Source organism: Chiloscyllium punctatum, chromosome 8 (assembly GCF_047496795.1).
Source record: "Chiloscyllium punctatum isolate Juve2018m chromosome 8, sChiPun1.3, whole genome shotgun sequence".
NCBI lineage: Eukaryota > Metazoa > Chordata > Chondrichthyes > Orectolobiformes > Hemiscylliidae > Chiloscyllium > Chiloscyllium punctatum.
Genome location: NC_092746.1, coordinates 98,387,397 through 98,459,485, shown reverse-complemented (window position 1 = coordinate 98,459,485; position 72,089 = coordinate 98,387,397).

The following is a 72,089-nucleotide window of genomic DNA, read 5'->3' as shown; positions in this document are numbered from 1 at the left end:
GAGTATACTTAAGAGGGAAATCAGGAGTGCAAAAAGGGGACATGAGATAGCTTTGGCAAATAGAATTAAGGAGAATCCAAAGGGCTTTTACAAATACATTAAGGAGAAAAGGGTAACTAGGGAGAGAATAGGGCCCCTCAAAGATCAGAAAGGCAGCCTTTGTGTGCAGCTGCAGAAAATGGGGGAGATACTAAATGAGTATTTTGCATCACTATTTACTATGGAAAAGTGTATGTAAGATATAGACTGCAGGGAAATAGATGGTGACATCTTGCAAAATGTTCAGATTACAGAGGAGGAAGTGCTGGATGTCTTAAAACGGATAAAGGTGGATAAATCCCCAGGACCTGATCAGGTGTACCCGAAAACTCTGTGGGAAGCTAGAGAAGTGATTGCTGAGCCTCTTGCAGAGATATTTGTATCATTGATAGTCACAGGTGAGGTGCTGGAAGACTGGAGGTTGGCAAACGTGGTGCCACTGTTTAAGATGTGTCGTAAGGACTATAGACCGCTGAGCAGGACATCGGTGGTGGAAAGGTTGTTGGAGGGAATCCTGAGGGGCAGGATGTACATGTATTTGGAAAGGCAAGGAATGATTAGGAATGGTCAACATGTCTTTGTGGGTGGGAAATCATATCTCACAAACTTGATTGAGTTTTGTGAATAAGTAACAAAGGCAAAGGGTAGATGTGGGCAGAGCGGTAGATATGATCTCTATGGACTTCAGTAAGGCATTCGACAAGCTACCCCATGGGAGACTGATTAGCAAGGTTAAATCTCATGGAATACAGGGAGAACTAGCCATTTGGATACAGAACTGGGTCAAAGATAGAAGACAGAGGGTGGTGGTAGAGGGTTGTTTTTCAGACTGAAGGTCTGGGACGATCGGAGTGCCACAATGATCGGTGCTGGATCATTGCAAAAATGATTTGGATGCGAGCATAAGAGGTGCAGTTAGTAAGTTTGCAGATGACACCAAAATTGGAGGTGTAGTGGACAGCGAAGCAGGTTACCTCAGATAACAGCAGGATCTTGATCAGATGGGCCAATGGGCTGAGAAATGGCAGATGGAATTTAAAGCAGATAAATGTGAGGTGCTGCATTTTGGGAAAGCAAATCTTAGCAGGACTTATACACTTAATGGTAATGTCCTATGGAGTGTTGCTGAACAAAGAGACCTTGGACTGTAGGTTCATAGCTCCTTGAAAGTAGTGTCACAGGTCGATAGGATAGTGAAGAAAGTGTTTGGTATGTTTTCTTTTATTGGTCAGAGTATTGAGTACAGGAGTTGGGAGGTCATGTTGCAGCTGTACAGGACATTGGTTAGGCCACTGTTGGAATATTGTGTGCAATTCTGGTCTCCTTCCTCTCGGAAAGATGTTGTGAAACTTGAAAGGGTTCAGAAAAGATTAACAAGGATGTTGCCAGAGTTGGAGGATTTGAGCTATAGGGAGAGGCTGAACAGGCTGGGGCTGTTTTCCCTAGAGCGTCAGAGGCTGAGGGGTGACCTTATAGAGGTTTACAAAATTATGAGAGGCACGGATCAGGTAAATAGGCAAAGTCTTTTCCCTGGGGTCGGGGAGTCCAGAACTAGAGTGCATAGGTTTAGGGTGAGGGGGGAAAGATGTAAAAGAGACGTAAGGCGCAACTTTTTCACACAGAGCATGGTATGGGTATGGAGTGATCTGCCAGAGGATGTGATGGAGGCTGGTACAGTTGCGACATTTAAGAGGCATTTGGATGGGCGTATGAACAGGAAAGGTTTGGAGGGATATGGGCCAGGTGCTGGCAGGTGGGACTAGATTGGGTTGGAATATCTGGTCGGCATGGACAGGTTGGACCGAAGGGTCTGTATCCATGCAGTACATCTCTGTGACTCTGTGACTCTGTGAAATGTTTAAAACAGCCAGAAACACATTCGATTTTGTAAGCGGAAAGCATAGAGGGTCATTCAGTAAATTTGGCTTGTTTGGCTGTTGGCTGCCCCATGGGGATCATTGCAAACATGGGGTGTGAGTCTGGGATTGAATCCAGAGACCGTTAAATAGGTTCATTGGAATTTTCGGAATTTAACGAAACAAGATTTCAGATTTGTTCTCTCTTTATTGGGAAATCAACATGGATATCTTTGAGATTCAAGTTTTAGTTGAGAGAAAAGTAAGTGTCTTGTGTTTGGAGACTCAAACATTTAGGAAGAGATCATTTAAGGCGGTAACAGCAAACACAGATCCAAGAAAAATGGGATCCTTGAGAAATTTTCTGGACAAAGAAAGGTGGGTTCTGTCAGTGATCAATTACAACTGGACAGAACTAAATAAGAAATAGAATGGAGAAAAGTTGACTTAGAGAAAACATGAAAGTAGTAAGACAGGAAATTGATAAGAAAAATGATAGGTTAACTGAATAAAATGATAAATAGATGAAGAGAAAGAGAGAGATGGTATAAGGTTAAAATTGAGCATCGGATTCAAGGACACAACGTTTTCAGTTGAGGTGGAGAATTGAGATTGACTCAGAAAGAACTCCTCTTAGTTTTGATTTGGCAAAGGATTTTCAGTTAGCACCAATAGTGAGGAAGGAATGGAGATGTCCTTTGTGTGATAGAGTAGGGAATGGAGAGGGGGCTGGTTTGTCATTTGCATCAGGGATAATAATCTTTCCATCTGGAGACCAATTCAATAATAGTCGATTTGACTTCTATGAGGAATTCCAATTGCACTTAGGGCAAATATTTACTGAATGGATATAGATTTTTTGACCTGAATGGTAGTATTATTGAATAAATATGAATATATATATATGGATTTGTGAAATAAAATGTTGAACAGCCAATATAAATCATTTTAAGGGATTGAATGGTAAAATTTCACTTGAATCACTCTTCTGTCTTGTTCTCAGTTGTAGCATCTCTTTAATATCTTTCAGTTTATTACTAAAATGGACTGTACAAATATTATTTGACAACTGTCTGGGACCTGTATGGTTTCTCAGCTCAAGGCAGAGGTTCAGATAAATTACTGAGGGAGCAGCTGTCTAAAAAGGATGTGTGAAAATTAAAAGTCAGTTCTTCGGCAGTGCCTTGGAGTGGTTTATGCTGGTTTATTAAAGAATGAATTATAAATTATCTCATGGCATTAAATGCAAAGTTATTCCTTTGTCCTGTGAATACTTTAGAGCGTGAATGTGATTTCTATTGCATGCATGCATCTCAACCTTTGCTAGCCTTTAAGAAAGAACTCTGAAGACTACCAGAGAGACTTTGTATCCTTGAGTGGCAGACAGAATTTGTAATGAGCCATGAAGTATACATTTATTCAATGGTTGAGAAACAGCTGATAACCCAAAATGATTGAGTCAACAGCAGTTTATTAATAAAAGGCAGGATTATATTTATTTAGTACTTTTCATGAACCAAGCAGTTCGATGTTCTTTACAAGTGCACTCACTATTGCAATGCAGGAAATGGGACAGAAAATATGGGCACAGCAAGATGTCACAATTAACAATGCAGTAGTGACCAGATAATCCATTTTTGCGGTGTCAATTGATGGATAAACATAAACCAGGCACAATTTCTCCGTTCTTCATCAAATATTGAAAATAGACATCTTGCATTCAAATCAGACAGTAGATATGTCCTTGGTTTAATATCTCATCTGAAAAACAGCATCTCTGACAGTGCAACACCCCCTTAGTTCGACACTGGAACGTCAGCTTTGATTTTGTGTTCCAGTCCTGGAGTGAGACATGATCTTCTTACCTGGTGATTCACAGGTTACATTACTTCTACTAAGCCACAGCTGGCATTATAATTTCCCTTGCTTATATAAATAATTCTGAATTCTAGCAGTCACTACAAATTGTCCTATTTATGCAACATGTGACTCAAACTTGGCAGCACATAATTTATTTGGAAGCATTACTCTTGATGAGGAGTGCCACCAAGCAAAGGATGATCTGGTTCACCTTCACAGATTGAGCACTGTCTCTGAACTCTGTCCTAAAAGAAATATATATCATAATAAATACTTGTTGAATTGCTGAGTCACAAAACTACGATGTTGATTTATATTCAATTGAAAATGTGGAGCTTATTCAAGGACCGTGTCCTTGATTAGATTGTACCTGTCAGGCAGGGAGGAAGTGGTCAAGCGAGGGAGCAATAATTTACTAAAGAGGTTGAATCTCTTGTCAAGAGGAAGAGGAAGGCTTATGTGAGGATCAGACATGAAGTCTCAGTTAGGGCACTTGAATGTTACAAGTTAGCTAGGAAAGACCTGAAGAGAGAGCTCAGAAGAGCCAGGAGGTGACATGAGAAGCCATTGACAGGTAGGATCAAAGAAAACCGTAAAGTTTTCTGTAGGTATATCGGAAGTAAAAGAATGACTAGAGAAAGATTAGGGCCAATCAAGGACAGTACTGGGAAGTTGTGTATGGAGTCCGAGGAGATAGGGAAGCGCTAAATGAATATTTTTCATCAGTGGTCATGCTGGAAAAAGATCATGTTGTCAAGGAGAATACTGACAAACAGACTACTAGACTAGATGGGATTGACGTTAGCAAAGAAGAGGTGTAAGCTATTCTGTTATGGAGGGAAGGTCTTATGAGGAAAGGCTGAGGAACTTGAGGCTGTTTTTGTTAGACAGAAGAAGGTTGAGAGGTGACATAATTGAGACATTCAAGATTATCAGAGGGTTAGATAGGTTGGACAGTGAGAACCTTTTTCCTCTGATGGTGGTGGCTAGCACAAGAGGACATAGCTTTAAACTGAGGGGTGATAGATATAGGACAGATGTCAGAGGTAGTTTCTTTACTCAGAGAGTAGTAGGGGCATTGAACGCACTGCCTGCAACAGTAGTAGAGTTTCCAATTTAAGAGCATTTAAATGGTCATTTGATTGGCATATGGATGAGAATGGAATAGTGTAGGATAGATGGGCTTCAGATTGGTTCCACAGCTCAGCGCAACATTGAGGGTTGAAGGGCCTGTACTGTGCTGTAATGTTCCATTTTCTATGTTCTATGCTCTATTCCTGATTTATGACAATTGCATCCAAAAAGAAGTAAACGAAAATAATTTTTTAATGCTGTAGCTTATACATAAGGTCAATTAATTATTATTACTTCTATTCCACAGAGCAGCGTAAATGATTTTAAAATAAAGTTTATTTTTCATTCTAACCATTCAACTAAAATGACACTGTTGCCTGAAGATGACCCCATTTCAAATTTGCTCCAATTTCATTGTAGAAGAAATCAAGTTATTTGCTAACAGTGGAATTAGCTTTCAATATCAGCATCATTTTTGGATTATAGTTGGATACAAATTTGAAGTCCTGATTGTATGCTCCAGCTTCATAAACATAGCTACATCCGGGCAGATCAAACTGAGAGACACAAATTGCACTAAAGACAGTAATTTTGTCTAGCCACTTGAAAAATGTGCTGCAGGTTTCTGAGAGATGCAGGGAGGTATGAATGAAAGTGTAAAAGTTTATGTCAAAGACCAGATCCATAAATTCTTGTTGAATTTTGAGTGCTAATGTTAGGATTTCTTGCATAAACAATCATGATCATCAAGTTATCGCAGACATACGAAAGTAATTTCATCTTCCACAAAAATGAAAATATGTTCCCATCATACATTAGTGGCTACGATTTCATGTGTAAATATTGGTATGTGCTCCCAAACAAAGGTTTCTAGACTAGAATACACAATACACTTTCCACTGCAAATTTATCAATATACATGACAATAAATAACTCATAAATATCACCCCCCCCCGACTTTAAGTTATGCAGGGAGGCAGTATGCAGGGAGGCAGTAAATTTCAGCTAAGAAATATGTTATAATTGATTGGATGGCACAGTTCCCTGCAAAGTCTTTTGCTATAGTTTGTAGTTTTCTTGCTTGCAAGTATCTGGTGATTTAAAACTGTAGATTGAAAATGTTCCTCATTTTCCTCATTTGGTATGGACTGATTCATTAATGACTCATTGAATGCACCATCTTCAACTATTAAAGAAAAGAACATCTTTCATCTGTCTTAGTCTAACTAAATAGACAAGCAGTCATTTACATTTATAAATGAAAATTCTCTCTTTGGTAAGATTCCATATAACTTCATCTACATTCTAAAGAGCTAGGGAAAAAATAAAGTACTGTTATTCTAACAATTCAATTCGCTGATCTATGGCATTCCGATTGCTCTCAGTAAGTTCATTGCCAAGACTATTTTAATATGAATCAGCATTTAACCAGTTCTGAAGAAGGGTCAGTGGACACGAAATGTTAATTCTGCTTTCTCTCTATGGACGCTGACAGACCTGCTGAGTTTCTCCAACATTTTCTGATATCCAGCATCCACAGTTCTTTGGTTCTTTTGTTAACCATTTAATTGTGGCTTAACTCAGTTTCTCGTACCCTTCTCTCTGAGTCAGAAAATTATGAATTCAAGGTAGATATCAAGAGTTTTAAAAGTGTCAGGCATCACTGGCAAACCTGATGTCTAATTCCCATGTCAAGTTTCCATTGAAAGGCCATGATGGATGATCTTGTTGTTTGTGAGTCAAAGCCAGTGCCATAGTTCAGTTAGGTCTTAAATTCAATATTTAAGATGCAGTAGCGATGATGGGAGGGCATTTAATTGAACACTGGACTGTGTTCAATTTTTAAGGGAACTTGAAGTTGTTAGTGGTCATGTACATCTACTTCTTTTGTCTTTCCAACTGTTGGAGGTTGCAGATTTGGAAAGACCTCCTGAAGAAACTTCAGGAAAGAAACGTTAAAACTAAAGAAACTTTTGTGAGTTGCTGAAGTCCAATTGTAGAATCAGATTGTGTCTCTGTAATCCAGGATCAGGCTTTTGCCACAGCACAGTATTTGTAGAGCATTGGGAAGTTCTGAAGAAGGCCCGAAACGTTAATTCTGATTTCTCTCCACTGACGTTGCCAGGAGTGCTGAGTTTTTCCAGCAATTTCTGTTTTTGCTTTGGATGTCCAGCATTTGCAGTTCTTTTTTTTTAATTGGAGAGTCCATGTCAGGGTCAAAACATTCTTAACAAAAACAGGAATTGATGTTGCCAGACCTGCTGAGATTTTCCAGAAATTCCTGTTTTTGCGTAACTATTTAGTTATTGTTGTCAAGACATGTTCACTACAAATTCTTCAAATGTCACCACAAAAACTTATCAAGAGAAAGATGGAGTGAGAATACAGGCAGCAAGTCCTTGAAATGTTCATTTTCCAGCGTCTTCTGTTTCATTATTTCAGATTTCAAGCAGCCACAGAATTTGTCTTTTGTAAAGACAAAAGCATGTTCTGTACACTGGAGTTCTCAAGGTTGCTGATTGTTAGTTCAGGAAACTATCACAGGCACTTAAAATACTAATGGGTTTAATGGAAAATAACAACCATGAAAGCTGTTAAAGTCAAAGGTATTTCTTCATGTTCTATTCATTTACCTGACCAAGGAAAGTTGATGAGCAACCTTTTCACAAGCCTCTGCCTCTGCTGTTCTCCAACTGACTGCTAGACAGCCATGACAATAGAGAGTGTGTTGCTGGAAAAGCACAGCAGGTCAGGCAGCATCCAAGGAGCAGGAAAATTGATATCTTGGGCAAAAGCCAGGTGCTGCCTGACCTGCTGAGCTTTTCCAGCACCACACTGTTGACTCCAATCTCCAGCATCTGCAGTCCTCACTTTTGCCTAGTCATGACAATAACCCAGGGTAACTTTACTGTTTCTTTCAGGTAGAAGCCCTCCCAGCATGCTACATCATCCCACCTCAAAATCAAAGCGATCACAGATGACAGTTCATTCCCCAAATTTTATGTCACACCACTCTATTGTACCATTCCGGGGTCAAAACATTCATAACAAAATTTGAAATTGCTGGAGAAGCTCAGTGATTCTGACAATACCAGTGGAGAATAGGCAGAGTTAATGTTTCAGGTTCAGTAATCCTTCTTCAAAACCTTCACAAATTGGGGATTGGCTTTGCTCATTTGCCTGAATGGTTGGTTTGTAGCTAAAAGTGATGCTAACTTCATGGCTTCAATTCCTGCACTGGCTGGGGTTGCTATGAATGGCTCTCCTTCTCAATCTGTGCTCCAGGTCTCATGGCCCTCAAGTTGAACCACTTGTAGTTGTCTCTGTCTAATGAGGGAATGGTCATGGTAAGGCTATTTTGACTTCATCTTTTTACTCACATTAGTACCATAGTCAGTGACTGAAGTACTGACAAATTCAATTAAGCCATCAAAAATCTGAACCACATTCAATACATCAACATTTGATTCAGTAATCGAGTAAGGATCACACCTTGACTTAGAATCATAGAGTCACAGAGATGTACAGCATGGAAACAGACCCTTCAGTCCAACCTGTCCACGCCGACCAGATATCCCAACCTAATCTAGTCCCACCTGCCAGCATCCGGCCCATATCCCTCCAAAACCTTCCTATTCATTTGCCCATCCAAATGCCTCTTAAATGTTGCAATTGTACCAGCCTCCACCACATCCTCTGGCAGCTCATTCATACGCCTACCACCCTCTGCGTGAAAAGGTTGCCCCTTATGTCTCTTTTATATCTTTCCCCTCTCACCCTAAACCTATGCCCTCTAGTTCTGGACTCTGCAATCCCAGGGAAAAGACTTTGTCTATTTATCCTATCCATGCCCCTCATAATTTTGTACACCTCTATAAGGTCACCCCTCAGCCTCCGACATTCCAGGGAAAATAGCCCCAGCCTGTTCAGCCTCTCCCTATCGCTCAAATCCTCCAACCCTGGCAGCTTCCTTGTAAATTGCTTCTGAACCCTTTCAAGATTTACAACATCTTTCCAATAGGAAGGAGACCAGAATTGCACACAATATTCCAACAGTGGCCTAACCAATGTCCTGTACAGCCGCAACATGACCTCCCAACTCCTGTACTCAATACTCTGACCAATAAAGGAAAGCATACCAAACGCCTTCTTCACTATCCTATCTACCTGCGACTCCACTTCCAAGGTCTCTTTGTTCAGCATCACTCCCTAGGATCTTAACATTAAGTATATAAGTCCTGCTAAGATTTGCTTTCTCAAAATGCAGCATCTCGCATTTATCTGAATTAAACTCCATCTGCCACTTCTCAGCCCATTGGCCCATCTGGTCCAGATCCTGTTGTAATCTGAGGTAACCCTCTTCGCTGTCCACTACACCTCCAATTTTGGTGTCATCTGCAAACTTACCAACTGTACCCCTTATGCTCGCATCCAAATCATTTATGTAAATGATAAAAAGTAGAGGACCCAGCACCGATCCTTGTGGCACTTCACTGGTCACAGGCCTCCAGTCTGAAAAACAACCCTTCACCACCACCCTCTGTCTTCTACCTTCTGTATCCAAATGGCTAGTTCTCCCTGTATTCCATGTGATCTAACCTTGCTAATCTGTCTCCCATGGGGAACCTTGTCAAACGCCTTACTGAAGTCCATATAGATCACATCTACTGCTCTGCCTTCATCAATCTTCTTTGTTACTTCTTCAAAAAACTCAACCAAGTTTGTGAGACATTATTTCCCACGTACAAAGTGATGCTGATTATCCCTAATCACTCCTTGCCTTTCCAAATACAGGTACCTCCTATCCCTCAGGATTCCCTCCAACAACTTGCACACCACCGATGTCAGGCTCACTGATCTATAGTTCCCTGGCTTGTCTTTACCGCCCTTCTTAAACAGTGGCACCACGTTTGCCAACCTCCAGTCTTCCGGCACCTCACCTGTGACTATCGATGATACAAATATCTCAGCAAGAGGTCCTGCAATCACTTCTTTAACTTCCTACAGAGTTCTCGGGTATACCTGATCAGGTCCTGGGGATTTATCCACCTTTAACCGTAACTTGTACCAATCACATGCCTAGTGGCTGATTGATTGTCCACTTGGACACCTGCAACAAGATTCAGGGTACCCAAATGATACAAAATATTATAAAACACAATATGAATAAAGACTGATGCAGAGCCACCAGATGCCACTTCAGGGAAAAACCCTGAAATACAGCAAGTTCCAGACCATTTGGGTTGACAGAGCAGAAGGTGTCAGATTAGAGAGGTATAATGTGGAAGATCTTGTACAGTTTTACTAAATGCTACAGCTTATGGATGGGAAACTAATGGTGTTCATTTGTACTGCAACCACCTAAAGTATCACGTTGTATTCATCAGCACCAGGGAGGCAATGATTCATATTGACTCTTAAGTATCAGCCACATCTCAGTTCTTTGCACTCTCCCCTCTAGAACAGATGAATGCTAACGTAAGTTCATTCGAAGTCTTGGACACAAAAAGCAAAATTAACAGTGCTGAGGTGCTGCCTTTTGGTTCAGATGTTGATCCTCAGGCCCTGTCTATTTTCTTATATGAATGTAAAATATTCCATATCTGTGTTTAGAAGAAAAAGAGGGGTATTTTGCCCCCACTGCAGGACAATATACACCAGTTGTTTCATCCACAACAAGCTTTCTTGGACTCTTCATGTGGATGTACTGGTTACAAAGGCCCAACAATGTCTCTTCTTCCTCAGGTAGCTGAGGAAATTTGGCATGACAGCAAATACCCTTGCCAACTTTTATAGATGCGCCATCGAGAGCATTCTGTCTGGATGTTTCACTACCTGGTATGGTAACTGTACCATTCAAGATTGGAGACGGTTCCAGAGAGTGGTGAACTCAGCCTGGACAATCACAAAGGCCAACCTCCCATCTATAGAATCCATTTACCAGGTCCGCTGTCAAGGAGAGGCCGCCAACATTCTCAATGATCCATCCCACCTTGGCAATGTTTTTCTCTAACCTCTACCATTGGGAGAAGGTACAGAAGCCTGAACACATGCACCAGCCAGTTTCGAAACAGTTTCTACCATACTGTTGTTAGAATACTGATTGGACTCACAAACTCTTAACATTCGCCTATACCTGTGTTTTTGCTTTTGCCGCTGTTTATCTCTTATTTACTTATCTATTCTACTTTACTATGTGATCTATTTGACAAAGCTTTTCACTGTGTCTTGGTACACATGACAATAAATTCAATTCAATTCAATTCAATTCAGTTGGTCAGCATCAGGAAAATGGATCATCTAGTCATTACTGCATTGCTGATTATGGGGAGGTTGGTTTGTGCAAGATTGTGGCTACATTTCCTTAATGCTACACTTCAAACAGTCCATTTGCTGTAAAGTGTCTTTTCAATGGTCATGAAGAGCCACCTTGCTGCTACTTCCAAGTGGTGCTGAACATGGAGGAGCATAAATTCATCAGTCCATGGGGGAAAATTACATCGAGTTATAGAGATGTACAGCAAGGAAAAGATCCTTCGGTCCAACTAGTCAATGTCGACAATATATCCGAATCTAATCTCCCATTTGTTAGCACTTGTCCCGTATCCATCTAAACCCTTCCTATTCATATATCCATCCAGATGCTTTGTAAATGTTATAATCGTACCAGCCTCCACCACTTCCTCTGGCAGACACACACCATGCAAAGCATACCAAGTGGCATTTTCACTATCCTATCCACCTGCGACTCTAAAGGAACTATGAATCTGCACTCAAGGTCTCTTTATTCAGCAACACTCCACAGGACCTTTCCATTAAGTGTATAGGTCCTACCCAGATTTACCTTTCCAAAGTGCAGCACCACACATTTATCTAAATTAAGCACCATCTGACACTCCCCAGCCCATTGGCCCAGCTGATCAAGATCCCGTTGTACTCTGAGGTAACCTTCTTCATTGTCCACGATACCTCTAATTTTGGTGTCGTCTGCAAATGTACTAACTACACCTCCTGTGTTCACATCCAACTTTTTTATATAAATGGTAATCATCTGGAGATTTCCTTGGTCATTATTGACCTGAGGCCATGAGACGTCTTGGGATCTGGAGTCAACACTGAGGGCATTCAAGGCAAATCTGTTCCAACTGTGTGTCCCCCTTACTGCTTGCTCTGATTGGCCAGTGGAATGAGATATACCCAGAGATAGCAATGGTGTTTTCTGGGACATTGCCAGGAAGTTATGATTCTGTGAGCTTGACTATGTCATGCTGTTGCTACGAAGTGTTTTGATGTGGTGAGGCTGGTGCAAATCCAATGCCAACGTCTGTGAACAGGGGATGAAGATGTAAAGCATGTATTCAAACCACACCCCAGGGCACCACATCCCAGGGCACCACACCCCAGGGCACCACACCCCAGGGCACCACATCCCAGGGCACCACACCCCAGGGCACCACACACCAGGGCACCACATCCCAGGGCACCACACCCCAGGGCACCACACCACAGGGCACCACACCCCAGGGCACCACGTCCCAGGGCACCACACCCCAGGGCACCACACACCAGGGCACCACATCCCAGGGCACCACACCCCAGGGCACCAGATCCCAGGGCATGTAGTTTGTCCTGGGGTATTTAGGAATGCTGGCCGACATGTGGGGTTGGTGGCACAAATGGGGACTGGAGCTGCCTGGTACCTGCTTTCCCTTTCATGTTGGAAATTGTTGCTGTCCAATTTCACTCCATCTCAGTGGGGAATAGCAAACCGCATATAAATCAGGTGACAATAGGTCATGAGTGGGCGCTGGGAACACCGCAACCTACAAGTTCCACTCCAAGACAATTGCCACCCTGACTTCTTCAATATCACAGAATCAAAATCCTGAAATTCACTCTCTAACAGCTTTGTGAGATCATCATCAGTGCAGCAGTTCAAGAAACAGCTCACCTCCACTTTATCAAAGGCAGCTATAGATGTGCAATAAATGCTGGCCACCCATGAACACCCACATCTCACAGGAGAATTAATGAAGAGGCAAATAGGCCTCTTGCCACTCTGTAGCAAGACTCTTATTTTACCATTCACACCTTCAGTGCAAAATTGAATTTTCTTTTCTTAATCCCAAGGATCTATTTTTGCAAATCTCGCAACTGACCGCCCATTGTCTCCTCCTTCAGGGGCTGGGAAAATTCTGTCCATCTGTCTGGGCTAATGTTACGTTGATAAGTTACGCAGTGGAACATGTTTTGAATAGTGTGCCACAAGATAATGTGATCCTGAAATTAGATGCAGCTTGAGAAATTTGTAACTTCAGGTCACATCATGGTCACATCTCTTAAAGGCATCCTGACAAACTGACCATGTGACACAATAGAGAAGTGATCATCTTGGCAACATTCTTCCAATGACCAGTAGCAAGGACTAGGGGGAGTCAATGGCTTAGTGTCATTATCACTTCACTACTAATCTAGCCAACAAGTTAATGCTTTGTGGACCCGGGTTTGAATCCCACTGTGGCAGATGGTGAAATTTGAATTCAATAAATAAAACTAAATCTAGATTTAAGAGTCTAATGACAACTGTCAGTTGATTGTAGGAAAAACACATCTGGGTCACTAATGTCCTTTTGGGACGGAAAGTGCCATCTTTACCTGGTCTGGTCTATGTATGACTCCAGACCAACAGCAATGTGATTGACTCTGGGCAATTCGGGATGTGCTATTAAATGCTGCATAGATCATGACACCGTCATCCCAGGAATAAATAAAGAAAAAAAATTACGTGGCCACTGATGCCAGCATCTTTCTGTGCATAAATTGATTATCATAACTGCCAGCAAAACAACAATGCCAATATCTAAAATTACTTGTATGCACATTAGGATATTGTGATTATTTGATAAGCAAAGTTTTTTTCTTGCAATCTTCAACTAGCTCCGAAGCCTCATTTGCAATGCAAATTTGAAATGCGTACAGTTTTGGGAATGGGGTTGATTAACTACGTTGGCTGATTTTATGCACATATCTTATCCAAATGCTGAGCCCTAAGTATGATTTAACTTGGTCACATAAGAATGAGTAATAAAGATGCGGCATGAATAAAATGAAGTAGGATTTGGTAGCTCATAATGTATCCCATACTGAACATTGGGTTTTCTGTATTTAGCTCATTTAAATCTGAATGGATCAGATTATGGACCTAACTGACAAAATATCAAGATTGACAATGGGAAAAACTCCCCCTCCCATTCCGCTTAGGACATGCAGGTCCTTGGCCTCCTCCATCGCCAGACCATGGCAACACGACGCCTGGAGGAAGAGCGCCTCATCTTCCTCCTTGGAACCCTCCAACCACAAGGGATGAATGCAGATTTCTCCAGCTTCCTCATTTCCTCCCCCCCCACCTTATCTCAGTCCCAACCCTCAGACTCAGCACCACCTTCTTGACCTGTAATCTTCTTCCCGACCTCTCCGCCCCCACCCCCTCTCCGGTCTATCACCCTCACCTTAACCTCCTTCTACCTATTGCATTCTCAATGCCCCTCCGACAAGTCCCTCCTTCCTACCTTTTATCTTCACCTGCTTGGCACACCTTCCTCATTCCTGAAGAAGGGCTTATGCCCGAAACGTCAATTCTCCTGCTCCTTGGATACTGCCTGACTTGCTGCTCTTTTCCAGCAACACATTTCTCAGCCAACTGCCGCCGTGACATTAACCGCCTCAACCTGTCCACCCCTCTCACCCACTCCAACCTCTCACCCTCACAATGTGCAGCCCTCCACTCCCTCCGCTCCAACCCCAACCTCACTATCAAACCAGCAGACAAGGGAGGCGCGGTGGTAGTTTGGCGCACCAATCTTTACACTGCTGAGGCTAAACACCAGCTCGTGGACACCTCCTCCTACTGCCCCCTTGACCATGACCCCACCTCCCACCACCAAACTATCATCTCCCAGACCATCAATAAGCACATCACCTCAGGGGATCTCCCATCCCTGCCTCCAACCTCATGGTCCCACAACCTCACACCGCCCGTTTCTACCTCCTGCCCAAAATCCACAAACCTGACTGCCCCAGCCAACCCATTGTCTCAGCCTGCTCATGCCCCACCGAACACATCTCTGCATACCTCGACACGGCCCTGTCCCCCTTAGTCCAAGAACTCCCCACCTACGTTCGGGACACTACCCACGCCCTCCACCTCCTCCATGATTTTCGCTTCCACGGCCCCTAGCGCCTTATCTTCACCATGGACATCCAGTCCCTATACACCTCCATCCCCCATTACGAAGGCCTCAAAGCCTTCCGCTTCTTCCTTTTCCGCCGACCCAACCAGTACCCTTCTATTGACACCCTCCTTCGACTGACTGAACTGGTCCTCACTCTGAACAACCTCTCTTTCCAATCCTCCCACTTCTTCCAAACCAAAGGAGTAGCCATGGGCACCCGCATGGGCCCCAGCTATGCCTGCCTCTTCATAGGATATGTGGAACAGTCCATCTTCTGCAGCTACACTGGCACCACCCCCCACCTTTTCCTCCGCTACATCAATGACTGTATCGGTGCTACCTCGTGCTCCCACGAGGAGGTTGAACAGTTCATCCACTTTACTAACACCTTCCACCCTGACCTCAAATTTACCTGGACCGTCTCAGACTCCTCCCTCCCCTTCTTAGACCTCTCCATTTCTATCTCGGGTGACCGACTCAACACGGACATTTCCTATAAACCGACCGACTCCCACAGCTACCTAGATTACACCTCCTCCCACTCTGCCCCCTGTAAAATTGCCACCCCATATTCCCAATTCCTTCGCCTCTGCCAAATCTGCTCCTCGGAGGACCAATTCCAATACCGAACAACCTAGATGGCCTCCTTCTTCAAAATCCGCAATTTCCCCTCAGACGTGGTTGACAATGCTCTCCACCGCATCTCCTCCACTTCCCGCTCCTCCGCCCTTGAACCCCATCCCTCCAATCGCCACCAGGACAGAACCCCACTTGTCCTCACTTTCCACCCCACCAACCTCCAGATACATCGTATCATCCTTAGTCATTTCCGCCACCTCCAAACAGACGCCACCACCAAGGATATATTCCCCTCCCCTCCCCCATCCACGTTCCGGAAAGACCACTCCCTCCGCGACTCCCTCGTCAGGTCCACACCCCCCACCAACCCAACCTCCACTCCCGGCACCTTGCCCTGCAACCGTAAGAAATGCAAAACTTGCGCCCACACCTCCCCCCTCACTTCCCTCCAAGGCCCCAAGGGATCCTTCCATATCCATCACAAATTCACCTGCACCTCCACACACATCATTTCCTGCATCCGCTGCACCCCATGTGGCCTCCTCTACATCGGGGAGACAGGCCACCTCCTTGTGGAACGTTTCAGAGAACACCTCTGGGACACCCGTACCAACCAACCCAACTGCCCACTTTAACTCCCCCTCCCACTCCGCCAAGGACATGCAGGTCCTTGGCCTCCTCCATCACCAGGCCATGGCAACATGACGCCTGGAGGAAAAGCACCTCATCTTCCGCCTAGGAACCCTCCAACCACCAAGGGATGAATGCAAATTTCTCCAGCTTCCTCATTTCCCCTCCCCCCACCTTATCTCAGTCCCAAACGTCGGACTCAGCACCGCCTTCTTGACCTGCAATCTTCTTCCCGACCTCTCCGCCCCCACCCCCTCTCCGGCCTATCGCCCTCACCTTAACCTCCTTCCACCTATAGCATTTCCAATGCCCCTCCCCCAAGTGCCTACTCCGTACCTTTTATCTTAGCCTGCTTGGCACACCTTCCTCATTCTTGAAGAAGGGCTTATGCCCGAAACGTCGATTCTCCTGCTCCTTGGATGCTGCCTGACCTGCTGCGCTTTTTCAGCAACACATTTTTCAGCAATAGGAAAATAAACGACTGTTATGACATGGTGAAGAAATAAGATATAAACTGTTCTTTCTGATATAAAAATCTGACAATTTGTCCGTGTTTGGAAAACTGGCCATTTTGATGTTGGGTGTTTTTAGAAAAACTGCTGTAAATATGCAATGTAATCTATGATTTGCTTTATATGTTCTCTGTGATGGCCACAGTACAGCTGGGCTTCAGTATAATGTTACACTGAATAAAGAGAGTTTTGCTGGAATGCAAAATAAAAACTAGGTAAAATAATAATTTGATGAAACAGACTGCGTTGATTAATGGCCCATGGATCAATCAGCTAATAACAGTGCGACAAAGATGAATGAAAATGTTAGCTGAGCAGAAGAGAAAGAGGTTACCAAGCATTTGGCTATTTGTCTAATGGCAGGCTCAACCCTGATAAAGTGATGATATCTTTTTCACAATAGCTACTTTGATGGATTTGCAAGAAAGCAATGTGCAGTACCTATTCCCCTGTACTGACCTAGTTTTTTTGACAAGATATCCTTGCTTTTGTGGGGCAAGCGCAGGCAGAAATAGCAGGGACGATTTAGCTTGTAAGGCAATTAAATGTGATGCAGCAGAGGATTGGGCTCCGAATCAGAATGATAGGATTACTTAGAAACTGTCACAAATAAAAGGCTTCAACGGGGATTTAGTCTGGTTAACTTCAACTCTGTAATGCAATTTGCTTTGTATTGTAATAGGAAATAAAATAAAAGAATTTGCCATGCTCCCACCTCACCAGAGTCCCAGTGCGTGCAAATTTAATTACAGGAGATTTATGTGATTATTTTAAATAATAAGTAAGAAATTAATATCTGCAAGTGATGATTTTACTCTCATTTACATGTATCCTGATCTGGCAATGTCTGGGATTTAATTGGCTTTGAGAAAAAAACTTGTATTTTGTCATAATAAATTGACAGCTAAGATTAACTCTTGTTTTACACATTCTAAAAGTCAGGATCTTTGAAGCATTCAACGTGCCCTTTGCCATTAAATAAGAAAGTGATCCACATTAAATGTGTGTAATCTTAGTTCGGTTTTTAATCTGTAATGATTGCTTTCTAAGAGACTGTTTTCTGAATTTTAGAATATCTACCACCAAGACTTCTATTCAATCACACTGAATAATGCATTCACATTATTATGCAAATAAAATACTCAAGTCTGTAATTTTCACCATGTCACTCTTGAATATTAATAATTAGCTATCTCGTCACATATTTACATAATTATCACCATGCATCCATCAGGATATCACTACAGTATATATCACAGTATCTCAAAGATCCCCTTGGAGGTATCCTCAGCAACATTGAAGTAGGTGATAATGAAGTCTTTAGCCTAACTGCCTGTGTGCGTTTCATTAAGCAGTTTCTCAATCCCCGTTTGCCTTGTATTGTCTGGCTAGGCCTAAGCATACTCTGAAGCAGTGGTTCCTGCTGCTTCTCTTTGCTATTTCCATCTTCCTGCCTGGGTCAAGGTCAGTTTCTGGTCACTCTGTCTCACATCTTCTGAGTGCATCAGTTTTGCTTTGATTTTTCTTCTCACAGTTCAACTCCTTTTTAATATATATAAAAAAATCTCTTTCAATTTTCTTCTCAGAGAGTCTGTCGTCTGTTGCCAGCTGTCAAGTTTCAAGTCACACTTTTATTATTGGTGTAACAGTAAGCATTTGTCAACAACAAATGAAGAAAATCGATGACAGAAAAAAAAACAGCAAACTGAGCTATTGCTTAGTCACAATGGCTGTTATTTTTCAGCACCAGTGATGTTTACGCTAATTTTATAGTGCTAATTGAAAAATGACTTGGTGTTAATATTCCTCCAGATGATATTAAAACCAAGTTCATAGGCTACAGCATTGGGCTAAATCACAGTGAGATGATTATGGCTGATGGAGTAAAGATATCACTTATACTAATCACCTTAAGATGGGACCGATCAATGTAGATAATGCTGTTAATTCCACATTTTACCAGGTGTCTTTGACATATGCCTTGACTTGTTTGCTTGCAGGATTATAGTGCCTCTAATAGGCTCAAGGCAATATATGTTATGCTGCATTTTTGTGTGGTGCTTTGATTTTACAATGTACAATATATGTTTATACAATACTTGTGCTTGAAAATACATAATCAAAATAAGACAAATAGCAACATTACCGATTTGTGTAATGTGTCCAACTATTTGCATGATATTACATTTCTACGTGTATTGAATGAAACCCAAGGGATGAGTTCCATTTGAAACAGGATAGAATGAATTATCACTCTTTTTCAACATGTAAAATCCAAACTGCATGATTATAGTTAAGGAACAAAGCAATAAAAAAACCCTGAAATCGTGATTTTTTTAATATAAGAATGGAAGGGGTCATTAATTTAGAAATTTCCAATTTATGCCGTGTATTGGAATGAAAGTACAAAGAAACGTAGGTTATGAATAGAAGTAATTTTTAAGTAGCATTTATCTTTGTGCAGTTGTAGGATGTGGATGTCACTGGCTAGCCTAGCATTTATTGGCCATCTCTATTTGCCCTCGAGAAGGTGCTGATGAGGGGCATAGATGCATCCATGCTGCTGTTAGGAAGAGAATTACATATTTTGATATGGGAATAGTGAAGCAGGAACTGAATGCAAAGCTTAACCTATATTCCTTTTGCTTCTTTTTAACTGACATAAGCATAATGGATGCAATTGTAAAGTACCATGGATGCTAGATGTATGAAATAAAAACAGAACTCGTTGGAATACTTACATCTAGGTCTGCATTTTTGACATTTAATCTTTCAACAGACCAGGCAGCATCTGTGGAGAGATGATCAGAATTTTGGTGTGAAGTGGAAAGAGATTAGAGAGACAGCAGTTTTTCAGTAAGTGAAAAGGGGCAAGGGTAGTGGAAGGAGTAAGCTAGTGGCACATGCCATATGCAGACATAATTAGATTTTGCAAAGTACATTCAAACAAGGGTTTGAAGGGCCATTTATTTGCTCATGCAACATCCACAGTGTTTATTTCAGGAGGTTTCCCGTACCTGTAATGGAGGTGTGTTTACCAACATGGCAGATGGTACATACTGTAGAGTTGCTGCACTAACACCACCTTCTTTGTGTTCTTTTCACTCCTAATCCACTTTCTAAGTAACTTGGTCATCAGACATTTTCTTGCCTTTGTAACTACCTTTGCAACTAAGTTGCTTTAACTCACATTCTATCTTTTGAAGACTGCTGTGATTTTGTATGTTATCTGGAATGATTGCCCTCCATTCCAACTCTAAGAAAAGCCTATGGGTTTTAAACGTGTTAAAAACTAAAAGAACTACAGATGCTGTAAAATCAGGAACGGAAACAGAAAATTTTGGAAAAGCTCAGCAGGTATGGCCGCATCTGTGGAGAGAAATCATAGTTAACATTTCGGGTTGAATGACCCTTCCTCAGAACTGCAGGATCTGATGAAGTGTCACTCGACTTGAAACATTAACTCTGAATACTGTCCACAGATACCCCCCAGACCTGCTGAGCTTTTCCAGCAATTTCCATTTTTGTTTTTAAACTTGTTGATTGTTCTTCCATAATCTAAAACTTGCCCATTTTATTTGATGCCTTCTTTCATGTTCTTCTGTTTATATGCAGAACCTGAAACACCTCTATCCTTCAAAGTTTCAAATTTTTAGTTGCTGACAAATCAGTTGTGCACTTTCATTATTATTCAATCTTTTCTTTCTATTGCCATTTTGGTTTCCCAGAACTTATGTTTTGTTTCATTTTTATTCTTATATTGTATGCCATACTGGAAATATTTGCTTCCTTTCCTGATTTAGAATATAGAACAAAGAACATAGAAAAGTACAGCACAGAACAGGCCCTTAGGCCCAAATGTTGTGCCGAGACATAATCCTAATGTAAAATATAGTAACTTAACCTATGCCCCCCTGAACTCTTTGCTATCCATGTGCATGTCCAGCAGTTGCTTAAATGTCCCCAATGACTTCGTTTCCACCACCTCAACTGGCAATGCATTCCGTGCATTCACAACTCTCTGTGTAAAGAACCTACATCTGATGTCTCCTTTATACCTTCCTCCTAATATCTTCAAACTATGACTTCCCATACCAGTCAATCCTGCCCTGGGGAGAAGTCTTTGACTATTGACTCTATCTATTCCTCTCATTATTTTGTACACCTCGATCAGGTCTCCTCTCTTCCTTCTTCTCTCCAGAGAGAAAAGTCCGAGCTTATTCAACCTTTCTTCATATGGCAAGCCCTCCAGCCCAGGCAGCATCCTGGTAAACCTTCTTTGCACCCTCTCCAAAGCCTCTGCATCTTTCCTTAAATATTTTTTTGGGATGGCGGGGGTGTTTCCGGTGATAGGTGCAATTCAATGGCATCATTCCATTTATGGTGGAAGTAGCTTTGTGCCTGAGCTCAGGTGAATAAAAATGTTGTGGTCCAGAAACATGACAGGAACATCCGACTTCCTCACCAACTTCCTACCTTATATTATCTCTCAGGCAAACAAATTAAAATCAGCTCCATCAATTCTTCTTTACATCAGTAAAAAACCTTGCCTATAAGCCATCTGGTTTCCGAGGTATTAAGAACAAAGGGTGCGCTAGTTATTACAAAGCCAAGCACAATAAATTATAGTTATATGACCTTTTAGTTTGTTTGCAAGCCATTGTTTCATTCAGTACTTCAGGGCTGAGCAAAAATGAGAAATTTCATATCATGACTAAGAATTCTGATGTACAGTAAATAATGACAATTATATTTATCTTATGAGAAGAACTCAATCTCAAACATTGAAATATTTTTGGCCCTGGATGCTAGATCATACAAGAAAAGATACATGTACACATCAGATAAACATTTCTCAGCATCAGTTGGTTACGGTTGATGCTTTTAATCATTTAAACACATCCGCCATAAAGAAGATGATTTCTCCAGAAGTCCCTAAAAGCAATGAAGCAAATGGGAACAACATGTACACCTATGTACAGTGATACTAAACAATGGCCTAGACATTTATGGAGCTGTAGAGATTCTATAGTGTATCAAAAATGTTGAATGGACACTGAATCCAGGTATTCAGCCCTGATAGCCAACTGTTTTTTGCTGTGGGTTGTGGGGTGAAAGTGAGATTGAGAAAAAGGGGGTAGAGAGGTGGATGCGATTCATGTATATGTGAAACCCAAAATCAATGGGGCCATTTGAATTCAGTGTTTAATTCAGAGAGACCCCATTGTCCCCAGAGCAAGGGCCTGGTCCCACAAAGTATGGTATGAAATATTTTAAAGAATACATAAATCATCTTGAAATGCAGAAAAGATATATAAAACTATCAAACTGTCAAGCTATTTAATCCCCTACTCTTTAAAAAGCTGGAAGAAATAATTGCTGAAATCTGAGAGTTGATCTAACCTGTTCCAGCAGTGAAAATGGCTGCTAGTGATATAACCCTAAGTGCTGATTATAGCATTATCAACACTTGACTACTTTCCATAATCACTATGATCACATTGAGAAGATGTAAGTTCACTGTTTGATTGGGAATTTATTAATGGATGAGTTGTCTTTAATATAAGATTGTGAATCTAAATGTTTGTTTTTATAAGTATTTGTGGCAATTTAAATATACTAATGGACTTTCATGAATGAGAGGTTTTTATTTTATGAACTGGGCTGGATAATAGGTGTTTAGAGAACTTTCAAAGTTCTGTATAGTGATTGAGCATTTTTTTTCTCAAATGTTTGGGAACCACTGGAACTCTTTTCACCAGAAAGCAGTGAAGACAAAGTTATTCAATATTGTTAAGGCAGAGTTAGATAGATTTTTGACTGTTTGAAGATCAAAAGCTTTCAGGTGTATGTCAAAAGGTGGTGTTGTGGCCACAGTCAGATAATCTATTAAATTTCTGACTGAAGGATTATACCCAACACTCCATGTCACCTTCTTCTGATCCAAATTCATATGCATGGATACCTGGTGAGTTTATTGCAGGGTGTAAGGAGAATGAATAGTTGGTATGGGGCTTCAATTGGCACCACGTTTGTATAAGGGCTGTTATGAGTCCTGGGATTTGGGGATATGCGTTGGACATAGGGAGTGGAATTGGGTTATAAATTCTGAGGGGCAAAGGGCCAAAATATAGGAGAACAATTGGGACAAACGCACAACCTCTGTTGTCCTGATCTACAGGACTTGTACCTGTATCTGTTGGCTCGACTTTCTCCATTGCTTTTGGGGACTAGATTAGATTAGATTACTTACAGTGTGGAAACAGGCCCTTCGGCCCAACAAGATCACACCGCCCCGCTGAAGCGCAACCCACCCATACCCCTACATTTACCCCTTACCTAACACTACGGGCAATTTAGCATGGCCAATTCACCTGACCTGCACATCTTTGGACTGTGGGAGGAAACCGGAACACCCGGAGGAAACCCACGCAGACACGGGGAGAACATGCAAACTCCACGTTCTGGAGTTTGGAGAAACTGTCTCCTGATTGTCTTGTCCCTGATCTACCTCTGTGACAAGAGTGCCTGACTCTAACCTCCCACCCCATTCATCAAACTGGGACAGTAATCCCATTATTTGGGACATTTTTCTCATGAGGTGGTTGCAGTGAGTCAGGAGATTTTTAAAATCTGTGTGCCCTTCATGGATTCAAATCTCTAACAACAAATTTTCAGAGTATAACCAAGTATAAGTGGAAAGATTTTAATGCCATGAAAGCTTGTTATCACCCTTTTTTTTCGCTATCTCACAATTAAAACTACCTTCAAAGAAAACTTAAAACAACATTGTGTATGATTATGTATACAGGTGCTCCTTTTTATTTGTTCTTGTATTTTTAGTATTTTATTTTCATAATACATTTGGAATGTATAAGCAAAACAGATGTGATTCTCCAAACCTTGAGTCCAGGTCATTCTGCTATAACGTGCATTTTGTCAACGTGAATTTGCTGGAATGCAATTGACAAATTGGGGATGTTGTTTCTAAAATGTGAACTTTTAAAATGTGTATTGGCTGTAATCCAATTACGTCAACAATACTTTAAGTGCCATTTCTAATACATGATTTTTCTATGATGTGGGGTTACACAAGTACGCATTCATCATGTTACAGAAGACCTGACTGTATTGCTGCAAAAGACATATTTTGTTGAAGCTTTTTCTTTTCAATTCATGGGGAAAAACATTATTTATTAACCTTTATCCCTCTGAACTCACTGCCCAGTTCCACTCCCTATGTCTACTCATGCCCCCAAATCAAGGAAGTACCTATCGTGAGCAGGTTGACTCTCTTGGAAATCGTCGAGACAGATGACACTGCCAGTCTGAGAGGCAGACAGATCTGCCAATCGAAAATTGACTTGGAGGCAGAGCCGAGGAGTCACATTAGGGGATTCCATAGTGAGAGGGACTGAAAGGGGTTTCTGTGGCAACAGGTGGGATTTGAGGATGGTGTGTTGCCTTCCTGCTGCCAGGATCCAGGACATCACCAACAGAGTGCAGGGAATCCTCAAGGGTGAAAGTGAAGAGCCAGAGGTGGTAGTGCATGTCAACACAATTGACGTCGGAAAGAAGAGGAGGGATATTCTACAGCAGGACTTTAGACAACTTGGATGAAGGCTGAAAAGCAAGACTTCCAGGGTGGTTATCTCCAGTTTGCTTCCAGTTCCTTGGGCTGGAGAGGGCAGGAATAGGGAGATAATGGACTTGAAAGGTGCAGGAAGCAATGATTTAAATTTTTGGATCACTGTGGTATGTTTTGTGGTAAGGATAAATTATACAAGGGGGACAGGTTGCACCTTAATAGGTGGGGGACCAGCATTCTGGCAAGCAGGTGTTTTTGAGGAGGAGGGGGCAAACTGGAATTTCAAGATGGAAGTTAAAGGGAAAGTGAGAAAAAGAGAAGTTAAGAAAGACAACAGAATCAGCGGAGCAGAAAACTCAAGAAGGGATCATTCAGTATGGTGAAGTGAAATAGGAATTGATAGGAAGGGTGAAGGGAGTAACAAATTAAGAATAGTATATATGAATGTATGAAGCATAAGAAACTTGATTGAGTTTTTTGATGAAGTAACAAAGAAGATTGATGAGGGCAGATCAGTAGATGTGATCTATATGGACTTCAGTAAGGCGTTCGACAAGGTTCCCTATGGGAGACTGATTAGCAAGGTTAGATCTAATGGAATACAGGGAGAACTAGCCATTTGGATACAGAACTGGCTCAAAGGTAGAAGACAGAGGGTGGTGGTGGAGGGTTGTTTTTCAGACTGGAGGCCTGTGACCAGTAGAGTGCCACAAGGATCGGTGCAGGGTCCTCTATTTTTTGTCATTTACATAAATGACTTAGATGTGAGCATAAGAGGTACAGTTAGTAAGTTTGCAGATGACACCAAAATTGGAAGTGTGGTGGACAGCGAAGAGGGTTATCTCAGATTACAACAGGATCTGGACCAGATGGGCCAATGGGCTGAGAAGTGGCAGATGGAGTTTAATTCAGATAAATGCGAGGCGCTGCATTTTGGGAAAACAAATCTTAGCAGGATTTATACACTTAATGGTAAGGTCCTAGGGAGTGTTGCTGAACAAAGAGACCTTGGAGTACAGGTTCATAGCTCCTTGAAAGTGGAGTCGCAGGTAGATAGGATAGTGAAGAAGGCGTTTGGTATGCTTTCCATTATTGGTCAGAGTATTGAGTACAGGAGTTGTGAGGTCATGTTGTGGCTGTACAGAACATTGGTTAGGCCACTGTTGGAATATAGCGTGCAATTCTGGTCTCCTTCCTATTGGAAAGATGTTGTGAACCTTGAAAGGGTTCAGAAAAGATTGACAAGGATGTTGCCAGGTTTGGAGGATCTGAGCTACAGGGAGAGGCTGAAGAGGCTGGGGCTGTTTTCCCTGGAGTGTCGGAGGCTGAGGGGTGACCTTATAGAGGTTTACAAAATTATGAGGGGCATGGATAGGATAAATAGGCAAAGTCTTTTCCCTGGGATCAGGGAGTCCAGAACTGGAGGGCATAGGTTTAGGGTGAGAGGGGAAAGATATAAAAGAGACCTAAGGGGCAACTTTTTCACACAGAGGGTGGTACATATATGGAATGAGCTGCCAGAGGATGTTGTGGTGGCATAATTGCAACATTTAAGAGGCATTTGGATGGGTATATGAATAGGGAGAATTTGGAGGGATATGGGCTGGGTGCTGGCAGGTGGGACTAGATTACATTGGGATATCTGGTCCGCATGGATGGGTTGGACCGAAGGGTCTGTTGCCATGCTGTACATCTCTGTGACTCTATGACTCTAAATAAAATGGATGAGCTTGAGGCTCAGTTGGAAATTGGCAGGTACGACATTATGGGGATAACTGAGACCTCGCTTCAAGTGGACATGGCCTGGGAAATGAATATTCAAGGATATATGTGCTATTGAAAGGACAGACTGATGGGCAGAGGGGGTGGGGTGGCCCTCTTGGTGAGGAATGATGTCCAGTCCCTTGCAAGGGTGGACACAGAATCAGGAGATGTAGAGTCAGTGTGGATAGAGCTGAGAAATTCTCAGGGTTGAAAGACCCTAATGGGAGTTATCTTTCGGCCCCTAAACAGTAGTCTGGATGTAGGGTATAAGTTGAATCAGGAGTTGAAATTGGCCTGTCACAAAGGTATTACTACAGCTGTTATGGGAGATTTCAACATGCAGGTAGACTGGGAGAATTAGGATGTTACTGGACCCCAAGAAAGGGAGGTTATGGAGTGGCTCCGAGATGGATTCTTAGAACAGCTTGTACTGGAGCCTACCAGGGAGAAGGCAATTCTGGATCTGGTGTTGTGCAATGAACCGGATTTGATGGGGACCTCTAGATAGAGGAGCCATTAGGAGGTTGTGACCATAATATGATAAGTTTTAATCTGCAATTTGAGAGGGAGAAGGGAGAATTGGAAGTGTCAGTATTGCAGTTGAATAAAGGGAACTATGGAGCTATGAAGGAGGAGCTTGCAAACATTCAATAGTTCAATACCCTAGCAGGGATGGCAGTCATACAACAATGGCAGGTATATCTGGATATAATGCAGAAGGTGTAGGATGAGTTCATTCCAAAGAGGAAGAAAGAGCCTAAGGGAAGGCAGGGGCGGCCATGGCCTACGAGGGAAGTTAAAGACTGTATAAAGATAAAAGGGAAGAAGTATAACATAGCAAAGATGAGCAGGAAGCCAGAGGACTGGAAAACCTTTGAAGAGCACCAGAGGATAACTAAAAAGGCAATATGTGGAGAAAAAATTAGGTATGAAGGTAAACTGGTCAAAAATATAAAGGAGGATAGTGAAAGCTTTATGTGAAAAGAAAATAAAAGGTTAAGACTAAAATTGGGCCCTTGAAGTCAGAAACGAGTGCATTTATTATGGGGAACAAGGAAAAGGCAGCAGAGTTGAATAGGTACTTTGGATCTGTCTTCACTGGGGAAGACACAAGCAATCTCCCAGATGTAATAGTGGCTGAAGGACCTCAGGTAATGGATGAACTGAAGGGAATTTATATTAGGCAGGAAATGGTGTTGGATAGACTGTTAAGTTTGAAGGCTGATAAGTCCCCTGGATCTGAGGGTACTTAAAGAGGTGGCTCTAGAAATCATGGATACATTGGTAATCATTTTCCAATGTTCTATAGATTCAGGATCAGTTCCCGTGGATTAGAAGTTGGCAAATATTGTTCTACTTTTCAAGAAAGGAGGAGAGAGAAAACAGGGAATTATAGACCAGTTAGCCTGATGTCAGTGGTGGGAAAGACACTGGAGTCAATTATAAAAGATGAAATTATGACTCATTTGGATAGCAATAACAGGATAGGTCAGAGCCAGCATGGATTTACAAAGGGGAAATAGTGCTTGACTAATCTTCTGGAAATTGTTGAGTATGTAACTATGAAGATGGACAAGGGAGAACCAATGGATGTAGTGTTCCTGGACTTTCAGAAAGCCTTTGATAAAGTCCCACATAGGAGATTAGTGAGCAAAATTAGGGTACATGGTATGGGGGCAAAATACTGACTTGGATTGAAAATTGGTTGGCTGACAGGAAGCAAAGAGTAGTGATAAACTGGTCCCTTTCGGAATAGCAGGCAGTGACCAGTGGGGTATCATAAGGTTTGGTGCTGGAATCGCAGCTGTTTACAATATACATCAGTGATGTAGATGAAGGCATTAAAAGTAATATTAGCAAATTTGCTGATGATACAAAGCTGGGTGTCAGTATGAAATGTGAGGAGGATGTTATGAGAATACAGGGTGACTTGGACAGGATGGGTGAGTGGATGGATGCATGGCAGATGCAGTTTAATGTGGATAAATGTGTTGTTATCCACTTTGGTGGCAAGAACAGGAGGGCAGATTACTATCTAAATGAAGTCAAGTTCGGTAAAAGGAAAGTACAATGCGATCTAGGTGTTCTTGTACATCTGTCAATGAAAGCAAGCATGCAGGTACAGCAGGCAGTGAAGAGAGCTAATGGCATGCTGTCCTCCATAATAATAATTGAATATAGGAGCAAAGAGGTCCTTCTGCATCTGCACCAGGGCCCTGGTGAGACTTTGTGTGCAGTTTTGGTCTCCAATTTTGAGGAAGGACATTCTGACTATTGAGGGAGTGCAGCGTAGGTTCACGAGGTCAATTCCCGGAATGGCGAGACTATCATATGTTAAAAGATTGGAGTGACTGGACTTGTATGCACTTGAGTTTAGAAGGATGAGAGGAGATCTGATTGAGATGTATAAGATTATTAAAGGATTGGACACTCTGGAGGCAGGAAACATGGTTTTGCTGATAACTGAGTCCAGAACCAGAGGACACAGTTTTAAAAAAAGGGATAGGCCATTTAGAACAGAGTTGAGGAGAGACTTCTTCACCCAGAGAGTGGTGGATATATGTAAAGCTCTGCCCCAGAAGGCAGTGGAGGTCAAGTCTCTGGATACTTTCAAGAAAGAGATGGATAGAGCCCTTAAAGGTAGTAGAATCAAGGATTATGGGGAACAGGATACTGATTGTGGATGATCATAATGGATGGTGATGCTGGCTCAAAGGGCTGAATAGCCTACTCCTGCATCTATTGTCTATTGTCTAAATCCTAGGGCTCATACTAACCCCTGTACAAATTATTGATATATTGCTGATTGGTTGACAAGTGAACACTGGAGATACAGACATTGCAATGAAGAATGCTCCATGAATGATGATTATCTGTTAGGCTTTGCTTATATTGCAAACTAGGCAGGTCAACTGCAAATGGTCAGGGCATTGTCTTTAGAAATTATATTGTTGTTTTGTTGTTTTGAAACAGGCACCGTACATGTATCTGTTCCTTCTGTTTGCAGAGACAAGGGCCCGATGTATGATTTGTGTAGATTTCAGTTTATTCAAATGTACCACATGGTGATGGCAACTAACAATCCTAAATTGATTGCCAACACAATTTTATGGTCAGGATTATCTAGCAAAAGTTGTCCAAATGCTTTGTGTGTGGGAAATCATGTCTCTTGATTGAGCTTTTTGAAGAAGTAACAAAGAGGATTGATGAGGGCAGAGTGGTAGATGGGATCTAATATGGACTTCAGTCAGGCATTCGGCAAGGTTCCCTATGGGAGACTGATTAGCAAGGTTAGATCTCATGGAATACAGGGAGAACTAGCCAGTTGGATACAGAAGTAGCTCAAAGGTAGAAGACAGAGGGTGGTGGTGGAGGGTTGTTTTTCAGACTGGAGGCCTGTGACCAGTGGAGTGCCATAAGGATCAGTGCTAGGTCCACTACTTTTTGTCATTTACATAAATGATTTGGATGAGCATAAGAGGTACAGTTAGTAAGTTTGCAGATGACACCAAAATTGGAGATGTAGTGTCCAAAGTCTTTTCTCTGGGGCCAGGGAGTCCAGAACGAGAGGGCATAGGTTTAGGGTGAGTAGGGAAAGATATAAAAGAGACCTAAGGGGCAACTTTTTCACACAGAGGGTGGTATGTGTATGGAATGAGCTGCCAGAGGAAGTGGTGGAGGCTAGTACAATTGCAACATTTAAAAGACATTTGGATGGGTATATGAATAGGAAGGATTTGGAGGGATATGGGCCGGGTGCTGGCAGGTGGGGCTAGATTGGTTTGGGGTTTCTGGTCAGCATGGACAAGTTGGACTGAAGGGTCTTTTCCATGCTGTACATCTCTATGGCTCTCTGACTATGTAGTACTTCATCTAATCTTGGAGAATATGTTGCTGGCTTCAGAAAAGTGGCCTGGTTGTTTATGGTCAGTGTCTTGGTTATTGCAAACAGCTTAGTATCTACCAATAATCTGGGGGTTACCATTGAACAGTAACTGAACGAGATTAGCTATATAAATATTGTGGTTAGCAAACTAAGTCAGAAGTTAAGAACCCTGCAGCAAGTAAATCTCTTCCTGACTCCTCAGAATCTGTCCACCATCCAGAAGGCACAACTCAGGAGTGTGATGAATACTCCTCACTTGCCTGGATGAATGGAACTCCAATAACACTCATAAAGCTTGACAGCATTCAGGACAAAGCAACCCAGCTGATTAGCACAACATCCACAAATATTCACTCCCACCACTGCTCAGTCACAGCAGTGTCTACTATTTGCAAGATGCATTGCAGAAATTCACCAACGTTTCTTAGATAGCACCTTCCAAGCCCACAACCCACTGTCATCTAGAAGGACAAGGGTGGCAGATATATGGAGACAGCACCACTTGCAAGTTCCTGCCCCAACCAGTCACCACTCAAACTTGGAAATATAGCACAATTCATTGAAAGTTGTTGGGTCACATTCATGGAACTCCCTTCCTGGGCTACCCACATCAAATACATTACAGCAGTACAAGACAACAGCTCATCACCAACTTCTGCAGGGCAATTAGAGACTGGTGATAAATGCTGCCTCGCCAACAATACCTACATCCCATAAAAGTAAAAAGGAACTGAAGCATCTCCTGATCCATAAAATTTGCCAGCCTTTGGGATATATAGCCCACATATCTAGTCTCGTGTTGGCACTGAAATTCCTATACAACATCATAGAATTGTGTAATGGATGGGATGTGCTTTTGGCTTGACAGCAGCACCCTATTAGTAGTGATTACCTCTCATGTGACTATTGTGTGGTCACAGCACCAAACAGCTAGCTTCAGCTGTTGCTAAAATCTTTGGGATACTTTGTCCTTCTGGTAATTGAGGATGAACTGAATGCTTTTCAGAAGAGATGCAGCCTTAAACCCATCACAAGTTTGTGGAGTATATAGTGAGAAGTGATCTGATCATTATCCTGCAGATGGCTTTGATCAGCCCAGTTTCGGCATCAAGATTGCACGGTGAATAAATAGTTCAAACCTTATTTACAAGATCGTCGATAAGGCCATTCTTACAGCACGTGGAACTGTAGGATATCCGGTTTGTGTACTGACCAGTGAAGGTAGATTAGACAATAGTAGATAACCCCACAGCTAACTTCTCAACCAGAACATTGAGCAAATAGAACTCATTTGACTGCTCTTATCCAAGCATGAACTTGAGCTCAGAACGGAAGCAATAAAACGTGGTTAGAAATTCTTACAGCCGAGGATTGAGAAATAATAGATGTAGCAGTAACATAAGGGAGAGGAGGTTTGGTGTCATTCCATCAAAGACACATTTCTCATGGCATCTAGTCAAGATGTTTGGGAGCATTGAGCAGGGCAATGTAAAAGGGAGTGATCCTAGATTCGGAGAAACTGAGGACTGCAGATGCTAGAGATCAGAATCAAGAGTGTGGTGCTGGAAAAGCACAGCTGGTCAGGCAGCATCCGAGGAGCAGGACAATTGAAGTTTTGGGCATAAGCCCCGATGCCCGAAATGTTGATGCTCCTGCTCCTCAGATGCTGCTAGACCTGCTGTGTTTTTCCAGCACCACACTCTCGACTCTGACCCTAGGTTAGTTTGACATAGTCAGCACACACCTACAGGTACCTAGTGATAATGAAAGTTCCCAAAGATATTTTGCAAGCAATCCCTTTCGGGATTTATATTGCAGCTAAGTAATCATTGCACATTGAAGGATTGAAAGCTGCAAATATCAACTTGCCAAAATGTTCCAGTAATTCATAACAGTTTACAAGTAAAGTAGCAAAGATTCCACTGCAGAGCTGATGATGGAGGCTTGGACTGAGAAGGAGCTAGTTGCTATATGATCAGACAAGTGCCCATGGTGTTGGAGATGGTATGTTAGCATGGATAGAGGTGTGGGGGGAACCCACACAGACACCATGCAAATTGCACATAGAGAGTTGCCCAAGGCTGGAATTGAACCTGAATCCCTGGTGCTATGATGCAGCAGTGCTAACCACTGAGCCACTCTCCTACCTGCAGTGGATGAATAACCTGAAACACGTGACCATACAGTACATACCTACAGCATTCAGAAGAGGACAGGAGGGAGTCAAGTGAAAGTAAATGTAAAAAATCAGAAATATTAAGTTCAGATCAGGAACTTACAAATCTGTTTGCCAATGAGACAAGAATGGGCACATTTTATCTCATGGAAAAATAAGAAGGGGGCTGGAGAACATTGGATAGCTTTACCAAAGGGTGAACACAGGTCTTCTTTCTGTGCTGGATCATTTTATGATTCATTGTAATGTTGTGACTTGAGGACATCACTTGCTGTTTTATTATGGAATGAGCTGCCAGAGAAAGTGGTAGAGGCTGGTACAATTACAACATTGAAAAGGCATCTGGATGGGTATATGAATAGGAAGGGTTTAGAGGGATATGGGCCAAGTGCTGGCAAATGGGACTGGTCGCATGGATGACTTGGACCGAAGGGTCTGTTTCTGTGCTGTACATCTCTGTGACTCCATGTAAATGTTTTTTTTATTGCCTTGACCACCCTTTTTAATAAGAATTGCTCTCTTTACAATGAAGATTCATTTCATAAAGATATTCTTTGCTGGTTGTTTTTAATGTGTATCACAAGCCCACGTAGAGGAAAACCCCAGGTGTCAAAATAGAAATTTATCTCATTTTCGAGATTAATCGTTTTTAATTCCAATAACAATACTGAACAAAATATGATAATAGCTGTTGAAACTCTCGGCATCTCTATGCAGCAATTAGAACTGAATAATAAAAGTAAAATATGGCAGATTCTGGCAATCTAAAATAAAAACAGAAACTCAGCTAATCCAGAGGTATTGTGCAACCATAAGACCATAAGATATAGGAGCAGAACTGGGCCATTTGATCCATCAAATTTGCTCTGCCATTCGATCATGGCTGACAGTTTCTCAACCTCATTCTCCTACCTTCTCTTTGTAACCCTTGATCCCGTTACTAATCAAGAATCTCTGTTTTAAACACACTTAATGACTTGGCCTCCACTGTCATCTGTGGCAACAAGTTCCACCGATTCACCACCTTCTGGCCGAAGAGAGAAACAGCGTCAACATTTCAAATCCGGTATGACTCTTCTTCAAAGGCCTGATCAGCTAAATTTTCACCAGGCCTGAAACGGCCAGCCTGACCTCCCAGTCATCATCCATTTCAATTCAAGAGTGTAGTGCTGGAAAAGCACAGCAGGTCAGGCAGCATCCGAGGAGCAGAAAAATCGATGTTTCCGGCAAAAGCCCTTCATCAGGAATGCCACAGTGAATCAGACTACAAATTGGGGGAACAACACCGTATCTTCTACCTGGGCAACCTACAGCCTGGAAGACTCAGCATTGAGTTCTCAAATTTCAAATAACCTTCCTACCCATACCCCCAGCTACCTTTCTAGCCCCCTTCCAGCTACTGACCAGATTCATTTCTCCCATCAACCAACCAAATGTACCCACCACCTGTGCTCACTTATCACTACCTCACCACTCACTGTCCCCTTTACTTTGTAGCCCCCTCATCTAGTATTGAAGAAGGGGTAGACATAAAATGTTGACTTCTCCACCTCCTGATGCTGCCTGATTGCTGTGTTCTTCCACCCTCCTGCTTATCTAGTTTGGATTCCAGCATCTGCAGTTTTTTTCGTCTCTACCTAAATTTATCTGGCTCTTACTGTCTTACGTAGAACAAACTATCCAAAATCAGGGGTTCCCTTTTCCCTTTAATGTGAAGTTTGGTTTGCTCAGTTGGCTGCATGGATGGTTTGTGATTCAGGTTGAAGCCAACATTCATTTCCGACACCGACTCTCGGAGGACTCTCATTCTCAACCTCTCCCCTCGTGTAGTGACCCTCAGGTTAACCTATCACTGGTTGTCTCTCTCACTGCAGGCAGCCCTGTGGTGACTTTACCTTTAATGTGAAGATGTGCGTGCAACACACTCCACCCCACATTCACGACTGAATTGACATTGTAAGGGAAACTCCCCGTTGTTCTGTGAAAATTGACATTTTCCCAGTGATCCTCACACATCCACATCCCCCCACCAAAAAAAAATAATTCAGCCTGTGAGATTGCAGCAGGCTAGGACCTTTGCAGTGAGAATGCCACTAAAAAAAATCTAATTGAGCTGACCTTTTATGGAAATGTGAGGTCAACTCACCTGATAAGTAATGGTCCCACTGGTGCTGTGCTGGGACTGCATTATTCACAGCACATTGACACATTGTCTCACACATATTAGGCAGGCTACCTGAGAGCAGCTGGTGCCCACTGAGCTGAGAGCGAGCACAAGTCAGCATCTTTGGAAGGTGAAAGGAGACAATTTAGAAGGGCCAACAAAAATCAGCAGTCATTTGGTAGACTGTAGCCCATCCGTTTCCCAGCTTTAATTGATAGCTGCAGCGTGCCATGATCAGAAAATGCATAATGAAATGTTTAATGCAAAATTAAAAATAGAAACCTAAATGTACTATGTGTATCTAATTAGCTGTTGGCTCACTGTGTACAGTATTCTGTGTGGATTAAAATGAATTTTCATCGGGCTAAAGGTCAGATTAAATAATTATTGGTATGTGAATTGCTTGGTGATGCATTTATTGCATATTTTAATGCCACATTATTCGACATTTTTCCATAATTTAATTTTGATGCAAATTAACCTCTGACACCTCTTCCCTGCTAAGTTTAGTTGCACATAGATTAGATTACTTACAGTGTGGAAACAGGCCCTTCGGCCCAACAAGTCCACACCGCCCCGCCGAAGCGTAACCCACCCATACCCCTACATCGACCCCTTACCTAACACTATGGGCAATTTAGCATGGCCAATTCACCTGACCTGCACATCTTTGGACTGTGGGAGGAAACCGGAGCAAACCCACACAGACACAGGGAGAATGTGCAAACTCCACACAGTCAGTCGCCTGAGGCGGGAACTGAACCCGGGTCTCTGGCGCTGTGAGGCAGCAGTGCTCACCACTGTGCCACTGTGCCGCCCACATAATGTCTCTGATGGATCAGGTGATGCTCTATTCTGCACTATTAGTAAAAATATTTGTTTTTACAAAATAATAATTTTCAACAATCAAAGTATCACAATGGCTGGAAAAGAAGAGACAGCAAATTGTGAGCTTGAGTACTTTTTTTTTGTAGAATGAGTCTTGAGGCAAATGATCATTTTGACCAGGAGGGTAGTAAACTGGGCGAGCAGAAATTCCATTCATCACAGAGCCTGATTTCCAATTGTTATTTTGCTCATTTCACTGCTTAGGTTGTTTTGGGACTCAGTGAGAAGTTCTCACTTTAGGTGTAGCCTGTGATTTGCCCTTCCCCTTTTCTCCTGGTGCTGTTGTGTTCAAGGCTAGGCACTTCAGTCTCCTTCAACTGACTTAAGGGCTTGCAATTTGATTAATGTTGAAGCTCGTGAATAAACATTACATCATGGACACAGCAATAAGTATGTTTGTGTCAGTCCTTGGGTAATATTTATCAATGTGTACACCTGGACTCTGCATTTGTTCACCACCAAGACTTGCTGCAGTTATACAGGGCTTTGCTGAGGCCACACCTGTAACATTGTATGCAGTTTTGATCTCTTTTTCTGAGGAAGAAGGCTGTCGCTATTGAGGGGAGTGCAGCAACGGTTTACCAGACTGATTCCTGGAATGGCAGGTTGACATATGAGGGGAGGATGAATCGGTGAGGATTATTGTTATTGAAGTACAGAAGAATGAGGGGGGCATCAAAGAAACCTATAAAATGTGAAAATAATATTCCAAAATTCATTTTCTCGGCTTCCTGACAAAGGAGGAAAATGAAAATTAACTTGAATGTTTCCTGATTTTATCTGGTGATTTTTTATTTTCCCTTCCCAGCCGCTTCTTACCCAAAGAGTGCTTGGAAGGCCTGAAATGTATGCTTCAGATCTTTAATGACTTTTGGGAAATAGTTGATACAAACAAAGCAACACGCAAGATAGGTGCTGCAGCAGGCCATTCAATCCCTCTAGCCTCTGATGAAATTTGTTATGATTATGGCTGATCATCGAACTCAATACCCTAATCCCTCTGTCCTCCCATCTTCCTTGATCCCTTTAGCCACAAGAGCTATATGAAGTCATGCAGCCATAGAGCTGTACACCACTGAAATAGACCCTTCGGTCCAAGTTGTCCATGCTGACCAGATATTGTCAATTCATCCGGTCCCATTTGCCAACATTTTGCCTCTATCCCTCTAAACCCTTCCTATATATCCATACAGTTGCTTTCTAAATGTTGCAATTGTACCAGTCTCCAACACTTCCTCTGGCAGCTCATTCTGTAGAGTCATGAACCTCTGCATGAAGAAGTTGCCCCTTCAGTCCCTTTTATATCTTTCCCCTTTCACCTTAAACCTATGCCTTCTAGTTGTGGACTCCCACATCCTGGGAAAAAGATCTTGGCTGTTCACCCTATCCAGGCCCCTCATGATTTTATAAACCTCTATAAGGTCACCCATCTGCCTCTGTTGCTTCAGGGAAAATAGCTCCAGCTTATTTTGCTTCTTCTTATAACTCAAACCCTCCAGTCCAGCAATATCCTTATAAATCTTTTCTGCACCCTTTCAAGGTTAACAACATCCTTCCTACAGCAGAGAGACCAGAACTCAACACAATATTCCAAAAGTGGCTTAATCAATGTCCTATACAATTGCAACATGACCTCCCAACCCCTATACTCAGTGTACTGACCAATAAAGGCAAGTGTGCCAAATGCTTTCTTCAGAACTCTGTCGACCTGTGACTTCACCTTCAAGGAACTATGCACATGCACCCCAAGGTCTCTTTGTTTGGCAACAGTCCCCAGGACCTTACCACTAAGTGTATAAATCCAACCCTGGTTTGTCTTAGCAAAATGCAACACCTCACATTTATTTAAATTAAATTCCATCTGCCACTATTTACCTCCTTCTCGAAAGCTCTGAATGTTTTGGCCTTAACTAATTTCTGTGGTATAGAATTCCACTCAGCACTCTCTGGATGAAGAAATTTCTCCTCATCTCAGTCCTAAAAGGTTTACCACTTATCCTTAAACTATGATCTTTGGTTCTCGAACCTCCCCCTCCCCCACACTCCCCCGATCATGTAGAACATGCTTCCTGCATCTCACCAGTCTAATCCTGTGAGGATTTTATAGGTTCCTATGAGTTTGCCCCTCATTCTTCTTAACTCCAGAGAGTACAGTCAATGTCCACTCATATGCCTGTCCTGCCATGCCAGAAAGCAGTCTGGTAAACCATCACTGCATGCCCTCTCGAGCAAGAATATCTTTCCTCAGATAAGGAGACCAAAACGGTGCACAATATTACAAGTATGGCCTCACCAATGCCATGTATAATTGCAGCGAGACATCTTTGTACTTAAATATTAGTTTCATTTGAATGTATATCCCTGAATTGTGACTTACTCCTTTAAGGGCTGTTGAAGTGTAGGATTAAAAAGTTATTCTAAAGGTAACCATTGTCAGTAATAACTTATCTGTTGCACTAATTATACTTTAAGGAAGGAAATCTACCTGGCCTATAAATGATTTGGAGATGCCGGTGTTGGACTGTGGTGTACAAAGTTAAAAATCACACAACACCAGGTTATAGTCCAACAGGCTTAATTGGAAGCATACTAGCCTTCGGAGCGATGCTCCTATCATCTGATGAAGGAGCGTCGCTCCGAAAGCTAGTGTGCTTCCAATTAAACCTGTTGGACTATAACCTGGTGTTGTGTGATTTTTAACTTTGGCCTATAAATGACTGCCAACACACAGCAATGAATTATTTTCTAATCAACCAATTCAGAGACATTTGGAACTGGTGGAACTTAAACCCAAGTATCCTAACTCAAACCTAGGAATACTATCAGTGCACCATAAGAGCCAGCAATATGCTTGATTCTAAAAGGAACTAACAAGCCATTCAGTACAAGGGTAATAAAGATGGACAGCAAACATAGACTTTACCTGTAGCCTCGACATCTCATGATAAACTTAAAAGAAAAATGAACATCAGTATTTGACTCTCCAGTCCTAGATATCAGGCCAAAATCTAAAATCACTGCCATTGACTCATTGTAGATCGGGGGCACCAATCATGAGACCTATGGGTTTTTTTTGGAAGCACTAGCTTTTGGGGCACTGTTCCTTCGTCAGGTCATTGTCACCTAATGAAGGAGCAGCACTCCAAAAGCTAGTGCTTCCAAATGAACCTGTTGGATTGTAACCTGGTGTTGTATGATTTTTAACTTTGTACACCCCAGTCCAATACCAGCACGGTGGCACAGTGGTTAGCACTGCTGCCTCACAGCACCAGAGACCCGGGTTCAATTCCCGACTCAGGTGACTGACTGTGTGGAGTTTGCACGTTCTCCCCGTGTCTGCGTGGGTTTCCTCCGGGTGCTCCGGTTTCCTCCCACAGTCCAAAGATGTGCAGGTCAGGTGATTTGGCCATGCTAAATTGCCCGTAGTGTTAGGTAAGGGGTAAATGTAGGGGTATGGGTGGGTTGCGCTTCGGTGGGTCAGTATGGACTTGTTGGGCCGAAGGGCCTGTTTCCACACTGTAAAGTAATCTAATCTAATCTCCAAATCGTACTTGTTTTTTGTGTTTCAGTCACTCACTGAATCAACTTGCTTACTTAATTTGGAGATTTTGAGCTAATGCGAATAATCCTTCTCATATGCTTGTGCAGACAAATTGTTGCGTAGAATGTTTAGTCAATGTGGACTTCTAGGCATTGTCGCTGGCTTACCTCCAACAACTTGTGCAGTGTATTTGTTATTAGATTAAAGCTGAGGTTCCACTATAGTGTAAAGATTGGAGATCAGTTATCATCTAAATTCTCAGCTTTAGTATTTGCCAAGCAAAAAGCAAGACTGCTGATAACAGTTTGTTCTGATTAAAGTGGCAGGGGAGCTTCTCAGCTGATAGGAACCTGTCTACCATATCACTCGCCGGAGACAGGGTGGAGATCGATCTCAATGTGAATCTTTTCTTCAAAACCGCTGAGAGTCGCAGTGAACGAATGGAAAAAATACATTGCTACAAAAGAAAAGTTGATTAACGTGAACTAGTGTCCTGGCAAAGTGATAATCAAAGACAAAAGAGAGAATAAATCAATAAAGTGACAGGAGGGGACATACAATTCCGACTGCAAGGCATTATTGTTGCAATCATGTGGCATGTAACAGTGAAGTACTGTTGGAGCAGTCAGCAGCTTTGCATCACATTATTCTGTCGTGACTGCATATTGGAAAATCTCCTTGCCAAAAGAATCAGAGGCAGCATGAGGAAACAAAATGTGCAGTGATTTTATCTCTGCTCTGGAATTCCCTGCCTGAAGGTTTGGATGAAGGTGATAGCTTGGAAAAGAGGATTGGTTAAAACCTCGAAGGGACAGGAATCACAGAATTATGGGGAAAGGGCATCTGGGGTGTAAGACGAATTGGCTAACTGTTTCAAAGTGCCAATGGACCAAACTCTTCCCTTTCAGGACTTTATCCTGACTTGGAAACATATCACCGTTCCTTCACCGTTGCTGGGTAAAGCTCCTGGAGCACCCTCCCAAACAGTGGGTTGTGGATCTACATATAGCATGTGGACTGCAGTATTTCAAGGAGACAGCTCACCATCACTTTCGCAAAAGCAACTTGGGACAGGCAATTAATGGGGGCCCAGTCAGCGACACCAAGGTTTCATGAGTTAATAAAAACAATCTGGTTTTGTCATATTGAAAATTGTTGTCAGTAGCATCTAAGAACCCCTTGGTGAGCGAGGTCAGTGTAATTTCAATGCTCACACAGTTTAGCCATTCATAAATTGAGCACAGCAAGTCTGTTAGCATCCCCAACCCCAACCGCTATGGAGTAATGGAACCACCTAACATTTTCCCATTATTGTACAGTTATTTGTAGTTAATGCTTCAATTTGAGCATTGTGTGTGGTTGCTATCTTCTTCATATCCCAAGAGTGGAGTGAAATATTATTTACATTGGGAAATGAAATAAAATTCATCCCAAAGAAAACGTTTTTGACTTAAAATGGTAACTCTGTTTCTCGCTCCACAGATGTTGCAAGTCTCTCCAGCACTTTCTGTTTTAATTACTTGTATTCTGCCATTTCATCACAACACTCCCTGTTAATCAAGGATAGTCCATTGCAGAAAGCAGGTATTTCAGCATGATAAAAGCCATTGTAAGAAGGGCAGGATTGTGTTTGCATTCATCATGTTACTGACAATTGTATAAATGCTGCAATATGTCATGAAAGTAAAAAAAAAATCCAGTATATTTATTCTTATGTGCCATTGACCTATTAATATTTATTGGTAAAAGACCATAAAATTTGCATCAACATATAAATGAGCAATGATGTATTCTATTCTTTAGGGGTCAATGAACATCAGCATATTAGTGCTATCTTTTTACCATTAGAATGAGGTGTTGAATAAGAGTACAGTGGATTTAGAATGAAATTGGACTCGTCATGTCCCTTGTCATGTTGCATGCATGTATATGTGATCCAGTTTGAGTACTGTTTTATAATTGCTGTCTTCTTACTTTCATTGCTAATGCTTTCTCTGTATCTAAAATTTTAAGTTCACCTGTTTCGTGAAGAGTTTTTTTTATTTTAAACCTTGAAATAATGTGTCACATGAGACAATTGTGTCTGTGCCCCTTTGTGTCAGTTAATATAACAGATAAAATTTCTGCAGTTTTTCCAAGTACCCACTGTAAAATTTGGTCAAAATATACAAGAGATTTCTGCAAATTCAACTTGCCACAACAGGATGAGACTTTTTATTTTCATGATATTTTGCAGCATTTATACAATTGTCAGTAACATGACAAATGTGAAACACATCCTGCTCTTCATGCAATGGCTTTTATCAGCTGAAATACATAACCTATTTCTGCAATGGATTATCTTTGAATAACATTTACTTAAATTGAGAATAACCTTTAGCTTTCGACTCAGATCTGATGTCAAATGCAGAAGAAATACAGAAGTTATTCTTCTAACTGTAAAATTCAGTCTATACTAGTTAGATCACCTTTGCCACTATTGAAGAAAACCATTTATTTTGGTTTTTAAGCTGTATTTTCGTTTCGGAGTGTCATCTTCAGGGCTATGTCACTGCCTTTTTTCAGAAGTAGAATCAGTAGCTTGTCAAGTTTGTTTCCTACAGTGCTGGTCTATAATCTTTAGTTTGGATTAAATTTGCCACTTTGGCCTTTTTATTTTTATTATGTCAAGCATTCTTAGAAATTTCTTGCATCTCAATAAATTGAGAATCTAATCAGAACAAAGTTATCTCTGACCTCTTGGTGATCAATGCTTCATCTACAGAACTATACTGCTATTTGTACACACAGAAATTAATGGTTTTGGTTGTTTAAAATTGTCTATTATTCAGCATTATTATTCAGCTCGTCTTCAATAGATTCACTAAATATCTGTCACCAAGATCAAAGGATCAGAGAACAAATTTATAGAATCAGAGATCTTGAATTCTTTTTATATTTAGTCACTGCTGCTAACTGTGATGTGATCATTCCTTCAGCAAGTTTTTTTCATTCTGATCCAGCAATGCTTGTAATAGCTTCCATGACACAAGAAACTGAGCGTGCATTTTCCAGTATTCAAGAATCTAACAGGTACTTATCACAACTAACTATTAAGTGCAGACACTATACTCACAGGCTCATCAGTATCTAATATTAAATTAACCCACTAAAATCAAGGAGCATGCTTCAAGTAATTTGCATTAAAGTTCTTGGTAAGGCTGTGGGACCACACGCTGCTCAGTGGTTAACACTGCTGCCTCACAGCGCCAAGCACCTGGGTTTGACTCCACCTTCCAGTGGCTGCATTTTGGAAAAGCAAATCAGAGCAGGACTTAGACACTTAATGGTAAGGTCCTGGGGAGTATTGCAGAACAAAGAGACGTTGGAGTGCACGTTCATTGTTCCTTGAACGTAGACTCGCAGGTAGATAGGTTAGTGAAGAAGGTGTTTGGTATGCTTCCCTTTATTGGCCAGTATATTGAGTATAGGAGTTGGGAGGTCATATTGCGGCTGTACAGGGTATTGGTTAGGCAACTTTTGGAATATTGCATGAAATTCTGATCTTCTTCCTATCGGAAAGATGTTGTTAATGTTGAAAGGGTTCAGAAAAGATTTACAAAGATTTTGCCAGAGTTGGAGGGTTTGAGCTACAGGGGGAGACTCAATAGGTTGGGGCTGTTTTCCCTGGAGTGTCAGAAGCTGAGGGGTGATCTTATAGAGGTTTATAAAATCATGAGAGGCATGGATAGGATAAATAGACAAGATCTTTTCCCAGGAGTGGGGAGTCCAGAACTAGAGGGCACAGGTTGAGAGTGAGAGAGGAAAGATATACAAGAGACCTAAGGGGCAACTTTTTCACACAGAGGGTGGGGCATAATTTGAATGAGCTGCCAGAGGAAGTGATGGAGGCTGGTACAATTACAGCATTTAAAAGGCATCTGGATGGATATATGAATAGGAAGGTCAAGATTAGGGTGGTGCTGAAAAATCACAGCAGGTCAGGCAGCATTTGAGGCGCAGGAAAATTGCCACTTCGGGCAAAAGCCCTTCATTACGATGTGCTTTTTCAGCACCACTCTAATCTTGACTCTAATCTCCAGCATCTGCAGTACCCACTTCCACCCTATATGAAAAGAAAAGGTTTAGAAGTATATTAGCCAAGTACTGGGAAATGGGATTAGATTAGGTATGGGCATCTAGTCGGCATGGACGAATTGGACCGAATGGTCTGTTTCTATGCTGTAGATCTCTATGATTCAGTGACTCTGTGAGTGTCTGTGTGGAGTTTGCACATTCTCCCTGTGTCTGCATGGGTTTCCTACAGGTGCTGCAGATTCCTCCCACAGTCCAAAGATGTGCAGGTTCGATGGAGTAAGTGTGCTAAATTGCACATTGTGCACATTGTACAGGCTAGGTGAATTTTCCCTGCGAAATGCAAGGTTACAGGGATAGGATGGATCTGGGTGGGATGCTCTTCAGAGGGTTGGTGTGGGCTTGATGTACTGGTTCCGTGCAATAGAGATTCTATATACTCTGGTGTTGTAGTGATAATGTTGGGAGCATGCCTCTGAAAAGTATAAAGTTACGCTGACATATTGACCTTGAGGGATAACACCACAATTGCATCTCTATAGTACTTCTTATGTAAAATGGTTTGAGACATCCAGTGGTCATGAAAAAGCACTGTATCAATGTAAGTTTTCTTTATGTAACTGATTCCAAATGGGTTAAATTAACATAATGGATATGGAGTTAAATAGTCTATAGGACCTATCTTCAATGTTAAGGTATGAATAGGTGCTGTGATATCTTCCGTCTAATGGGCCAAATGGCCTCATTTGCATTATCAAAGATCTGGTAGGTCATAGAGCCTGGTTTGGAATGAAATTTCAGAAGCTCAGGTATATCACGAATTATACAGAGACAATGCGCGTTCACATAACCGCCCGACAGTCACCAGAATTTTGTTCTCAAAAATACATTGGACAGCAATTCATATTATGCTTGAAATTATTCTGTCACTTTTGTTTTTTAAACTGTGAGTATTCCCAGCTGTACATTGTGATAGTACAGATCAGGAAAGGTCCAGGTTTGATCTTGAGTGGGAGATCAATTAAATGATTTCAGCTAAAATATCCAGAGCATAGAGGCAACTAATCTTTTTGTGTCTGGCCAGTATCCAGTAAAATCTCCTATAAAGTGCCCATGTACAGATATCAAAGTTGGCTGTAATGCAAGCCCTTCTCCCTAATAGTTCAGAAACCTATGACCATCTACTCTTTTCTCTCCTGTGATTTTTTTTGCCATGGTAATAGGTATGGAGAGCTATTGCCACCAGTGGAGTCATAAGACAGCGGCTTCAGCAGAGCATACAGAGAAGGGAAGTATTCATAGTCAGGGAATAAATAAATGTTTTTATTCCATTACGGATTTGCCAAAGTCAAGCTTTTATTTGTGAGAAAGCAGGTTTCACTCTTTCCTGTTAATACATCTTGATTAACAATAATCTTTTATGAATGAAATCAGCAGGCAATTAAACAAAAACAGAAAGTCTTTGAGCACCTTTCATGACCTCAGGATATTCCATTGTGCTTTCAACCACAGAAACATTTTTGAAATGTAATTGCAGTTACAGGAAACAACCAATTTGCAAGCAGCAACCCTCAGAAACAGGGATGTAATAATAACCTCCATTAGTGGTGCTGATTAACAGATAAATATTGACCAGAGAAACAGAGACATTCGCCTCTGTTCTTCTATGAAAGCAGCACCCAGAGATCTTTAACATTCACCAAGGGGTAATTTTTTTTATTGTCTCATCCAAAGGACAGGACCTCTGATCATTGAGGGTGACGCAGTGGCCCAGTGGTTAGCACTGCTGCCTCACAGCACCAGGGTCCCAGGTTCACTTCCAATTCCTGTCTGTGTGCGTTTGCACATTCTCCCCGTGTTTGCGTGGGTTTCCTCTGGGTGCTCTGGTTTCCTCCCCCACTCCAAAGATGTGCAGGTCAGGTGAATTGGCCATGCTAAATTGCCCACAATGTTAGGTGCATTCGTCATAGGGAAATGTGTCTGGGTGGGTTACTCCTCGGAGGGTTGGTGTGGATTTGTTGGGCTGACGGCCTGTTTCCACACTGTCGGGAATCTAATCTAATCACTGGAGTTTGAGCCTAGGTTTGTGCTCAGGTCTGTGGTGTAGACTTGAACTTCCAACCTGAGAGTGGGATACCTACCAACTGAGACACAGCACAAATAGAGACTAATTTTCAAAAAAATCAGACTCTAACCCAGGGAATGCTTGCTGCGAGATATTTAAATTTGACACACTTTTCACATTGAGAAGGAGCTGGTGCATTGCAAAAATGTTCACACTTTCATTTCAAATGCGCATGACTGCTTTGATTTCTACTGAGTTGGAAGAGACAGAATATGATGCATTTGCAGTTTGCATTCTTGCCAGTCATTATTCAATGCTGCATTTGAAAACAATTATAACTTCCAAGAGTGTAAGAAATTGTTTATATCAGGTTCCAGTTTTTGAGGTGATAACTTAACCACTCCACTTCATAGCCTGAAAGCAACAGAGATAATTGTCCTTGCATTGCAACACAATTACTTCTGAAACTGTGGAGTCAATAGCTTTTTTTTACTATTTCACAGCATGTGAACATCTCTGACAAAATCAAATCCTATTTGCCTTTGAGTGTCTTGCTAGGCTATTTCAGAGTAGGTAAGACTGAAACACATTGGCGTGGGTCCAGCGTCAAGTGTAGGACAGGTCAGGAACAAGGATAGCAGATTTTCTTCCCTAAAACAGATTGGTGAACCAGATGGTCTTCTTTCTGACAATTGATAGTATTTTTGAAGCCTAGTTTTCAATTTCAGAATTATTATGCCGCAGTATAGTCTGTAATTACAGTCAAAATTCCTTTCATAAAATATATTTAATTGTAATATGGTTAAAACAGATTATAAACATGAAATGAAATTTGTGGAAATGTGATTTTTGTTATTAAAGCTCAACCTGTTATAGCTGAGTGAACAGTAAAAGTGCAAAATGCACGTGTCTGATTCAGAGGCATGTATCGCTCAGTCAATTTAGCCTGCTGATGTGTTGCATTATTTTTAGGAATTGCTGCTGCTTGAGAGATGATTTTACTCTCTGGTTGCTATGCAGGGACCCTAGTGACACAATAATCAATGCCTTCAATTTTTACATTGCGCTTTGACAAGGCAAAAAATATCCAGAACCATCCTTTCCATGCTGCTGATTTTCTCATGCTTACATGCACAGTTAAAGTACACCACAAGAGGTGACTGGATTATTCCTCCCTTTATTTCAATGACAGAGACAAGGTGGAATTCGGCAAATATGGAACTCAGTGTGTGCACGGGGCTCCATGCCAAGAGAAAACAGCGATAAGTGCAAAGACAGCAGACATAAAGAAGCAGAGACACAGACAGAAGCAGCCAGCCAAAAAAACAGAGCAGGAACTATATGCATCTGCCAGCCTAGATTTGGTTTGAGTGAGGGACTGGGAAGGTGGAACAATCTAACCCAAGGGGAAAAACTAAGCCCTAGCTAGATAAGAATTGCAATCCATGTTGCCAGCAATTGGGTTAATTCTAATGGGCTATTATTTGAAGTTTCAGGACTTTAATATTTAGAAGCAATTGCTGTGGTTTTGATTTATTCCTTGACCTCTTTTTTGAATGTTTGTATGAATGCATAATGATTTGAAAAGGAGGGATTCTTAGGAATTACGCCATATGTTAAAAATATAAACATGCACATATCTTTTCAATGTGCTTTAATGACTCAGGATAGCATTTTGATCAGAATGACCCCACAGATCAGGTGATCAGGAGACTGGGGTGTTATTTCTGTGCGGTACTGATGGAACGCTAAACTATTGGATTGGATGTTATCCGAAGGTCCTGGCTACTTTTTCCTGGCATTCATAAATTATCTGTGAATATAAAACTGAATTTCCATTAGATAGTAAAGAGGCCTTCATACTATTCAAAGAAAAACAATGAGTTTTCTGCCATAGCAAAGTTATTCACCGTCCAACTAGCAAATGTAGTTTAAAAGGACATTTTGCACATGTGCAAATGAGCCTAGCCTTTTGCTTAAATAGCAGCAGCAACTGAATTTTAAAGTAATGCATTGCATGTAAAGGTCTTTGTGATATTTGGAAGAGATGTGATAAGGTGCTACGTTGGATGTGATTTCTTTCATCTTCAATTTTTGTAGTTCCTAGTTCCCATAGTAACGTATCTTCAGAATCTATCCTTCTCCTTTCCTCTTTGTGATCATACCCTGCCAATCTGTGCTGTTTTGCAAGGTGAGCCAACTGTACAAAATCTTTCAGTGATTGCAGTATGGCACAGAATAAAGGCAACAAATGACTAGAGATATTGAGCAGAAAGGGCAAGAACCAGTTGGCATCAAAGTTGATAAATGAGGCATACATATTCTATTTACCAATAAATGCTAATTTTACAATTGACATTATGCTGTGGGCTTCTTGGGAGAGAAGAAACATTTACCACACAATTATTTCTCAGTAAAGGGAAATGATATATGATTACTGAGTAAATTCTAATGGTCTATTATTAAAATAGAGGAAAGAAATAGCGCATCTTGTTAATAAAGTACAGGTGGAAAAAAGAACCTTATGTTGTTATCATGAAATATCATACCCTGCGGTAGACAACGAAACATCAAAAGATGTGATCGCAGAAGTAGGCCATTCAGGTCATTGAGTTGGCTCTGCCATACAGTGATGTATCTGGTAACTCTGATTTCTTGTCTTTGCCCTATAATTCCCTTGATATCCTTACTATTTGTAAATCTATCTCAATCGTGAATATATGCAATGACTCAGACCCAACAATCCTCTGGGGTAAAGAATTCCACAGATTCACAACCCTCAGACAGAAGAAAATCCTCCTTATCTTTGGCTGAGATTATGCTCTCTGGTCCTAGACTCTCCCACCACGGGAGACAACCACTTCGCAGTTATTGGGACCTCAAAGAATCCTATGTATTTCAAATAGTCAGTTCTCATTCTTCTAAACTCCAAAGAATACTGATGGAAAAAGTGCCTTTCTATTTTCTGTTTCTATGCTCCTCACAATCTTATACACCTCTTTTAGCTCTATCAACCTTTAATACTGAAAGGAAAATAAAGCTAGCCTATCCAATCTTTGCTCACAGCTCAGACCGTCCAGCCCAGCTAGCAACCAAAAAATCTACCCTGTCCCTTTGCTAGTGCAATCATATTCTTTCTATAATGTTCGAGGAGAAAGTGAGGATTGCAGATGCTGGAGATCAGAGCTGAAAATGTGTTGCTGGAAAAGTGCAGCAGGTCAGGCAGCATCCAAGGAGTAGGAGAATCGACGTTTCGGGCATAAGCCCTTCTTCAGGAATGAGGAAAGTGTGTCCAGCAGGCTAAGATAAAAGGTAGGGAGGAGGGACTTGGGGGAGGGGCGTTGGAAATGCGATAGGTGGAAGGAGGTTAAGGTGAGGGTGATAGGCCGGAGTGGGTGGGGTCGGAGAGGTCAGGAAGAAGATTGCAGGTTAGGAAGGCGGTGCTGAGTTCGAGGGATTTGACTGAGACAAGGTGGGGGGAGGGAAAATTAGGAAACTGGAGAAATCTAAGTTCATCCCTTGTGGTTGGAGGGTTCCTAGGCGGAAGATGAGGTGCTCTTCCTCCAACCACCGTGTTGCTATGGTCTGGCGATGGAGGAGGCCAAGGACCTGCATGTCCTTGGTGGAGTGGGAGGGGGAGTTGAAGTGTTGAGCTACGGGGTGGTTGGGTTGGTTGGTCTGGGTGTCCCAGAGGTGTTCTCTGAAACGTTCCGCAAGTAGGCGGCCTGTCTCCCCAATATAGAAGAGACCACATCGGGTGCAGCGGATGCAATAGATGATGTGTGTGGAGGTGCAGGTGAATTTGTGGCAGATATGGAAGTATCCCTTGGGTCCTTGGAGGGAAGTAAGGGGGGAGGTGTGGGCGCAAGTTTTGCATTTCTTGCGGTTGCAGGGGAAGGTGCCAGGAGTGGAGGTTGGGTTGGTGGGGGGAGTGGACCTGACGAGGGAGTCACGGAGGGAGTGGTCTTTTCAGAACACTGATAGGAGAGGGAAGGGAAATATATTCCTGGTGGTGGGGTCCGCGGCCCGTTTCAGAGAATACCTCTGGGACACCCGGACCAACCAACCCAACCACCCTGTAGCTCAACACTTCAACTCCCCCTCCCACTCCACCAAGGACATGCAGGTCCTTGGACTCCTCCATCGCCAGACCATAGCAACACGACGGTTGGAGGAAGAGCACGTCATCTTCCACCTAGGAACCCTCCAACCACAAGGGATGAACTCAGATTTCTCCAGTTTCCTCATTTCCCCTCCCCCCACCTTGTCTCAGTCAAATCCCTCGAACTCAGCACCGCCTTCCTAACCTGCAATCTTCTTCCTGACCTCTCCGCCCCCACCACTCCAGCCTATCACCCTCACCTTAACCTCCTTCCACCTATCGCATTTCCAACGCCCCTCCCCCAAGTCCCTCCTCCCTACCTTTTATCTTAGCCTGCTGGACACACTTTCCTCATTCCTGAAGAAGGGCTTATGCCCGAAACGTCGATTCTCCTGTTCCTTAGCTGCTGCCTGACCTCTTTCTATAATGTAGTGACCAGGACTGCACATAGTACCTCAGCTGTGGCCTAATGTGTGTTTTACAGGGAGTCCCTGCTTTACGAGTGTCTGAATTATGAACACTTGTACTTACGAACGAGACACCATAGTACTACTAATTTTAAGCATCGGACATGCCAATGTTTGCTTGTACTTATAATCAGATATTTTATACTGTACTGCTTTGTCTTCTGACTTGCATAAAAGTGTTCCCTCTCAGGAACGTACTCACAAATAAAATCCAGTCGTAACCTGCGGACTGCTTGCATACATTTCCAGTATAAACTCCTTTGCTTTTATATTTTATGCTTTAGCTAATAAAGTCATGTATCCCACATGCCTTCTTAATCACATTAGCTATGTGCCCTATTATCTTCAGGGATCCATGGATATGCACGTCAAGGTCTGTCTGATCTTCAGTACTTGCTCTAGTCCTCCTACTCATCGTGTAATCCCTTGTTTGTTAGCCCTCTACAAATGCATTACTTCGCACTTTTTTGAGGGGAATTCTGTTTTTCACTACCCCGTCTGTCTGACCAGTCAATTGAAACTGTCCTGCGGTTTATGTCTACTCTCCTCACTATTTACCACCCAACCAATTTAGGTGTCATCCATCGAATTCTTGATCATATTCCATGGGAATTTAAAGTTCTGTTTTTAAGTTCCTTGTTATAATAATACTTGTTGAATTTCCTTGAAAAGGAGTCAATGAGTGGGCACAATGTAATATTCATGACTTTTAAAGGCCATAACTTCTTATTTGTATTCTTTTATAATAACTGCCCAAGAGAGAGAGGTGAGAACTGAAGGCATATATGTGACATTGCTTAATCGGTGAAGATATGATAACTGCAATTATACCTAAGAGAGCCTCCAAATCAAAGATTATAACTCCGACCCTGTGCAATGATAAAATTGCTGCTCCAATTTTTCAAGTGATTGCAACCATTTTATGAAGTTATTACAAAGTTGATTTTCAAGCCAATATGTGAAATTTGAAACTCCACCCTTGATGCACCAAGTTGCCCACATTTGTCATGATCCCTTTTACCATGCTGTCCCTGTGGCCCTCAGGACCCTTTGGTCTCCCCCATTTCATTTGAACTTCTTTACAGGCAACATCTGAGGAGCTGGAGAGTCCACGTTTCGGGCATAAGCCCTTCATCAGGAATTCCTGCTCCTCGGATGCTGCCTCATCATTATTAAATTGCCCCCAGAATCCAAGGGATTAATGTTAATGCAGACACTTAGGCATTTGAAGAACGTAATATTTTCACATAATAGCTGGATGCAATGTATAGCTTCGGATTCTTCAAAGCCACAATGTCTATACTTGGTTTCTTATGTTACTGGGCACAAAATAAGCATTGCTACATCATGGAAATCACCCTGTTGGAAGCAATTAATTTACAACAGAACTGCATGCATCAAATGATCCTGGGTAAGGTAGAATATGCAACCTTTATACCTCATATTGCAAAACAGAGGTGATATCATGAATATGCTTTTTAAAGGTATACGAAAAGACTGACTGTGAACTATTATACAGCAAATACTACTGACTCCGAGTAATAGTGAGTTCCACATTGTTGCCTTTGTTTGCTAAAGATGTTTCATCTGAATTCCCTATTTGCTTTCTTGATTAATATCTCACTCCTCCTACTAGAACAACAACTTATATTTATATAGTACCTCCAATGTAATGAAACTTCCCAAGGCACTTCACAGGAGTTTTAGAAAACAAATTGTGACATGGAGATGCACAAGCAGTTATTAGACTAGATGACTAAAAGATTGGTCTAAGAAGTAGGATTTACTGAGTTTCTTAAAAAGGCAAGCATGATAACGAGGTGGAGAGGTGTAGAGAAGGTATTCCAGAACTTTAGAATAAGGCAAATAAAAGCACCACCATCAATTGTGGAACAATTATTATTGAGAAACCAGAATTAGAAGGGTGTAGACATCTTGGAGGAATACCTCGCTGTAAATTGAAAGATAAGGAGTGGAAGGCCATCAAGGGATTTGCAAATAAGGATAAGCTCACCTGCTGCTGAAACCATCATTCATGCCTTTGTTACCTCAACTTGACCATACCAACTCACTCCTGGTTAGTTTTCCTTATTCAACTCTCTTTAAGATCGAGCTCATCCAAAATTTTGTTCCATGTCATTAGCTGCAACAAGTCCCATTTGTTTCCCTTTCACTCTTGTGGCTGCTGACCTACATTGACTCCTGTTCAAACAATGTTACCATTTTTAATTTTTAACGGTACCCACCTCTACCTTCCTCTGGCAGCTCTTTCCATGTGCGCACCATCCTCTGTGTGAAAAAGTTGCTGTTTAAGTACCTTTTAAATCTTTCCTCTCTCACCTTAGGCCTGTGGCCTCTAGTTTTGGACACCCCACCATGGGGAAAAGACCTTGCTATGTACCTTATCTATGGCCCTCGTGACTTTATAAACCTCTATAAGGTCACTCCCTCAGCTTCCGATGCTCCAGGGGTAGAAGTCCCAGCATCTTCAGCCTCTCCTTATAACTCAAGTCTTCCACTCTCGGCAACATCCTTGTAAACAATATTTTCATCCTTTCCGGTTTAATAACATCCTTTCTGTAGGGTGACCAGAATTGTATGTGGCCTTACCAATATGTTGAACAGCTGTAATACGATCAGTCCTCAGCAAAGGCCTTACCTTCATCCCCCTCCATCCACGCATCAACAAATTCACTACGCGTCATGACGTTCAATACTTCTTCCGCCACCTCAGTCTCCGAGTTTACTTTTTCAATCAGGACTCCCTTCGAGGACCTTCACCCGCCTCCAACACACTCCATCCATTAGATACCCCGTGCTGGTCTATTACCCGTCCTTGATCTCTTCATTTCCAATTACCACCAGGACATTAACCACCTCAACCTGTCTACCACCCTCCCTACTTCAACCTCTTACCCTAACAACACACAGCCTTCCATTTCCTCTGCTACAATCCCAAACACACCATCAAGCCAGCAGATAAAGTGGGTGCAGTAGTAGTTTGGCGCAATGACCTCTACACCGCTGAAGCCAGGTGCCAACCCGAAGCCACCTCCTTCTACTGCCTCCTCGACCAAGACCCCCCCCTCCATCACTAAGCCACCATCTCCAAGACCATACACGACCTCATCAACTCAGGAGGTCACCCATACCTTCAATCTCATAGTTCAGGAACCCTGCACCACCCGATTCTATCTCCTTCCCAAGATCCAGAAGCCTGACCACCCTGGCCAACCCATCGTCTCAGCCTGCCCCTGCCCCACTGAACTCGTCTTCACCTACCTCGATACAATCCTATTCCCCCCTAGTCCAGGAACTCCCCACATATATTTTGGATACCACCCATGACCTCAACCTCCTGCAAGACTTCCGTTTCCCTGGCCACCAATGCCTCATCTTCACTATGGACATCCAATCCCTCTACATCTCCAACTGCTATGACCAGGACCTCCAAGCCCTCTGTTCCTTCATCTCTCGATGTCCCCGCCAGTACCCTTCCACTGACACTCTCATTTGTTAGGCTGAACTGGTCCTTATCCTCAACAATTTCTCTTTCGAATCCTCCAATTTCCTCCAGACCAAAGGGATAGCCATGGGCACCTGCATGGGCCCCAGCTATGCCTGTCTTTTTGTTGGCTACGGAGAACAGTCCATCTTCCGTAGTTACACCGGCACCACTCCCCACCTCTTCCTCTGCTACATTGATAACTGCATTGGCACCACCTCGTGCTCTCATGAGGAGGTTGAGCAGTTCATCATTTTCACCAACACATTCCATCCCAGCCTTAAATTTACCTGGGCCATCTCTGACACCTTTTTGGACCTCTCCATCTCTATCAATGATGACCAACTCAACACCGGCATTTTTTACAAATCCACTGACTCCCACAGCTACCTGGATTACCTCCACCCACCCTACCTCCTGCAAAAATGCCACCCCTATTCCCAATTCCTCCACCTCCACCGTATCTGCTCCCAGGAGGACAGGTTCCACCACAGAACACACCAGATGGCCTCCTTCTTCAAAGACTGTAATTTCCCTTCCCATGTGGTTGAAGGTGCCCTCCGACGCATCTCATCCACGTCCTGCATCTCCGCCCTCAAACCCCACCCCTCCAACCACAACAAGGACAGAAACCCCCTGATCCTCACCTTCCGCCCCACCAACCTCCGCATAAACCACATAATCTGCTGACATTTCCGCCACATATAAACGGACCCCACAACCAGGGATATATTTCCCTCCCCACCCTTATCCACTTTCCGCAAAGACCACTCCCTCGATGACTACCTGGCCAGGTCCATGCCCCTAACAAGCCACCCTCCCCTCCTGGCACCTTCCTCTGCCACTGCACTCACACCTCCTCCCTCACCTCCCAAAGTAGCCTTCCACATCCATCAAAGTTTATCCTGCACTTCCACAAATGTCATTTATTGCATCCGTTGCTCCTGATGCGGTCTCGTTTCTTCGGGGAGACTGAATGCCTTCTCGCAGATCACTTCAGGGAACATTTCCGGCACACCCACACTAATCAACCCCGCCGCCCCATGGCCAAACATTTCAGTATCCCCTCCCAGTCTGCTGAGGACATGCAGGTCCTGGGCCTCCTCCACCGCCACTCCCTCACCACCTAAAGCCTGGAGGAAGAATGCCTTATCTTCCGCCTTGGAACCCTTCAACCCCAGGGCATCAACGTGGACTTCACCAGTTTCCTCATTTCCCCTCCTCCCACCTTATTCTAGATTAGCGTGGTGCTGGAAAAGCACAGCAGTTCAGGCAGCGTTCGAGGAGCAGGAAAATCGACATTTCGTGCAAAAGCCCTTCATCAGGAATACCCTACCTTACCCCAGTTACAAACTTCCAACTCAGCACCATCCTCATGACCTGTCCCACCTGTCAATCTTCCTTCCCACCTATCCGCTCCATCCTTCTCTCCAACCCATCACCTTTACCCCTTCCTCATCCACCTATTACATCTTACCTATCTTATCCCCAGCCCCACCCCCTCCCATTATTTCTCCACCCCGAGGCTTCCAGCCTCATTCCTGATAAAGGGCTCCTGCCCGAAATGTCGATTTTCCTGTTCCTTGGATGCTGCCTGACCTGCTGTACTTTTCCAGCATTATTTTAATCTTGACTGTAATATGATGTCCCAACTCTGGTACTCCTCCACTTTCTCTTGTACCTCATTCTCATATTATGGTGACTGACTCGAAACAGAATGCCGTGGTCTAAAATACAAACTAGAAGTGCTAGAGAAACTCAGCAGGTCCAGCAGCATTTGTGGAGAGAGAAACAAAGTTAACATTTTGAGTCCGATATGACTTTTATTTGAAATTGAAATTCTGATGTTGCGAGAGCAGCTGAGTTTCTTCAGTGTTCCCTGTTTAATTTTCTGATCTCCAGCGTCCACAGTACTTTAGTTTTACTATGGTATGGTCTACTCAAGATTCTATACATATGTAGCATTGCATCTCAACCCCAGTCAATTTTATCTCTCTGACATTGCTTCAGGATAGCTTTCTATGTCCTGCCATCTTCAGTCCTTTCACCGTTGACCATCTTTTCATTATAAAATCAGAAAAGGAAATGTTCGTTGATAATTAGTGCTCAGTTCCATTCATATATCCTCAGATAATGAAGCAGCCCTTTCCTGCTTGTTGCAAGACCTGGCTAATATTCGGGCACCGTTGTAGAATCAAAGAATCAGAGCACTGTTGTGGTGATCCATGCCTGCATTGGTTCTTCGAATGTCAAATTCTGCTTCATCCCCATACCCTTACACATTATTTCTATCCAAATTGCTTGCCACCTAAGTACCAAGAAATGACCACTCTCAGCAGAGTCCAACCACCTCACCTTGACATGCAATGGCATTATTATCCCTTCATTATTTCTCCATCATCAGCATCACCTTAGAGGTCATTGTTGATTAGAAACTTTAATTGACTCGCCACACAAACATTGAGCCTAGAATTTAAATCAGAGACAATGCTCATGACACTCTAAATCTTTTGCACCATCTCTAGGGCGCAGATCAGGAGTGTGATGGAATAATCTCCACTTCTTTTGGACGATCGCAGTTCCACCAATCATTACGAAGTTCACCGCATTTCAATGCCTAGCAGCCTGCTGGATTAGCAGCTCAGTCACCATGTAAACTATTCATTGTACTGTGGCTACATATACAAGCTACAAGATGCACTGCAGGTGCAAACCAAGTCTTTGTCAGGAGCACTTTTGAAATCTACAAATGCTACTGTATAGAAGCAGGCAGGCAGCAGATGAATGGGAACACAAGTCATTAGGCATTGGAGGTAGTCCAGAGAAGTTTCACTGGGTTGATCCTGGGTCTGGAGGGTTGTGGATGTTGGGCCTTTACTTATTGAAATTGAGAAGAATGAGAGGCAATCTGACTGAAATGTATGAGATTCTTAGGGGACTTGGTAGGGTAGATGCAGCAAGATGATTTCCTCTTGTGGGAGAATCTAGGAGGAAAGGGCATTGTCTCAGTATAAGGGGTTACTCATTTACCTCAGAGTTCAGGAGGGATTTCTTTTTTTTTAGAGGCTAGTTGAATCAGTGGAATTATTTACTGCAGAGGGCTGTAGGGGTTGGGTTGTTAATTGTATTCAAGATTGAGACAGACAGATTTTTAACCAATGAAGGTTAACCAGAAAAGGGATGAAAGAGGAGTTGAGGAGTATCAGATTAACCAGGATTGCGTTGAATAATGGAGAAGACTTGATGGGCTGAAAGGCAATCTTTTGCTCCTATGTCTTATGGTCTTATGGTCTGCTATTACCTGCATAATTCACTACAAGTCACACACTATCCTTACTTGGAAATATACAATGATTCCTTCAAAATCCTGGAAGTCCATTCAACAGCACTTCAGAGATAATTTCAGCAGACCAACTGCAGCAGTTCAAGAAACCTGCTATTATCCACATCCTCAAGGTCAATGAGGAACATGCAATGGTCTTGCCAATGGTTATCACATCCTGTCATTTAGTAAGTGCAAAAACAAATCTGTACTTTTCTTGGGTGTGACTGTGTTCGGTACAAACCCATCCAGAAATTCCTCCTCCTTGCTTAACAGATTACTCTGCATTGATATTCTGGTAAAATATGCTGGCATGGTGACATACAAGATGAGCATAATTTCTGCAGCAACACAAAATTACTGAATATGCATTAATTTTATTATCACTTATTTACAACCACAGAACTTCAACTGTGAAAAACAGCACTGACTATCAGTCTAAAAACTAAATTTTTAGGCTTTTAATACCCAAACTAAATGTCACACAATCACTGTTTCATGATTCATTTTACTTTTATTTCCTCTCAGCCTTATATGTATTCATTACTTTGGGAAAAGACCTTTTGTTTTGTTTTAATATTGAGAGAATGGTCCATGATGAAAAAAAGGTCATGTTCACTGTATGAAATGTAAAAGTCTTTTTTTTATGACTGATATTTGAGGCAAGCGTTAAGGGATTGAAGTGTACATAGATTGTAATTTTGAAGAGCTTACCTCAAATTAAAATGGTACCTATTTGATACAGCTACAACTGGTGGCTGAACCATGTCTCCTGCTTCCATTAGTGCTGGTTACTATTCTCCCCTCATTGTCAGCTTTGCCCCACAAAAACAGAATTGATATACATTCTTCTTATGTCAATTGTTAGCTAGAAATTGGAGGAAATATTGTAGATACAGCATTTAATAGTAGATAATGAATTGAGAGTTTTGATGAGGTTTTGAAAAATTGTGGAGTTTAAAAGGTAGGAGAGTGGCACAAAATCATAATGTTCAAATATAAAACCAACATAAACACAAAGGGCCAAATGGTCTACTTCTTTCTGCTGAAACACTTAGAGTCATATGGTTATACAGTATAGAAATAGATCCTTTAGCCTGGCTCATCCACACCAACCAGACATCCTAAACTGATCCAGGCCCATTTGCCAATATTTGGCCCTTATCCCTCTAAATACTTTCTATTTGATACGAAGCTGGGTGGCAGGGTGAAATGTGATGAGGATGTTAGGAGATTACAGGGTGACCTGGACAAGTTAGGTGAGTGGTCAGATGCATGGTAGATGCAGTTTAATGCGGATAAATGTATGGTTATCCACTTTGGTGGCAATAACAGGAAGGCAGATTACTACCTAAATGGAATCACTTTAGGTAAAGGGGCAGTATAGAGAGATCTGGGTGTTCTTGTACACCAGCCAATGAGGGTAAGCATGCAGGTACAGCAGGTAGTGAAGAAGGCTAATAGCATGCTGGCCTTCATAGCAAGAGGGATTGAGTATAGAAGCAAAGAGGTTCTTCTGCAGCTGTACAGGGCCCTGGTGAGACCACACCTGGAGTACTGAGTGCAGTTCTGGTCTCCAAATTTGAGGAAAGACATTCTGGCTATTGAGGGAGTGCAGCATAGGTTCACGAGGTCAATTCCTGGAATGGCGGGATTACCTTACACTGAAAGACTGGAGCGACTGGGCTTGTATACCCTTGAGTTTAGAAGACTGAGAGGGGATCTGATTGAGACATAGAAGATTATTAAAGGATTGGACACTCTGGAGGCAGGAAACATGTTTCTGCTGATGGGTGAGTGCCAAACCAGAGGACGCAGCTTAAAACTACGGGGTAGACCATTTAGGACAGAGATGAGGAGAAACGTCTTCACTCAGAGAGTGGTGGCTGTGTGGAATGCTCTGCCCCAGAGGGCAGTGGAGGCCCAGTCTCTGGATTCATTTAAGAAAGAGTTGGATAAAGCTCTCAAGGATTGTGGAATCAAGAGTTATGGAGATAAGGCAGGAACAGGATACTGATTAAGGATGATCAGTCATGATCATATTGAATGGTGGTGCAGGCTCGAAGGGCAGAATGGCCTAGTCCTGCACCTATTGTCTATTGTCTATTCATGCTCCTATCCAGATGGATATTAAATGTTGGATTTGTACCTGCCTCCACCATCATGTCTGACATACCTTCATGCCACACACACATCATCTCTGTGTAAAAAAGTTGTCCCTCAGGTCCATTTAAAAGATTTTCATTCCCACCTAAAACCTATGCTCTTTAGTTTTGGATTCCTCTGCCCTGGAAAAAAAGATCTTGGCAATTCAACCTATCCTATGAAGGAGTGGCGCTCCAAAAGCTAGTGCTTCCAATTAAACCTGTTGGACAATAACCTAGTGTTGTGTGATTTTTAAATTTGTACATCCCAGTCCAATACCAGCATCTCCAAATCAACCTATCCATGCCCTTCAAGATTTTATAAATCTCTACAAGGTCACCCTTCAGCCTCCAATACTCCAGAAGAAAAAGCCTCAGTCAGTTCAACCCCTCCCTTTAGCTCAAACCCTCCAATGATGATATCGTTCTTGTAAATTTTTTCTGAACCCTTTCAACTTTCATGACATCTTTCCTATAGCAGGGAGACCAGAACTGAATACAAATATGAGACTGGCTTTTGGACTAGGACTCACAGAACACAGAGTAGACATTTTGGTTTGGATTGGGTTTGCACAACATTGAAAAACTTGGGAAAAGGCACGTGGCAGTTCCCTGTGTATCCAATGGAAAGTCACAAGAAGGAGTTATCATGTCGAAAGCTTCCTTCTGTGATTTTCCAATCCTGTTGCGAAATTTATGTCAATCAGTTGACAAGATTTAAGCAATCACAACTTCATCAACGCAGAGAGACAGCATGACAAATTGCAGCAATCAGTTTCCTAACTGATTCCAAGGTTCTTCTCCAGTGAAAGAATTGACTGTACCATATTCAGAAAATATGGAATGAAATTAGCAATTTGAATTCTACTCCTGGGCCTGGAGCTAGGATAATCTTCTCTGTGTGTTTTAGTAGATACACTGCTGAAGCAAAGCGAAACCTCCTTGAACCTTACACACAAAGTCAATGAGGCTGTATTTAGAATACAAAGTTGACAATATTTAAAATTGTATCGGTGCACAGCCACGAGCTTAGGGAAAGACAGACTCATAAATCTGGGACTTAAGCTTGTAAGCCAGGAAGTAGCACAGAGCCAGACTTACTTTCTCTACAGCGGAAGCAAAAAAAAATCTGTTGAAGCTTTTTAAGATGCCAAGTGGTAGTGATCATCAAGATGCAAGTGATCTATTGGGTTTGCAGGATGGCTTTAGAATGAGTGAGCACAAATTCAAATGAACAAATTCAAATAACACAAGACGTTAGGATATTTTTGTGGAAAGCAAGAAGCCACATTTTTTATCTGAAGTCTTGTTGTATAAGATAGTTCAGAATTAAAAACAGAGTGCCCTGCAATTTTCTTTCAAGCTGTGCAGATCTCTGAGGTCCATGTTGTGTCAGCAACTCTCAGAACCAGAGGTCAATGCTACAGTTGGCCTGCTGATGTTGATTGCCATTCCTGGAAACTTGGAGTGAGAGTGTGCATGCACAGCCACACACCTTGGAAGGAATATTGCTTGAAAGTATTAATTGACCTTATGAGACGTTCTCTCAGAGAGTAGGGAATCTCTGGAGTTCTTTTCCTCAGAGGGCTGTCAAGGCTGGGTTAATAAGCTTCAAGATCAACAGATTTTTAATCATTAAGGGAATCAAGAGTTATAGTGTTATAGAGTCATAGAGATGTACAGCATGGAAGCAGACCCTTCGGTCCAACCCGTCCATGCCAACCAGATATCGCAATCCAATCTAGTCCCACCTGCCAGCACCCGGTCCATTTCCCTCCAAATCCTTGCTATTCATATACCCATCCAAATGCCTCTTAAATGTTGCAATTGTACCAGCCTCCACCACATCCTCTGGCAGCTCATTCCATACACGTACCACCCTCTGCATGAAAAGTTGCCCCTTAGGTCTCTTTTATATTTTTCCCCACTCACCCTAAACCTATGCCCTCTAGTTCTGGACTCCACGACCCCAGGGAAAAGACTTTGCCTATTTATCCTATCCATGCCCCTCATAATTTTGTAAACCTCTATAAGGTCACCGCTCATCCTCCGAAGCACGAGGGGAAACAGCCCCAGCCTGTTCAGCCTCTCCCTGTAGCTCAGATCCTCCAACCCTGGCAACATCCTTGTAAATCTTTTTTGAACTCTTTCAAGATTCACAAAATCTTTCCAACAGGAAGGAGACGAGAATTGCACGCAATGTTCTAATAGTGACCTAACCAATGTCCTGTACAGCAGCAACATGACCTCCCAACTCCTGTACTCAATACTCTGACCAATAAAGGAAAGCATACCAAACGCCTTCTTCACTATCCTATCTATCTGCGACTCCACTTTCAAGGAGCTATGAACCTGCACTCCAAGGTCTCTTTGTTCAGCAACACTCCCTAACACTTGCCATTAAGTGTATAAGTCCTGCTAAGATTTGCTTTCCCAAAATGCAGCACCTCACATTTATCTGAATTAAACTCCATCTGCCACTTCTCAGCCCACTGGCCCATCTGGTCAAGATCCTGTTGTAATTTGAGGTAACCCTTGTCGTTGTCCACTACACCTCCAATTTTGGTGTCATCTGCAAACTTACTAACTGTACCTCCTATGCTCGCATTCAAATAATTTATGTAAATGACAAAAAGTAGAGGGCCCTGCACCGATCCTTGTGGCACTCCACTGGTCACAGGCCTCCAATCTGAAAAACACCCCTCCACCACCACCCTCTGTCTTCTACCTTTGAGCCAGTTCTGTATCCGAATGGCTAGTTCTCCCTGTATTCTATGAGATCTAACCTTGATAACCAGTCTCCCATGGAGAACCTTGTCGAACGCCTTACTGAAGTCCATATAGATCACATCTACTGCTCTGCCCTCATCAATCTCCTTTGTTACTTCTTCAAAAAACTCAATCAAGTTTGTGAGACATGATTTCCCACACACAAAGCCATGTTGAATATCCCGCATCAGTCCTTGCCTTTCCAAATACATGTACATCCTGTCCCTCAGGATTCCTTCCAACAACTTGCCCACCACTGAGGTCAGGCTCACCGGTCTATAGCTCCCTGGTTTGTCTTTACCGCCCTTCTTAAACAGTGGCACCATGTTTGCCAACCTCCGGTCTTCCGGCACCTCACCTGTGACTATCGATGATACAAATATCTCAGCAAGAGGCTCAGCAATCACTTCTCTAGCTTCCCACAGAGTTCTCGGGTGCACCTGATCAGGTCCTGGGGATTTATCCACCTTTAACCGTTTCAAGACATCTAGCACTTCCTCCTCTGTAATCTGGACATTTTGCAAGTTGTCACCATCTATTTCCCTGCAGTCTATACCTTCCATATCCTTTTCCACAGTAAATACTGACTCAAAATATTCATTTAGTATCTCCCCCATTTTCTGTGGCTCCACACAAAGTCCGCCTTGCTGATCTTTGAAGGGCCCTATTCTCTCCCTAGTTACCCTTTTGTCCTTAATATATTTGCAAAAACCCCTTGGATTCTCCTTAATTCTCTTTGCCAAAGCTATCTCATGCCCCCTTTTTGCCCTCCTGGTTTCCCTCTTAAGTATACTCCTACTTCCTTTGTACTCTTCTAAGGATTCACTAAATCTCTTCTGTCATATGCTTCCTTCTTTTTTCTTAACCAAACCCTCAATTTCTTTAGTCATCCAGCATTCCCTTATGCCTACCAGTCTTCCCTTTCACCCTGACAGGAATATACTTTCTCTGGATTCTTGTTATCTCATTTCTGAAGGCTTCCCATTTTTCAACTGTCCCTTTATCTGCGAACATCTGCCTCCAATCAGCTTTCGAATGTTCTTGCCTAATACCATTAAAATTGGCCTTACTCCAATTTAGAACTTCAACTTTTAGATCTGGTCTATCGTTTTCCATCACTATTTTAAAACGAATAGAATTATGGTCGCTGGCCCCAAAGTGCTCCCCCACCGACACAGAAAAGGCAGGAAAGTGGAGTCCTAGAGGTGTACAGAAGCAGGCCCTTTGACACCATGTTCCATGCTGATCATGTTTTCTAAACTGAATTAGTCCCATTTACCTGTGTTTGGCCCATATCCCTCTAAACTCTTTCTATCTATGTACTTGTCCAAATGTCTTTTATGGAGTGAAGGATTATCAGATTAGCTGTGATCTCATTGAATAGTGGAGCAGATTCCACGGACTGAAAGGCCTAATTTTGCTTCTACAACTTATGGTCTTGGAGTTCCACTCATTAGGTCTGATCCTGAGATGAATTAATGGATGTGTGTTTTAATGTTCTGCTGTTTGTTTTAGTGCCAGTTCCAGTAGCTAAACATAATGTGTATTTATTCTTCAACTAAACTTGATAGTTTCCTGTTAGACCATCATATAACTCAGGTATAAAGTAACCAGCTGTTAAGTACAATATAATAACCCGACCTTTTTATCAAGATTAAGCCTACCTTCTGCTGAAGACTTTGCATCGTCACACGGTATCAATAACTTAGATGACAAGAATAATGATTAGTTATAGTGCATTGATGTAAGGCATCTCTGGGGGTATTGTTGGACACAACACCAAAAGATATTGGGGGGATGATTTTGCTTTATGTATCACATTCCACAACCTAAAAGTAGAGTGGAGAGTTATCAGAGCAGCCTTTGATTTTGTTGAATCTCAGTGAAACAGACTTGGTGTGCTGAATAGTGTCAAAAAGTGTGGTGCTGGAAAAGCACAGCTGGTTAGGCAGTGTCTGAGGAGCCGGAGAGACGATGTTTTGAGCATAAGCTCTTAATCAGGAATGCCTGGTAGGCTGAATAGCTGTTTCTGCTTCTACATCTGATGGTCTGGTGGGCCCAAAGTATTTTACAGCCCACTAAGTACTTCTGTAGTGGAAATACTGTTAACTGACATATTAATTGATCCTGATCCAAACAGTTGAATAAATGCCTGCTTACAGTGGCAAGAATAAAAATTCAAATACTTGACCAATGTCAATGGGCTTTCAGTTGTTGAGACCATGATTTGTTATTTGGTTCAAAGGAAATGGGCTGAGGAAACTTTCCAGCTAAAACCACTCCACTATCATTCCTGCATCAGGTACAGTGACATTACCAAAGTACCTGCCATCCTTCTGATCAGAATGATACTGTCAATGGAGCAGAATAGTTCACAGAAATTTCCTGGTCCATATATGGAACTAAACGCAGCAAGATAACATTAAAAGATCTTCAGGAGTTTCACTCTTTTTAGAATCTGAAAACAAAATTATCGAGTTCTCTGTAGGAAATACGTATGTTGAGGTGGGTGTGTCATTTGGGTATTGTCCAATTGCTTAGCTGTAACTTCAGTGGAAGGGATATGGAAATTCAGATATATTGCTGTAAGCTGCTATATTTATAGTTCGATGGTGTACATTTTCTCCCAGAGACAGAGCATGCTTTCTGTGCTCTAGTGCCAGCCATGTTTCCTGTTGTTCTTGGTCTCACATCTTGCTGAAGAAATTCAGAAATCTCCTCCAAATCCCAATGACCGAAGTGCAGCCTTTCAAAGAAGCAATCCCAGGATTGGTTTCAGGAAGTGTCTTTCGTGGTCTGACTATTATCCTGAGTTGCTTCAGTGCTCCCTGGTTAATCTGACTTCCTTTTTTTGACTTCTTTACTATGAAATATCATTGTGCACCATCATTCTCTAGCTTAGCAATTGTCTTTAGACTGGCTGTATTTCAATTGCATTAGGGCATGTAGGGGTGCCTTCACTGAATATTGCAACAAATTTATTTCCCCAGGAACTGCAGGGAGTTCCATGATAGGGGCCAAATGTGCCAACAAGCAATCTTAGTTGAACAGTTCCCTCTTTAACCAGGTTGTTTCTTCCCTAATGAATGGATTTTGCACACAGTAGGTTTTAAATTGCTATGTGTATATTTTTAAGGGGTGCCTGAGAAGGTGGAAGTCTTGAAAGTTGAAGCATTTGATGTTAACTCTTCTTAACTTATCCGCATGTAGGTGTCACAATGAGGACAGTTGCCTTTTCACTTCATTCCCAGAAAATTAATTGTATCTATAGCAGCACTTTATTGCAGTGAGACCCTGGTGTAATAATGGCTTTTTAGAAATTCTTAATTCCAGAAATGTGCCATTGCATATTTATGTTTTCCCCAAACCTAAAAGAGTCAAAGAGTCAGAGATGTACAGCACAGAAACAGACCCTTCGATCGACTCATCCATGCCGACCTGATACCCTACATAAATCTAGTTCTATTTGGCATCATTGGTCCACATCCCTCCAAATCCTTCCTATTCATATACTCATCCAAATGCCTCTTAAATGTTGCAATTGTATCAGCCTCCACCACTTCCTCTGGTAGCTCATTCCATACAAGCACTGTGTGAAAAAGTTGCCCCTTAGGTCCCTTTTACATCTTTTCCCTCTCACCTTAAACCTATACCCTCCTGTTTTGGGCTCCCCTACCATGGGGAAAATACCTTGTCTATTTATCCTTTCCATGCCCCTCATAATTTTATAAACCTCGATAAGGTCACTCCTCAGCCCCTGACATTCCACAGAAAACAGTCCCAGCCTAGTCAGCCTCTTTGTACAGCTCAAACCCTCCAACTCTGGCACAATTCTCGTAAATCCTTTCTGAACCTTTTCAATTTTCACAGCATCCTCAGAGTTGCATGAAAAGCTCCAAAAGTGGCCGAACCAATGTTCTGCACAGCTGCAACATGACCTCTCAACTCCCATATTCAATGCAGTGACCAATAAAGGCGAACATACCAAGCAACATAAAACTAGGTAAAAAGAAACCTCATGGAACAGGAAGTTTAGTAACTTGAAACAAATTTAGGCTTACCAAAGGACTAATATACTGGCAGGGAAATTTGCGAGAACTGCTTGGGAGGATTTAAACTAGTAAGGGGGGATCCAGGGAGATAGTGAGGAAAGAGATCGATCTGAGACGGGTACAGCTGAGAACAGAAATGAGTCAAACAGGCAGGGCAGGCAGGGACAAGGTAGGACTAATAAATTAAACTGCATTTATTTCAGTGCAAGGGGCCTAACAGGGAAGGCAGATGAACTCAGGGCATGGTTAGGAACATGGGACTGGGATGTCATAGCAATTACAGAAACATGGCTCAGGGATGGGCAGGACTGGCAGCTTAATGTTCCAGGATACAAATGCTACAGGAAGGATAGAAAGGGAGGTGAGAGAGGAGGGGGAGTGGCATTTTTGATAAGGGATAGCATTACAGCTGTGCTGAGGGAGGATATTCCTGGAAATACATCCAGGGAAGTTATTCGGATGGAACTGAGAAAAAAGAAAGGGATTGTATTATAGACCCCCCAATAGTCAGAGGGAAATTGAGAAACAAACTTGTAAGGAGATCTCAGCTATCTGTAAGAATAATAGGGTAGTTATGGTAGGGGATTTTAACTTTCCAAACATCGACTGGGATTGCCATAGTGTTAAAGGTTTGGATGGAGAGGAATTTCTTAAGTGTGTACAAGACAATTTTCTGATTCAGTATGTGGATGTACTGGCTACAGAAGGTGCAAAACTTGACCTACTCTTGGGAAATAAGGCAGGGCAGGTGACTGAGGTGTCAGTGGGGGAGAACTTTGAGGCCAGCGACCATAATTCTATTCGTTTTGAACTAGTGATGGCAAAGGATAGACCAGATCTAAAAGTTGAAGTTCTAAATTGGAGAAAGGCCAATTTTGACGGTATTAGGCAAGAACTTTCGAAAGCTGATTGGAGGCAGATGTTCGCAGGTAAAGGGAGAGTTGGAAAATGGGAAGCCTTCAGAAATGAGATAACAAGAATCCAGAGAAAGTATATTCCTGTCAGGGTGAAAGGGAAGGCTGGTAGGTATAGGGAATGCTGGATGACTAAAGAAATTGAGGGTTTGGTTAAGAAAAAGAAGGAAGCATATGTCAGATACAGAAAGGATAGATCTAGTGAATCGTAAGAAGAGTATAAAGAAAGTAGGAGTATACTTAAGAGGGAAATCAGGAGGGCAAAACGGGGACATGAGATAGTGTTGGCAAATACAATTTAGGAGAATCCAAAGGGTTTTCACAAATATATTAAGGACAAAAGGGTAACTGGGGAGAGAATAGGGCCCTTCAAAGATCAGCAAGGCGGACTTTGTGTGGAGCCACAGAAAATGGGGGAGATACTAAATGAATATTTTGCATCAGTATTTACTGTGGAAAAGGATATGGAAGACATAGACTGTAGGGAAATAGATGGTGACATCTTGCAAAGTGTCCAGATTACAGAGGAAGAAGTGCTGGATGTCTTGAAACGGTTAAAGGTGGATAAATTCCCCAGGACCTGATCGGGTGTACCCGAGAACTCTGTGGGAAGCTAGAGAAGTGATTGCTGGGCCTCTTGCTGAGATATTTGTATTATCGATATTCATAGGTGAGGTGCCGGAAGACTGGAAGTTGGAAAAAAATGTTGCCTCAGAATCCAACAGGATCTGGACCAGATGGGCCAATGGGCTGAGAAGTGGCAGATAGAGTTTAATTCAGATAAATGCAAGGTGCTGCATTTTGGGAAAGCAAATCTTAGCAGGATTTATACACTTAAACGTAAGGTCCTAGGGAGTGTTGCTGAACAAATAGACCTTGGAGTGCAGGTTCATAGCTCCTTGAAAGTGGAGTCGCAGGTAGATAGGATAGTGAAGAAGGCATTTGGTATGCTTTCCTTTATTGGTCAGAATATTGAGTACAGGAATTGGGAAGTCATGTTGCAGCTGTACAGGACATTGGTTAGGCCACTGTTGGAATATTACGTGCAATTCTGGTCTCCTTCCTATCGGAAAGATGTTGTGAAACTTGAAAGGGTTTAGAAAAGATTTACAAGGATGTTGTCAGGGTTAGAGGATTTGAGCTACATGGAGCAGCTGAACAGGCTGGGGCTGGTTTCCCTGGAGCGTTGGAGGCTGAGGGGTGACCTTATAGAGGTTTACAAAATTATGAGGGGCATGGATAGGATAAATAGACACAGTTTTTTCCCTGGGGTCGGGGAGTCCAGAACTAGAGGGCATAGGTTTAGGGTGAGAGGGGAAAGATATAAAAGAGACCTAAGGGGTAACTTTTTCACGCAGAGGGTGGTACATGTATGGAATGAGCTGCCAGAGGATGTGGTGGAGGCTGGTACAATTGCAACATTTAAGAGGCATTTGGATGGGTATATGAACAGGAAAGGTTTGGAGGGATATGGATCGGGTGCTGGCAGGTGGGACTAGATTGGGTTGGGACATCTGGTCGGCATGGACGGGTTGGACCAAAGGGTCTGCTTCCATGCTGTACATCTCTCTGACTCTAGAACTCTATATTGATTCCTGGGATGACAGTACTGTCATATGAAGAGAGACTGTATTAGTTAACAACATATTCAGTTCAGAAGAATGAGGGAAATCCTCACAGACACTTCTAAAATTCTAACATGCCAAATAGGAAGGATGTTCCCAATGACCAGGGAGTCATAGAGTCAAAGAGATGCACAGCACAAAAACAGACCTTTTTGTTCAACTTGTCCATGATGACCAGATATCCTAAATTAATCTAATCCCATTTGCCAGCATTTGACCCAGGTCCCTGTAAATCCTTCCCATCCAGATGCCTTTTATTTGTTGTAATTATACCAGTCTCCACCACTTCCTTTGGCAGCTCATTCCATGCACATACCACCCGCTGCATGAAATGTTTGCCCCTTAGGTCCTTTTTAAATATTTCCCCTCTCAACTTAAACCTATGCCTTCTAGTTTTGGGCTCCCTTAAACTGGGCAAAAGACCTTGGCTATTCACCCTATCCAGTCCAGAGCCAGGTGTTACAGCGTGGGGATAATGAGGTAGGCCATTTCTGGCTGTGATAAGGAGAAAGTTCTTCACCCAGCGAGTGATAAGCCTGTGGAACACTCTCTTCAGAAAGCAGTTGAGGTCAAAATATTGAATGTTTTCAAGAAGGAGTTCGATATAGATTGTGTTTAGGACACTACCCGAGGTCTATCCTGCAGAGATGTCCAAGAGCTGAGATGAATAACCTCCAAACTTAAGTGCCCCTGTTTTTACCTGTAATATATTATTATTGATAGGGAATTGGCTCACTAATAGATGACAGTGTTGGCATAAAGTTGACACAATAGTTGAAGTTGTAATTCCAAAAGGTTTTCACACAATTCCCATTGAGTCCAGATTGGCTGGAATTCCTTGATGATTCACTAAATCGAGTATCACCTTGACGTCAAACCTCATTTCTCAAATTAAATCTTTTGACCATGTTTAGACCAAGGCCTTAATGAAGCTGGTACAAAGTGAGGACTGCAGATGCTGGAGAGTCAGAGTCAAAAGGTGTGACACTGGAAAAGCACAGCAGGTCAGGCAGCATTGGAGGAGCAGGGAGTCAACATTTCAGGCATAAACCCATCATCAGGAGGCTTATGCCCGAAATGTTGACTCTCCTGCTCCTCTCCTGCTGTGCTTTTCCAGCGCCACATGTTTCGACTCTGGAGTCAGAAGCTGAATGGCTCTGGTAGAACCCAAACTAAATTTCAATATTAAAAATCACACAACACCAGGTTCTAGTCCAACAGATTTATTTGGAAGTACTAGCTTTTGGAGCGCTGCTCCTTCACCAGGTGGTTGAGGAGTATAAAGTCGTAAGACGCAGAATTTATCGCATACGTTTACAGTGTAATGTAACTGAAGCTATACATTGAAAAAACCTGGATTATTTGTTAAGTCTCTCATCACGAATGACCGTGTTGGTTTCAGTTCTTTCATACGTAAATCCAGAACTTTTTAAAAGTGAACTTTAACAATAGGTGCCATGTCAGCCCAGATGATGCGTTGAAGGTGTGAGGTGTCCTGTGTGAGGCTGTCTGTGTCCCGATGTTCAGACTGATTCTCATCTAAAAAAATGGATTTACAGAATCTTACATGGATTCATGCAGTTTTTGTGCAAAAACTACGACCAGTGGAGTGCCACAGGGATCAATGCTGGATCCACAGTTAATGACTTGGATGAGGCAAGTGAATATACTCTTGATGTGTTTATGACCAACGCAAAAATAGATGAGAAGGCAAGTAAGAATAATACCAAGAGTTTACAGAGGGATATAAACAGGTCAAGTGAGTGGGTTAAAACTTGACAGATGGAATAAAATATGGGGCAATGTTGGGTTGTGCACTTTGGCAGGGAGAATAGAAGAGCTGGATATTACTTAAACAGGAAAAGATTGCAAAAAGGTACAACACAGAAGGATTTAGGTTCCGTGCGCACGAATCATAAAAAAGTTAGCGTCAAGGTTCAACAAATAATATGGAAGGCAAATAGAATGTTCACCTTTATTTCAAACAAAAAGGAGTACAAAAATAGGGGACATTTGCTAAAACTATACAAGGCACTAATCAGATCACGGCTAAAATATTGTGAACGATATAAGGAAAGATGTACAGTACTAGCATTTGGGGCAGTCCACAAAATGTTCACTACACTGATTCCAGGTGTGGAGAGATTTTCTCTCTGAATAGACATTGAATAAGTTGGGCTTGTAGTCAGGGATGTGTTGCTGGAAAAGCGCAGCAGGTCAGGCAGCATCAAAGGAGCAGGAGAATCGACGTTTCAGGCATAAGCCCTTCTTCAGGAATCAGCAGTTTCTGAAGGAGGGCTTATGCCCGAAACGTCGATTCTCCTGCTCCTTTGATGCTGCCTGACCTGCTGCGCTTTTCCAGCAACACATTTTTCAGCTCTGATCTCCAGCATCTGCAGTCCTCACTTTCTCCTTGTACTCAGGGAGGCAAGAAAATTGAAGCAGGGATAATCAGTTCAGCCCTGATCATATTGAATTGAATGGAATGGACTTGATGGGCCCAGTATCCTACTCCTGCATTTAATTGTCTTACAGTTCCAAGTAAAGATGGTGTGTGACATGAAGGGGATTTGGTGGCATTTCAATGCATCTGCTGCCCTTGTCCTTCTAGGTTGTAGAGAACAGAGGTGGTACATTGGTCAAAACTGCAGCCTCACAGTGCCAGAAACCTAGGTTTGATTCCAATTTTATGTGACGGACTGTGTGGAGTTTGTACATTCTTCCAGAATCTGTGTGGGTTTCTGCCTGGCAAAGATGTGCAGGTTATGTGGATGGACAATGCTAAATTGCCCTGTAGCGTGCAGGCTAGAGGGATTAGTCATGGGAAATGCAGGGTTGCAGGGTTGGGGTGGGAGTGATGCTGTTTCGAAGTCAGTGCAGAATCAATAGGCCAAATTTACTCATTCCATACTGTCTCCTAAGATGCTGCTGGAGCAACCTTGGTGACTTACTGCAGGGTGGTAGGTACATCAGGTACAATAATATAAACACCAAAACAACTACTGATAGTGTAAATCAGAAACCAAAAACAGAAGATGCTGGAAAAGCTCAGCATCTTTGGAGAAAAATCTGAGTTAACACTTTGGCTTTACCAGTGTTCATAACGTCACTGAACATTAAAGGGCAATATTTAGATTCACTCTTGTTGAGGATGATTATTGCCTGGCATTTGTGTGGCAAATAACATTTGTATCACACATCAGCCCAAGTCTGGATATAGTCCAGGTCTTGCTGCATATGAACATGGACTACTTTAGTATCTGAGGATGTACTCTAAGTTAAAACTGCAGTTTGCTAAAAGACAGTGCGCAAAGATTGCATGATTTAACCTTTACATTAATAGTCATAACATATTTCCTATCTATACTGAATTAGTATTTTTTTGGTGTAAAACTGGGTTGGCAACAAGTGTTGTACTGTTCAGTTGCTATGTACATGATAATGATGCAAAGGTCACATTTAATATTTCAGTAAAAGCTTCAGAAATAGCACAAGTCTTGTGATGCATACCATTAATTTCCAATTTTCATTTCAGTACACCATATTCTTCAATTAACAATCTCACCTCTCAAAAACGTGCATGCACACACATTCATATGAACACACATATATACATGTACACGTATGCATACACACACACACACACATACACACACACACACACACACACTCTGGAGGAGAAAGCGAGCAGAAAGCGAGCACTGCAGATCCTGGAGATCAGAGTCAAAGAGTGTGGTGCTGGAAAAACACAGCCGGTCAAGCTGCATCTGAGGAGCAGGAGAATCGATGCTTCAAGCATACGCTCTTCATCAGGAATGAGGAAATGGCCCAAGGGCGCTGAGGGACAAATGAGAAGGGGGTGGGGCTGGGAATGTGATAAGTAGACGGAGTTGGGGGTGAAGTTGATAGGTTGGAGAGGAGGGTGGAGCAAGTAGGTGTGAAGGAAGGTTGACAGGTAGGACAGGTGAAGAGGGTGGTGCTGTGTGGAAGGTTGGATCTGGGATAAGGTGGGGGGGAAGGGGAAATGAGGAAACTCGTGAAATCCACATTGATCCCATGTGGTTGGAGGGTCCCAATATAGAATGTGCGTTCTTCCTCCAGGCATCAGACAGTAAGGGTTTGGCGATGGAGGAGGCCCATGATCTGCATGTCCTTGGTGGAGTGGGAGGGCCAGTTAAAGTGTTCAGCCATGGGGTGGTGGGGCTGTTTCGTGCCTGTGTCCTGGAGATGTTCCCTGAAGTGTTCTGCAAGTAGGCGTCCT